Source organism: Malaclemys terrapin, chromosome 1, assembly GCF_027887155.1.
Source record: "Malaclemys terrapin pileata isolate rMalTer1 chromosome 1, rMalTer1.hap1, whole genome shotgun sequence".
NCBI lineage: Eukaryota > Metazoa > Chordata > Testudines > Emydidae > Malaclemys > Malaclemys terrapin.
The window spans coordinates 32806536-32878624 of NC_071505.1; positions in this window are offsets into that span (position 1 = coordinate 32806536).

Sequence of the window (72089 nt, forward strand, 5' to 3'; positions counted from 1 at the left end):
CTGTACCGAATAGCGCAGGAACCCCAGACCCGAGAGACGTTCCGCCAGCTGTTGGTCCCCCGGAGACTGCGAGCCGGCCTCCTCCACTTAGCCCACGCGAACCCTTGGGCTGGACACCTGGGACGCGAGAAGACCCTACAGAAGGTGGCCCGCCGGTTTTTCTGGCCAGGCATCCACCGGGAAGTGGCAGACTTTTGCGCCTCGTGCCCAGAATGCCAGCGAGCCGGACCGAAAGGGGTAGCTCCTGCACCCCTGGTACCCATGCCAGTCGTGGGGGTACCCTTTGAACGGATCGGGATGGACCTCGTCGGCCCCCTTGAGCGAAGCAAGACAGGGAACCGCTTTATGCTAGTAGTCGTGGACTACGCCACACGCTATCCCGAAGCCGTTCCCCTAAAGACAGCGACGGCACCGACCATTGCGGGTGAACTGGTAAAGATTTTCGCCCGGGTGGGGATACCCGGTGAAATATTGACGGACCAGGGCACCAATGTGTCCTCCAAGTTAATAGCCGAGCTATGTCGCCTCCTCCATATCCGGACCCTCCGGACATCGGTGTACCACCCGCAGACCGACGGCTTGGTAGAGCGGTTCAATGGTACACTAAAAGCCATGTTGCGGAAGTTTGTGGAGGAGGACCCCTCACATTGGGACACCTTGTTGCCGGCCCTGTTGTTTGCAATAAGAGAGGTACCACAGGCCTCGACGGGGTTCTCGCCCTTCGAGCTCCTATACGGCAGGCAGCCCAGAGGAATACTGGACCTCCTGAAAGAGGAGTGGGAAGCACAGGAAACACGGGTCCTTGGGACCACACAATACGTGCTACAGCTCTGGGAGCGACTCCAAACGTTAGGGGCCTTCGCCCGTGAAAACCTGGAATGGGCCCAGGCAGGTCAGGAGCACCTCTATAATTGAAGGGCTAGAGGGAGGAAGTTCGCCCCAGGCGATAGGGTGTTGCTGTTGCTGCCCTCTTCCGAGTCGAAGCTCCTGGCCAAATGGCAGGGTCCCTACGAAGTGATCCGACGAGTGGGACCAGTCGATTACGAGGTCAGACTACCTGGTCGACGCAAAGAGACCCGTATTTACCATATTAATCTCCTAAAGGCCTGGAAGACCCGGGAAGCCATGTTCATCGGCCCGTCCACCCCAGAGTCGGAACTTGGACCCCTAGCAGGAGATCTTCCCGACCCCAGACCGGCTGTGGTGGGGTCAGGCCTCGACCCCAGACAGAGAGGACAACTGCAACAGATGGTGGAGAAGTTCTCAGATGTATTATCGGCCCGCCCAGGCCGGACGACCCTAATGAGTCATCATATTGCCACAGACCCCGGGAAGAGAGTGACTGACAACCATCGACCGTTACCCAAGAAAATGTGGGACATCGTCCGGCGGGAGGTGGAGACGATGTTGGAGATGGGAGTGGTAGAAGAATCGACGAGCGAGTGGCGAAGCCCTATCGTCTTAGTACCGAAACCAGATGGGGCGACCCGGTTTTGCATCGACTTCAGAAAGGTCAACGCTATCTCTCGTTTTGATGCCTATCCAATGCCGAGAGTGGATGAACTGTTAGAACGCCTCAGAGGAGCCAAGTATCTGTCAACTTTAGATTTGACTAAAGGATATTGGCAGATCCCACTGACGCCAAACTCCCGAGCGAAGACGGCCTTCCCTACGCCTTTCGGCCTCTTCCAGTTCGTAACCATGCCGTTCGGCTTGCACGGAGCAGCAGCCATGTTTCAACGCCTGATGAACAAGGTCCTCCAGCCCCACGACCAATACGCTGCGGCGTACATAGATGATATCGTGGTTTATAGCCTTGACTGGGAGAGCCATTTACACCACCTGGCAGCAGTGCTACAAGCCCTCAGAGCGCCGGCCTAACAGCTAACCCGGCGAAATGTCACTTAGGCCAAGAAGAAGTGACCTACCTGGGATACATGGTAGGAGGGGGGAAACTAACACCCCTGGTTAGCAAGGTACAAGCCCTCAGAGATGTACCCACCCCCACGACGAAGAAACAAGTTCGTCAGTTCTTGGGATTAGCTGGGTACTATCGTCGTTTTGTACCAGACTTCGCATCCATAGCTGCCCCCCTGTCAGACCTAACGAAGAACTCCCAGCCTCGACAGGTACAGTGGACTACACAATGCGAGCGAGCCTTTAACACACTCAAGGAACGGCTCACTCAAGAACCAGTACTACGACACCCCGACTTCACGAAAGAGTTTATACTCCAAACAGACGCTTCGGAAGTCGGCCTGGGCGCAGTACTCTCACAGGAAGTAGACGGGGAGGAACATCCTGTACTGTATTTAAGTCGGAAGCTGTTCCCCCGAGAAAGACACTTCTCAACAATAGAGAAAGAGGCCTTGGCGGTACGGTGGGCTATCGACGCCCTCCGTTACTATCTGTTAGGGAATAGTTTTAAATTAATCACAGATCACGCCCCTTTGCGATGGATCCACAGCATGAAAGACACGAACGCTAGAATTATGCGGTGGTACCTTGCCCTCCAGCCTTATGACTTCCAGGTGCTACACCGACCGGGTAAGGCCCATACTAACGCCGATTTCTTCTCCAGGCTAGGGGAGGAGGGCGAAGAACCGGGTCAAGGAGGGGGATCCTTAGCGCAGGGGGTGGTCTGCGAGGGGGCAGTTAAGCTCCCATCCAACTGCCGAGGCCCTAAACAGTTAGCCCTGACGGCAGAAGATCCGTCACGCTTGTACGGGGTGTGTCCCAAATGCACAGAGAGTGCGAGAGGAGGGAGCATACCCCAGCCTAGGCAGACGGCCGTGGGAGGAGAACCCTTGCGGGAGGCCCCGGTGGAGGACCAGCCCACACTCCTGGAACCGCCGAGGACTGCGATCTCTCCAGGTCGAGAGGGAGCCTCACTGTGGGAGGGACCAGCCGAGGCGGTGGACCACGAGACCCGTGGAGAATCAGGAGACCCGTGGGACACTCTGGCAGCGGAACCGATAGGAGGCAGCTTAAGGGAAGAGACGGACTGGTACGTCGGACCCGGTAAGCCTCAGCGTGTTTCGGTGGGACCCCCCCGCTGAGACGGTGGATAAGCCGGGTTGCCCGTTGGCAAAGACTAATTTCCGAGACTTTGCGGCCAGTAGGCCATAGGGCCCAGTGACAAGGGCTAAGTTCCTAGACTTTGAGCTGGTAAGCCGAGCCACTGTGGGACAAAGGTTGCTGTCCGAGCTCTTGGCCATTAGGCCGGTTAGGATACCCCCCCCCCCCGGGAGGGTTCTTAAGGGGGAGGGTGTGTGGTGGGGTGATTACCACACACCTAGAGAGACTGGGCTGCGGCAGGCCTGGGCGCCTGCGTAGACGCGCGGCCAATCAGGGAAGGGCTTACAGAGGGCCAATCAGAAGGCAGATTGTAGCCAGCCAATCAGGGCCCGGCTTAGCCATATAAAAGGCTGCCCAGAGCAGGAGCAGTCAGTCTGTCCCAGGCCTTCAGAGGGGAAGGTCTGTCTCCAGAGCTGGGAGGCTAGCACCACGGACAGCGCAGTGCAGGCCAGCCTGGGAGAGTGGGAGAAGGCCCTACTCCATAGCCTGCTAGGCGGCAGGCCCGGGAGGAGGAGGCCTAGCGTAGTGAAGGGCTGTTGGGGAAGCGGTCCAGAGGGATAGTCATAGGAGGAAGGAGAAGGAAGACAGTGAGACTGTCACCCGAGGGCCTCTGGACCGGGACTCAGAGTAGTGGGCGGGCCTGAGTCCCCCTTTTTTCCCCCTTTGTTTGCTGTGCTACCCCACGCACAGCCACGGGCCGCAGGGAGCGGCCGGTCAGAACCACACCAGATCCTAGCCGGTGAGGATTGGACTCGAAGGTGTGGGGCTGTTGTTTATCCCCTCCCCCCCCCCGGAAGGGGGTGTGATTGGACAAAGGGACACTGTCGGAGGGCAGTGCTCCGGAAGAGGACGCCGACGTCGGGAGCAACGCAAGTCCGTGCACCCCACAGAGGCGAGACGACAGGCGGAACGCCACCCAAAGAGGGCGCTCTACTGGCGCAAAACTAATTCCCTGAAGCGGCCAGGAGGAGGCGCCACAGCGGTGAGCCACCGACCCTGTCACACCCCTTATTCATGAAAACATCCCAAGGCAGTGTATACTTTAAATGGGATTAAAGGGAGCTCAGCTAAAAGCAATATTAAGAAGAGCCTTAATCTTACTCTTAAAAACATTTAGTGAGGGAAATTCTCTTGAGCCCAAAGGATAGCACATTCTAAATAGAAGAGGGATGCAGTGTAAATGCTTAGTATCAATGAATATATTTTTGACTCAGACAAGTTGAATCTTATTAATCATGTCCTCCTTGAGGCTCTCTTATAATATATTCTATGTAGTTTATTGCATAAACCATTGGGTAATACATGGATGTCTTTGCTCAGATGAAATTCCCAGCAAGATAAATGGGAGCTTTGCCTGTATAAGGACTGCACAATGAGTCCCTATCCTGTGCATACTGGATATTGCAACATTTTTTTTGTTCCCAGTAAGGCAAAGGCAAAGCTCCACAGAGCCTCTGCTAGGGCAAAAGTGATGTTTCAAATTATACAGACTAAAATGTGTATATATATGGAGTTGGGAAACGTTGAAGCATATTTAAAGTTTCACTGATCAGCGTTTTAAGCTAGAGCTTCCACTGATCTTGCTGACAGAGCATGGTGAGAGCGCCGTAGACATAGAATGCTAGTGTTTTCATGTCATCTGTAACACAAAGTGGGCACGGACAATGTTTCATTGGTTAACACTGACATGAGAACCTTTATGCAACAAGAGAAATTCTAATATAAATTAGAGGGGAAGAAAAACACCCTTTCACCTGTCACCAAAAATGTATGCACCATGGCTTGCAGATTCTCTCTCTTTTAAGGCAATTGTTGTATTGTTGGACATGTAAGGAAATATTTTTTACTTTGTAAGAAAAAAGAAGGGAGGTCTTGTTGCTAAGGCACTAGGCATCAGGAGGTCTGGCTTCAGTTCCTAGTTCCATCAGACTTCCTGTGTGACATCGGGCAAATTGATTAATCTGTGCTCAGTTTTCCCCTCTGTAAAATGGGCATCATAATATATCCTTTCTTCCTCCACCCCTTTGTATGGGTGTCTACTTAGGACTTGGAGTTATTCACAGACAGCTGTTTTTGAATAGCTATTCCTGAATAACGCCAATTCACTTTTCTCAGAGATGGCACAGGAGATGAGGTCTCCACTCTATGTGGATCTTTTTGCAGGATTGGGGCCTAAGGTGGCATTAGTGAGCATGTGGGATAGCCCTTTATCTCTTATGCATCCAGAGAAGTGGGCAGTAGCCCACGAAAGCTTATGCTCTAATAAATTTGTTAGTCTCTAAGGTGCCACAAGTACTCCTTTTCTTTTTGCGGATACAGATTAACACGGCTGCCACTCTGAACCCTTTATCTCTGTTGCCCAAGATGGTTGCCAGCAGGAAAAACAGAGCAGCACACAATGAGTCCAGAGAATGAAAAATCTCAAAGGTGTTTTTAAAGGTAAAAATCTCTTTTCATAAGTCTCTTGCATTTTATAGACAGTCATTTACTTCAAAATAGTTCTTGCAGTGAATTTTTACAGCCACAGTTTATGCAATGCTTCTGTGGATAAATGGTTAAGAGCTATTTTCCCATAAATTAGCAAGAGAGAAAACCCATAAAATTTGTCAGCAGGCTTCAGAAGGGTGCTATTTTCAAGCAGCACAAATTGTGACTGGCTCAGCACCATATGGTATTTAATTTTCTCTAAAGTATGCATGTGCACAAATTGCATTTAGGTAACTGGAAGGCTGTCAGTTTGAAGATAATTCTACATATACTCTAACAGGTATAAAGCAAAGGTCCCTGATAATCCCTGTATCATTTCGAAAGATAGCCTCTTTATTCATGCACCAATACAAGTAAACATGAAGAAATGTTAAGAGCTTAGTTATTGGATAGATCTGAGGCTCACTCTTTATTGCTGAACCATGGCTTGACTCCGAGCAAATAGTCCAAATAAACATATGTAGTTTTAAAACTACGCTCGGGTATATTATAATACACATCTTTCATGGAAACCTCATCAATTTCTATCCACTAAGAATAATATCTGTATTGTATCTTGTCATAGTAAGATGACAATACAATGCTAATTCAGTAGGAAAAAATGTGCTTCGTTTCTGCATTAGGTAGAAATATTCTGTGAGTACTCGTGCTCTGGTTGACTTGCTCTGTTTTGCTTTCTTTTGTTTCCCTCCCACACACACACACACAGTTTTAGAACAAATATTTCTCAGCATCAAAGCAGTAAAGTTGGAGTGGACAAGGATTTAGTTGGGATTGGTCCTGCTTTGAGCAGAGGGTTGGACTAGATGACCTCCTTAGGTCCCTTCCAACCCTGATATTCTATGATTATGAAATTACTAATGCAATCAATTATGTTTCTGACTTTAGGAAGCAAGTTTATTGTTTGATTGTGAATTGAAATGGTGCCTGACTCTCTCCATCTTAGATCTGAATCTGCAATTTAGGAAACCCTGACCAAGAAAAGGGCCAGTATTTGAAAGAGAACATGAGCAAAAAGAGAAGAAGTGGTGAAGGAACAAGAAATGTAGAGACAAGTGGTGTTGAGGAGAGGGAAGGGAAAGAACAGGAAACAATGAGAAAATGGTTGCAGGAGAAGGGTTCTACTTTGGACTTAGCAAATTGACTACTACGCCTGGCTCTTGAAAAAGATGAAAAGGAATAAAAATACAATTCACCAGTGAGCGCAAATGGTAGAGGGCATGGAGTTTAGCAGGAATGAGAATCTCAGAGGTATGTTTACACTGCAGTTAGACACCTGCAGCTGACCCATGCCAGCTTACTCAGGCTCTTGTGCTTGGGCTAAGGGGCTCTTAAATTGCGGTGTAGACATTTGCGCTGCAGCCGGAACTCTGGGACCCTCCCATCTCTCAAGGTCCTAGAGCCCAGACTGCAGCCTGAGCCCAAATGTCTACATTAAAGTTGCCAACCTTCCAGGACTGTTCTGGAGTCTCCAAGGATTAAAGATTAATCTTTAATTAAAGATTATGTCAAGTGATGAAATATCCAGAATACATCCAACCAAAATTGGGAATCCTAGTCTACATTGCAATTAAACAGCCCCTTAGCCCAAGTCCTGTGAGCCTGAGTCGGCTGGCACAGGCCAGCCACAGGTTTTTAATTGCATTGTAGACGTACCCTTAGAGCAGGGGTTCTCACAATAAAATTTTGGTGGCCTCAGAGTGCGGCCACCAACCCTTGCTAGTGGCCGCAGGGACACTTTTTTCTAAAATACTTAATTAACTTTAGGAAAAACAAATAAATATGCATGTATACACATCCAGATCATTGTAATTTATTTATGTAGGGAGGTTGTTTTTTTTTTTTGCAGATTCAATAAAAATAATGCTATGAAAAGTGATATTTGTATATTTGTTAATATCACTTTTCACAGCAAGTCCTGACAAGCTAAGACCTGGATGGAGGGGCAGGAGGTGAGACAATTGGGGCCAGGGAGGATGGATGGGGTGCGAGACAGCAGAGGCCAAGGGTGACGGATGCTAGAATCAAGGGATTACATGAGAACTTCAGTTTTCATTTAAATAAATACATACCTGGCCCTTATGGTTGCATAGAAAACCTTGAAAATTTGACCCAAGTGTACTATAAAAGCTCAAAACCAGAAGGTATCTCAAAAGACCCCAAACGGTTGTTTTATTTATTTATTTTAATCTCTTTCTTTTATGCCTGACTCATGATTTTCAGTTGGCAATATGGCTTTATTCACCATTGAGATGCAGCCACTTCTGCCATGAACTATGACAGGTATTTAACAAAGCATAGCATCATGCCTAAGTTTGCCATACGAACTGCTGAATACCTTATTTAACTGAAACTGAAAATGGGAAATTAGACAGAATGCAATTTCTGAAACTGAGAATCTGGCCATAACACTGGGACCAGCACCCCCGATAGTTATGAAAAGTCCCACAAGTCGTCTAAACCTTAGGTTTGGTTTGGTTTCATTTTTTTAAAGATTAGACCTAAAAACTGCCTCCAATAGCACATTTAGGAAAGGCAACCCTTAGCACAGTTTCTCTGATGGTTATTTGTTACTCTCAGAAGAACTGTTTCTAGGTTACATGTAACACCCCCAGCGAAACAAAAAATCTGATTGGAAATCATTGTACAAAGAATTGCTTTTCAAAACCGTAAATGTGCAGCAACACATTGGAGAATGTTTAAGGAAAAAATAGGCTATTTGAAATTGACTGCTAGTGATAGAAGACTAAACATCAAGGAAACTTTTTAAAAAATTAGCTCAACTCAAGCTTCAAAGCAGATGTAATAGCATTTTCAGCTGAGCCAGTGGAAAGCCAGACAGTCCTAAGTTAATGATCCTTTGTTTTAGAGAATCATGGATCATCCACAAAGAAACAGCATCTTAAAGGAATCCCAGTGAAAGCAGTGGTTCTAGTAACAATGGTTTCAGAGCAGCAGGAATGATGATTTATTAAAACTGAACAGAGACTTTTCTGGGAGTGAGGTTACTGTACCCGGGGTATGTAAATACAGAGGCAGACTTGTACTTTTTTTCCTATATAAGAGCTAAATATATATTCAGCCTTTCATGTTCCTAAGTACATTGTAGACAAGAGGGAAATGTCACAAGGGAATTTCAAGAAATGGAAGTATAAATCAGTAGCAAAATGGCAATAAAGCCATCACTTTTATTAAATGGAATAAAAAATTCAACAGTTTTATGTCAAATTGTGAAGTTTTAAGTTACTCAAGTATGTAACCAGTGAAACACCACAGGAAGGCACAAACAAATAAGAGGTGCTGAGATCCTGCTCTACAAAATGTTGTATTGATAGAGAGAGGGTTTGTTGATGGTAGTGGGGGTTTTGTTTGTTTGGGGTGAGGGTTTTTATTTGTTTTGTACTTACTGAAAGATTTTAAAGCATTTTGAATTATGTAATGGCATCTATAAAAGTTAAAAACTAAACCTACCCACTATATAGCTTCTATCTAGCTTCATCTGCAAACACTTGGAAGGTGATAAGGTGATAGGGAATAGCCAGCATGGATTTGTAAAGAACAAATCATGTCAAACCAATCTGATAGCTTTCTTCGATAGGATAACGAGTCTTGTGGATAAGGGAGAAGCGGCAGATGTGGTATACCTAGACTTTAGTAAGGCATTTGATACGCTATCGCATGATATTCTTATCAATAAACTAGGCAAATACAACTTAGATGGGGCTACTATAAGGTGGGTGCAAAACTGGCTGGATAACCGTACTCAGAGAGTTGTTATTAATGGTTCCCAGTCCTGCTGGAAAGGTATAATAAGTGGGGTTCCGCAGAGGTCTGTTTTGGGACCGGCTCTGTTCAATATCTTCATCAACGACTTAGATATTGGCATAGAAAGTACGCTTATTAAGTTTGTAGATGATACCAAACTGGGAGGGATTGCAACTGCTTTGGAGGATAGGGTCATAATTCAAAATGATCTGGACAAATTGGAGAAATGATCTGAGGCAAACAGGATGAAGTTTAATAAAGACAAATGCAAAGTGCTCCACTTAGGACGGAACAATCAGTTTCACACATACAAAATGGGAAGAGACTGTCTAGGAAAGGGATCTAGGGGTTATAGTGGATCACAAGCTAAATATAAGTCAACAATGTGATGCCGTTGCAAAAAAAGCAAACATGATTAACAGGTGTGTTGTGAGCAAGACACGAGAAGGCATTCTTCCGCTCTACTCTGCGCTGGATAGGCCTCAATTGGAGTATTGTGTCCAGTTCTGGGCACCGCATTTCAAGAAAGATGTGGAGAAATTGGAGAGGGTCCAGAGAAGAGCAACAAGAATGATTAAAGGTCTAGAGAACATGACCTGTGAAGGAAGGCTGAAAGAATTGGGTTTGTTTAGTTTGGAAAAGAGAAACCTGAAAACTGCTATCATGTCCCCTCTCAGTCATCTAAAAGGGTGTCATAAGGAGGAGGGAGAAAACTTGTTCATCTTAGCCTCTAAGGATAGAACAAGAAACAATGGGCTTAAACTGCAGCAAGGGAGGATTAGGTTGGCATTAGGAAAAAGTTCCTAACTGTCAGGGTGGTTAAACACTGGAACAAATTGCCTAGGAAGGTTGTTCTCCTTGGTGTCCCACTCCAGCAGTGGGGAAGAAGCGTCCTGTCTCCTTCAGAAGCTCCCTCCCAACTGAGCTGCTGGGCCGGCTTTATATGCTTCCTGTCCCACCGCTCTGCTTTCAGCATGCAGGGCATGGTCCTCCTGGCCCCACCCACCAAGCAGCTTGCGGCATTTGCTCCGCGTCCATGTCTGAGGGAGGCCACATCTTCTTGCTACATTCACATTAGCCCCTTTTGCCACAACATTGCAGTGGGTGCTCATGTTCAGTTGCTCATCTGCTGTGATCCCTAAATCCTTCTCAGAGTCACTGCTTTCCGGGATACAGTCCCCTGTTTTGTAAGTATAGCCTGCATTCCTTGGTTCTGAATGTGTAACTGCATTAAGTTGAATGCATTTGGAGAAGATGGTTTTGCTTTTTTATGATACAATACACATATTTAGTTTCTTTTAGTGAAACATTAGTAAGTACAAAGAAAAATCATGAAAATTTTACACCAGACACAAATAACATTTGACTTCTGAAGAGTATATATCCCTGATGGCATTCGTATTATAAACTGTAAGATCATTGGGTCAGGGACCATTCTGCCTCCATGTTCAAAGTATAGTGCTGGTGCACACACAAAAATAATTCTTTATAATTAATTGTTTATTATTAGATTGTGTATACCCAAAAGATATTTTTGTCACCTGGGTCATTATATATTCTTTTCCCCTTGTCCAGCGCTGGCTCTATTAATCTTATATTGCATTGATTGTCAGTACATTGTTATTATTGCTGCTCAAAGAACACAATGCAGGAAGCTTAAAAAAAGGCATTAGAATTCCGTCGGGATTTTTCCTTCAAAACCATTCAAAAGAATTGGTTGAAACCAACTGTTATACTTTTATATACTCTATTGCACTTCTTCCAAGGGGCTGCTTTCTATTCACGTACTATCTTGTAGGTTATAAATTGCAATCTGCATTTCTTCTATCAAAATGCACAGCTAGTGATATTTAACTGTAAAGAAATATATCCCTAGGCAATGAATATAGTCAGAAATTACTTACTGAATTTAACCAAGAAAAGAATGAACCCATATAGATGCAGTGCATAAATTTTCAAGTGTGGGACAATGGCTACCATTTTATTAACATTTTATCTCCATATTGAAAATGTCTGATCTTGCTTCAGCGGTTTTATTAGCAGCAAGATATCTGAAAGTTTCAATTTTTCCCCTTAGAAAAATAAAGCAGGACTGTTCATGCTAGTAAATACAACTCAGAAGTCATTTCTCTAAGGTTTTCTTTAGGTGGAATAGAGGGAGGAATACCTTTTTAATAGGAAAAAACTCAGAGGATAAAAAGATCAACTTTCACTAAAGAAAAAATGGGGCTTTGATTAGCAGACATTATATACCTGAGTTACAATACTCTGCATTTTATACAGGTAAAATGCCAAGGAGTAAATTGCTTAGGGAGCACGGGCCAATTTTTAAAGATATTTAGGCAAATAAAGATGCAGATAGGCACTTTTGAAAATCACACTAGGTATTTATTTAATCTGTAAGCATCTAAATACCTTTTAAAAATCTGGCCCAACAGTTCTCAAAATAAAATGAGAAAACAAAGTACTGCATAGGCTCTAGTATTAAGCTAAAAATTTCCAGAAAAAAATCACAGCAGGCTTTTGGGGAAGGGGCTGGAAGATGCTCCTCAAATAAGTTAATTTAGCATTACCACCTGGCAGATGGACTACCCGGCAGGGACTATGCCTTCTTTTTTTCCTCCCGGTTGACAGACCAATACAGCTTTAGAAGAAGTCTATGATGCAGCCAGAGGCGTGAACTCTTTCTGGATGAAACACTCGGGTCAATTTATCTGCAAGTTGGCATATATGCAACTTTCTATGACAAGCCATGGCAGCTTAATCAATGGTATTTCTTCTGAAATGATCTGTGATAAAAGAAAATAGTGGGAGAGACTGGAACAAATTGGAGCCAAATTGGAGAAATGGTCTGAGTTAAACAGGATGAAGTTTAACAAAGACAAATGCAAAGTGCTCCACTTAGGAAGGAAAAATCAATTTCACACATACAGAATGGGAAAAGACTGTCTAGGAAGGAGTACGGCAGAAAGGGATCTAGGGGTTATAGTGGACCACAAGCTAAATATGAGTCAACAGTGTGATGCTGTTGCAAAAAAAGCAAACATGATTCTGGGATGCATTAACAGGTGTGTTGTGAGCAAGACACGAGAAGTCATTCTTCCGCTCTACTCTGCTCTGGTTAGGCCTCAGCTGGAGTATTGTGTCCAGTTCTGGGCGCCGCATTTTAAAAAAGATGTGGAGAAACTGGAAAGGGTCCAAAGAAGAGCAACAAGAATGATTAAAGGTCTTGAGAACATGACCTATGAAGGAAGGCTGAAAGAATTGGGTTTGTTTAGTTTGGAAAAGAGAAGACTGAGAGGGGACATGATAGCAGTTTTCAGGTATATAAAAGGGTGTCATAAGGAGGAGGGAGAGAACTTGTTCACCTTAGCCTCTAAGGATAGAACCAGAAACAATGGGTTTAAACTGCAGCAAGGGAGGTCTAGATTGGACATTAGGAAAAAGTTCCTAACTGTCAGGGTGGTTAAACACTGGAACAAATTGCCTAGGGAGGTTGTGGAATCTCCGTCTCTGGAGATATTTAAGAGTAGGTTAGATAAATGTCTATTAGGGATGGTCTAGGCAGTATTTGGTCCTGCCATGCGGGCAGGGGACTGGACTCGATGACCTCTCGAGGTCCCTTCCAGTCCTAGAATCTATGAATCTATGAATCTATGAATTCAGTTGTATTTTCATTATGCCAAAGAACAAAAGGTGGAGTGTTGTTTACTGTAAGGCACCAAGGATTCTTGTTTCATTGGTTTTGTTCCTCTTTAATGATAGCTTCATAAGTCAAGAAAAAAAGTATCAATGTGTCATGATTCATGTACATCTGTTGTGATACCCACACAATACGTAAGTGGTTTATAATCTTTATTAATGTTGAAGCTGCCCTGAGATTTATAATCTAACTCTATTTCAGGCAGACTATTAACCAAAAGAAACTGGGGTCTGGATCATACCAGCTGTCACTGAAGTTTAAGGCATGCAAAGGTGAAGGGACGGAAGCAGCAACGAACTAGGGCCACAAACAGGGGAACGTCACTGAGGGAGAATGAGTAAAAAGTAGAACAAGTGCTTGGGAATTACTGCTCTAGGAGCTACCATGTGGGCATTAATAATCTACTGAACCAACAAGAACAATTCCACAGAAGGCTGAAGCATCTTGTAGAATTGGGCATGCAGTGAAACACAAGGGACAAAATATATTTTTTTAAAAAGTGTCTAGAACACATCTTGCCAGTGATTGGATCTCAAGATTTTATTACTCTATCCAAACTTCTTGCATTACAGGTTAAAATAATTGAGTATGTTTAGTCTAGAAAGCCATTGGGGGAGCAGGAAACAGGCTGACACCTCTCAAATATGTAAAAACTTGTTTTCAAGAGCATGGTGACCAATTGTTCCCCATGTCCACCAAGGGTAGGATAAGAAGTAATCAACTTAGTTCTGGTCTACAGTACATGCTTAGGTCAATGTAAGGCAGCTTACTTTGACCTAGCTGTGGATGTGTTTTCACTTAAATTTGGCTCCCACCAATGTAAGTGCCTCGCTATGCCAACTTAATAACACTACCTACCCGAGCAGTGTAGAGTCATGGTCGACATAGTTAGGTCAATGCAGTGAAAGTGTAGTCACTGCGTTACTTACATTGACTGTTACAGGCCCCCAGAAGATGCCCCACACTGACCAGTCTGGTCACTGTTGTGAACTCTGCTGCCCAGAGATCAGGTAGACAGGAAGCCACCTCTCCCCTTTAAAGCACTACAAATTTTCGAAATTCCTTTGCCTAGCTCAGTGAGCACACCTAGCAGCTCACCATTCTTGAGTGTTACTGCCCAAGTGACCATGATGGATACATGCTGCAGATGTGCTCCTGCCTGGAGTATACAGGAGGTATTGCATCTCCAGAGCCTGTGAGAAGAAGAGGTTGTGCAGGCATAGCTCCCATCAGCCAGCCAGGAACTCCTTCTTGCTCCCCTGGTCCCTACCAGCATCTGCTCTATCTGAGGTGCTTCAGCCAGCCAGGAACACCATCTTCACTCCTGCAGCTCCTTTACATGGGCCTGCTGGGCCCAGATTGGCTGCTCCCTGCAGCCCCTCTCTAGGCCACTTGGAAGACACACTTCCACTGCTCCTTTGTGGGACGGGGTGTGGTAGACCCTGAGGTCTCCAGAAGGCAGCCTCAAAGGGTCTGATACACCCTGTCACACCTACATACATAGCAATCACTACAAGATTTATACTGGGCTGCAAAAGAGCAAGGCCAGGTAGAGCACACTACAGCAGCTCACACTACCCTGGTTCACTATTAAAATGTTCCTTCAAAGTCTTTCTCAGCCATATACCTCTGCATTGAGCTCTTCTAATAGCTCTTGTATATGACTGGTCAAATTCAGCAGACAGACACTCCACCTCCACCTTCCACACCAGTGGAAACTTTTCTCCCTTTGCTTCATAGATATTATGGAAGACACAGCAGGCAGCAATAAACGTTGGGATATTTTTCTCACTGAGCTACATTCTTATAAGTAAACAACACCAAGCGACCCTTCAACCAATCAACGACACATTCAACTGACATTCTGCATCTGCTGAGCTTGTAATTGAAGCACTCCTTAGTGTTGTCCAGGTGGCCGGTGTATGGCTTCCTGAGCCACAGAAAGAAGGGATAGGCTGGGTCCCCCAGGATCACTATTGGCATTTCAACATTCCCAATTGTAATCCACCAGTCTGTTTTTAAAGATGACTATGTCATGCACCTTCCCTGACCAACCTGCTTTGATGTCGGTAAAGTGTCTCAGGTGATCCACCAGCACTTGCATTACAGTAAAAAAAGTAGCCTTTTCTGTTGATGTACTCTGTGGCAAGTGGTCTGGTGCCAAAATAAGAATATGTGTGACATCTATCACCCCACCACAGTTCAGGAATCCCATTGATGCCAAATCATCCACTATGTCCTGCACGTTGCCCATAGTCACAGTGCTTTGTAGGAGGAGACAATTATTGACTGCTCGCCTACATGACAGCTATCCCTGAGGTGGATTTCCTAGCTCCAGATTGCCACTGGTCAGTTGGGAATCAATCTGGCATTGCAAGTTTTCACAGTACAATCGCCACTTGCTTCACAACTGTCAATGCAGCTCTCATTTTGGTGTTCCTCTGCTAGAGGGCTGGGGTAAGTTCAATACACAGATCCAGAAATGTGGCCTTGTGCATCCGCAAGTTCTGCAGCCACTGCTTGTCTTCCCAAACTTGCATGACAGTGCAGTCTCACCAGTCAGTGCTTGTTGCCTGGGCCCAGAATCAGGTGACCCATAATCTCCAGCTGCTCTGTGAACAACACAAACAACCTTGAATTGGTTCCTTTTATGTCCCACAGCAATCTAGCCCACGAGGAAACATCATGTTCCCCATGGGCCCTCTTGCAGCTCTGTAAATACTGCAGGATCATGTGCCCCATGCTTGCAAGGCTAACAATAGTGCAGAGTTGTGCAAGCTCCATGCTACTGTCAGAAATGGCAGACAGCGAGGAGGGACGCACAGATTTGTGGGGATTTTGAAAAGAAGGAGCGAAATAATATGGGATGCTGATGAAATTATGGGATGGAAAACACTGCATTATTGGAAGTTGACCCCATGCTCTGAGTCACCCCGTGTGATTCTTTTCAGTCCCATGAGGCATTGCAAAAACTTCCCAAAACACACTGCGCTGGATGGTGGTGAGTTGCACAGTGGAATACCTACCCAAGGTGCACTGCACTCTATATAAATACAAGCATTCCTGGTGAGGCTGCACACCGCCGACACAAGGAGCAAAGTGTGCACATGCACAAGCAATGTAATAACTACAGTGACTGTATGTCAAAATAACTTAAGTTGTCAGAATTTTGTAGTGTTGACATGGCCTTCATTTGTAGCAAGGCATAGTCAAGTTAGCTATTAGGAAAAATTTTCTAATTTTAAGGATAGTTAAGTCCTGGAAATGTTATACCTAGGGTGGTTGTGGAATCCCTGTCACTAGAGGCTTTTAAGAAAAGTTTAGACAAACACCTTTAAGGGATGGTCTGTATATAGTTAGTCTTACATCCACATGGAAGGATCAAATAAATCAGGGGTTCTCAAACTTCATTGCACCGCGACCCCCTTCTGACAACCAAAATGACAACACAATCTCAGGAGGGGGGACCAAAGCCTGAGTCTGCCCAATCCATGCCACCCTGGGTAGGGTGCCCCGGGATGGGGGGCAAAGCCAAAGCCCAAGGGCTTAAGCTCAAGGCAGGCTTGTAATCTCAGCTCACTGCCCAAGGCTGACGCCCTCAGGCTTTAGCCCCAGACAGTGGGGCTTGAGGCTTTGGCTTCGCCTTCGGCCCCTGGCCCCAGCAAGTTTAAGCCAGCCCTGGCGACCGCATTAAAACGGGGTCGCGACACACTTTGGGGTCTCAACCCACAATTTGACAATCGCTGAACTAGATGAATCCTTAAGATCCTTTCCAGCCCTACATTTCTATGATTCTGTGATAACTATTCAAGGTGTGAGAGGGTGAATAAGGAATTTCTAAATCCTAAAGATTAGAGTAATAGATTTTAAAGCCAGAAGAGATTATCATGATCTTCTAGTCTGACTTCCTGCATAACACAGACCATAGAATTACACACATCAATATTTGCATCTAGCCCAATGATTTGTGGTTGAAGTAGACAGTCTCTTTGGGAAAGACATCTAATATTGATTTAAACACTTCAAGCACTGGAGAATTACTTGATGAAGTAATGCATGCCATGTAGTTGTAACTGCGTTGGACCGAGGATATTAGAGAGACAAGGTGGGTCAGGTAATACCTTTTACTGGACCAACTTCTGTTGGTAAAAGAGACAAGCTTTCAAACCACACAGAGATCTCCTTCAGGTCTGGGAAAGGCACTCCCAGTGTCACAGCAAAATGCACGGTGGAATAGATTGTTTAGCATCAGGAGTTAGCACATATTCTAAGGGACCATTCGAAGTAGAGTGGCCCATTAATATCTCTGCAGTCATAGGACAAGAAAGAGGGGGGTTAGAGAGTTACATCTTGTTATAATAATCTATAAATCCAATGAAGTAATGACAGGCCAATCCACCAGTTCCCTGCAGGCACTAAGCTCTCATTTGTTGGTTGTCTTACTACAGAATGTAGCTGGATCTTGGTGGATTTACTTGTGCTGAAACATTGCCGTAGGAGGAATTTTTAAATGGAGCTAAATATCCATTTGCTCACAAAAAAATCCTAGTCTGCAGATGCAATTTGCATAAGCATGAAGGCAGACAGACCTCAGGCATCAACTTTCTGAATATCATGCCCATTGTATTCTGAAAGTAATCCATAGACCTGTATTTGACCACAGAAAGGATAAGATAACAGAGTGTATCTTGTGGAGAAAAATAGATTGGGAATTTTAATAGGAATTTTTTAAAGGTAATGACAATACAGAAGAATTGTCATTTTGATCAAATTCATTTTCTAATCAGAGATAGTGGACAAGTTTTTTTTTTTTAAGTTCTAATAGAGTGAAGGGAAAAAGGAATGAAAATTGAGATTCTAGAGTTCCCATGTATGACAGACACTACAATCACATGCAGTTTCTTTGGGGACCATACTGTATTAAATCTATGAATGGTGGATGTAGGATTGTGTTCTACTCCATGGGTAAGGATTACCACAGCTCCTACAGGAACTAACAATAGTGGGAGTTGATAGAGGTCTATAAAATCATGACTGGTGTGGAGAAAGTAAATAAGGAAGTGATTTTTACTCCTTATCATAACACAAAAACTGGGGAGGGTCACCAAATGAAATTAATAGGCAGCAGGTTTAAAACAAACAAAAGGAAGTATTTTTTCACACAACGGACAGTCAAACTGTGGAACTCCTTGCCAGAGGATGTTGTGAAGGCCCAGGCTATAACAGAATTCAAAAAAGAACTAGATAAGATCATGGAGGATAGGTCCATCAATGGCTATTAGCCAGAATGGGTAGGGATGATGTCCCTAGCCTCTATTTGCCAGAAGCTGGGAATGGGCGACAGGGAATGGATCAGTTGATGATTACCTGTTCTGTTCATTCCGTCTGAGGTACCTGGCATTTGCCACTGTCAGATGACAGGATACTGGGCTAGATGGACCTTTGGTCTGAACCAGTATGGCCGTTCTTATGTTCTTATTAAGGTGGATTGCTGAGACTAACAGCTCTAGAGAGCAATTATTCAATTATTCTCTGACATGGTTTGCATATACTGGTTCAAGCTGCATTTTCCAAAGAGTAGGAGACAAAGAAAGGACTTTTGATATAAAGAAGAATGAGCTTGAACTGATTTAGGGCCTTCTTTCTAATTCAGCAAATGGACAGGACCATCGGACTTCAAATGAAATGAAATAAAACAATGTGTTTATACTGATAGACAAAGTGAGAGGGGCAATAATCATACCACAGTTGTTGCAAACCTCGCAGTCCTTTAAATACCTGTAAAATATGTGTGTCACATTCACACCTGGTATAGGGAATACAGCTGGTACATTGACACCTGTGACACTGTAACTGCAGCTGTATTCCCCCTCCCCTTGCGGAAAGGTTGGAAGGACTTTTTGACTTACTACAGCAGTGATTGCGGGCCACGAGACATTTTGTTGACGTTGACCGTCCTCAGGCATGGCCCCCACAGCTCCCAGTGGTCGCGGTTCGCCATTCCCGGCCAATGGGAGCTGCAGTATCTTCTCCATACAATTTATTTTATATACTCCTATTATGACTTTCCTAAACTCAACAGTTCTAAACTTGAGTCTCTCTTCATTAAGGAGTTTCTCTCCAGCTCTAATTATTTTTGTTCTCCATCTTTGGGTCATTTCTATTTTTGCTATTTTTTAATTGAGATTCATGGATTCCAAGTCCAGAAGGGACCATTGTGATCATCTAGTCTGATCTCCTGCATAACACCAGTCCATAGAACTTCCCCAAGATAATTCCCAGAGCATATCTTTTAGAAAAACATCCAATCTTGATTTTAAAATAGTCAGTGGTGGAGAATCCACCGCAACCTTTGGTAAATAGTCCCAGTGGTTAATTACTCTCATTGTTAAAAATGTATGTCTTATTTCCAGTCTCAGTTTGTCTAGCTTCAACTTTCAGCCACTGGATCATGCTATGTCTTTCTCTGCTAGTTTGAAAAGCCCATTATTAAATATTTGTTCCCCATGTAAATACTTAAACACTGTAATCACGTCACCCCTTAGCCTTCTCTTTGTTAAGCTAAATAGACTGAGCTCCTTGAGTCTATTGCTATAAGGCATGTTTACGAAGCGATCCAGATCTCCCTGAATCAATGAACTGTCTTCTTCATTGTTTACCATCCCCCAATTGTTGTATACTCTGCAAACTTTATCTGTGAGAATTTTGTGTATTCTTCCAGGTCATTGATAAAAAGTTAAATAGTGTAGGGCCAAGATCTCTGCACGACACCATTAGAAACACCTGCTCAATGATGACTCCCCATTTACAGTTACATTTTGAGACCTATCTTTTAGACAATTTGTAATCTATTTGATGAGTGCCATGTTAATTTTATATTGTTCTAGTTTTTTTAAATCAAAATGTCAACCTGAAGCAAATACTCACCAGCAACCACACACCACACAACAAAAACACTAGACCAGGAACCTATCCTTGCAACAAAGCCCGTTGCCAACTCTGTCCACTTATCTATTCAAGGGACACTATCATAGGACCTAATCACATCAGCCACACCATCAGAGGCTCGTTCACCTGCACATCTACCAATATGATATATGCCATCATGTGCCAGCAATGCCCCTCTGCCATGTACATTGGCCAAACCGAACAGTCGCTACGCAAAAGAATAAATGGACACAAATCAGATGTCAAGAATTATAACATTCAAAAACCAGTGGGAGAACACTTCAATCTCCCCGGTCACTCAATTACAGACCTAAAAGACACAATACTCCAACAAAAAAACTTCAAAAACAGACTCCAATGAGAAACTGCTGAATTGGAATTAATTTGCAAACTGGACATCATTAAATTAGGCTTGACTAAAGACTAGGAGTGGATGGGTCATTACACAAAGTAAAACTATTTCCCCATGCTAATTTTTCCCCTACTGTTACTCACACCTTCTTGTCAATTGTTGGAAGTGGGCCATCCTGATTATCACTACAAAAGTTTTTTTTCTCCTGCTGATAATATCCCACCTTGATTAATTAGTCTCGTTATAGCTGGTATGGCAACACCCATTTTTTCATGTTCTCTGTGTATATATATCTTCCTACTGTATTTTCCACTGCATGCATCCGATGAAGTGGGTTTTAGCCCACGAAAGCTTATGCCCAAATAAATGTGTTAGTCTCTAAGGTGCCACAAGTACTCCTTGTTCTTTATGTTAAACCAAGTGATGTAACCATTTAATAGATTCTGCCTTACAGAAGGCAAAGTATATTACATCAACACTATTAACTTTATCAACCAAACTTGTAATCTCATCAAATAAAGATAGCAAGTTAGTCTGTTTTCTATAAATCCATGTGGATTTGTATTAATTAATTGCTTTTAATTCTTTATTAATCAAGTCCCCTAACAGCTGCTCCATTATCTTGCCTGGGATCTATGTCAGGCTGACGGCCTATAATTACCTGGGTCATCCCACTTACCTTTTTAAAAATTGGTACAACATTAGCAGCAACATCCAGCAACCAGAATTGAATAGAGTATTCCAGACAAGGAAGTGTATAGTGACATAATATTTTCATTATTATTTTCTATTCCATTTTTATAATGTTTGAATTTTCGATCTGTAGCACAAATACCTGTTTGTGCAAATTTAAAATAAAGTTGCCAAGAATAGTCACATTTGTAATTTCACTTGTGAATTCACTTTCTATTAACATTTTTACCAGTAAAACCTAATTGCTACAAATGCTGGCAGAAAACAAATTTTAAAAACAGCATGTGCATGGATGAAGGTTTGGTTGTGAACTGCTTACTCACACTAATAAACAGTTACTTCCTTTCACTGCCGTGAAACCTGCTTGTGAATGTGAATGAAAGGCTCACAATCTAGCTGTCACTGAACCACTCTTCACAGAAGCAAATTTGCATTGTTCTTTCAGTTTTAATGATTATTAAAATTTGAAAGGTGGCAGGATAAATTAAAGTAGCAATGGTATACAGAGCCATGCCATCTGCTACTTTATTCTTTGATGTGTAAAACTATCTGATAAATTGAGAGGAAAAAGCCTGCTAATAGCTCCACGGCCAACATGAAAATTTGGTGGGAGAGTGGATAATCTTGACTTGTGTGTCTATATAAATTAAAAGGGGCAATCACATTCCAACTGGAAATGGAAGTTGCAACTTACATGGAAGTTGCAGTTTATGCATCCTTTGGAAATAAAAAATTGAGTTTGAATAAGGGCTGTCAATTAATCGCAGTTAACTCACGCGATTAACTCAAAAAATTAAGCGTGATTAAAAAAAGTAATCACAATTAATCACAGTTTTATTCACACTGTTAAACAATATAATACCAACTGAAATGTATTAAATATTTTGGATGTTTTTCTACATTTTCATATAGATAGTATTCGGTGCTGTAATTGAAAACATTGTGTATATATTATTTTATTACAAAGATTTGCACTGTAAAAATGATAAACAAAAGAAATAGTATTTCTCAATTCAGCTCATATAAGTACTGTAGTGCAATCTCTTTGTCGTGAAAGTGCAACTTACAAATGTAGATTTTTTTTGTTACATAACTGCAGTCAAAATCAAAATAATGTAAAACTTCAGAGCCTAGAAGTCCACTCAGTCCTACTTCGTCAGCCAATTCCTAAGACAAACAAGTTTGTTTACATTTCCAGGAGATAATGCTGCCCTCTTTTTATTTACAATGCCACCAGAAAGTAAGAACAGGCATTTGCATGGCATTTTTTTTAGCTGGCATTGCAAGGTATTTACGTGCCAGGTATGCTAAGCATTCGTATACCCCTTCATGCTTTGGCCACCATTCCAGAGGACATGCTTCCATGCTGATGATGTTCATTAAAAAAAAATATGTGTTAATTAAATTTGTGACTGAACTCCTTGGGGGAGAATTATATGTCCCCGGCTCTGCTTTACCCGCATCCTGTCATATATTTCATGTTATAGCAGTCTCAGATGATGACCCAGAACATGCTGTTCATTTTAAGAACACTTTCACTGCAGATTTGACAAAACACAAAAAAGGTACTGTAGTAGGTCCTAGCCGGGGCTCGACCCTTCCGGACAGGAGGGGAGCCACACCGACTCACTACTGTGGGAACAAGTAGTCAGTTAGTCCCGAAACTCCGGCTCTTTAGTGCAGAGTCGGAGCAACCACAGTTAAAGCTCAGGCCCTTGACTGCAGGGGCTGAGCGAGCAAATAGTTCAGAGCCCAGGCCCTGGGTCAGGGCGGGGCAAACACAGTTAGGCTCAGGCCCTTGTTTGCAGGGGCTGAGCGAGCAAATAGTTCAGAGCCCAGGCCCTGGATCAGGGCGGGGCAAACACAGTTAGGCTCAGGCCCTTGTTTGCAGGGGCTGAGCGAGCAAATAGTTCAGAGCCCAGGCCCTGGATCAGGGCGGGGCAAACACAGTTAGGCTCAGGCCCTTGTTTGCAGGGGCTGAGCGAGCAAATAGTTCAAAGCCCAGGCCCTGGATCAGGGCGGGGCAAACACAGTAAGGCTCAGGCCCTTGTTGCAGGGGCTGAGCGAGCAAATAGTTCAAAGCCCAGGCCCTGGATCAGGGCGGGGCAAACACAGTAAGGCTCAGGCCCTTGTTGCAGGGGCTGAGCGAGCAAATAGTTCAAAGCCCAGGCCCTGGATCAGGGCGGGGCAAACACAGTTAGGCTCAGGCCCTTGTTTGCAGGGGCTGAGCGAGCAAATAGTTCAGAGCCCAGGCCCTGGATCAGGGCGGGGCAAACACAGTTAGGCTCAGGCCCTTGTTTGCAGGGGCTGAGCGAGCAAATAGTTCAGAGCCCAGGCCCTGGATCAGGGCGGGGCAAACACAGTAAGGCTCAGGCCCTTGTTGCAGGGGCTGAGCGAGCAAATAGTTCCAAGCCCAGGCCCTGGATCAGGGCGGGGCAAACACTGTTAGGCTCAGGCCCTTGTTGCAGGGGCTGAGCGAGCAATTAGTTCAAATAAGATACGCCTAGGCTTCTGTAGCCGAGCGTTGGGTGAGGGGGAAGCCTGCCACCCGTGCGGCGGGTGGCAGGGGGGAACGCAGGCCCACCCACTCCACTGCGTTCCAGCCCGGGGCCCTAACAGCGGTTGCTGCCGCTGCTGGTCAGTGGGGTATCCAGACCGCAACACACTGACATAGGCTCACACTCAGTTGCAGCCGGACCGGGGTCGGCTATCCCCGGGCTACTTCCGTGATCCCCCTCCCAGCCTACCTCGTTCGTTACGCCGGGATCGGGCCAGTCCATCTCCATGGGCTCCTCTCTGCCCGGGCTCGGTGGCAAGTCTGGTAGCTCTGCCGGGAAGTCCGGCCAATGGTCCTCAGGCGGCTCCTCTGGATAGCAGCAGGGGCAAAGGGGTTCGGGTCCAGTCTCACCCTCAGGGTTAGTGGGGTCCGGTTCCCAGGGGTTCTCCCAGTGGCGGGCGTGAACGGGCTCCGGCGGCTCCTCCTCGTAGCGGGCCCGGGGTAGCTCAGGCCAGCCAGGGTCCAAGCCCCGGTCTTCGACGGTCTCCTGGCCAGGAGCTACCGGCCGCACGTCTGCTCCCTGTGGTGGCTGAGAGCCAACTGAGCTCTGGCGGCCGGCCTTTATACTTCCTGTCCCGCCCCTTGACTTCCGGGGGGCGGGGACAGGTGGTGGTGGTCCCACCCACTCTGGTGCCGGCACGTGGGCTCCCTCTTCTGGACAGGAGGGGAGCCACACCGACTCACTACAGGTACCAATGTGAGATTTCTAAAGATAAGCTACAGCACTCAACCCATGGTTTAAAAATCTGAAGTGCTTTCCAAAATCTGAGAGAGACAAGGTGTGGAGCATGCTTTCAGAAGTCTTAAAAGAGAAACACTCCAATGCGGAAACTACAGAACCCGAACCATCAAAAAAGAAAATCAGCTTTCTGCTGGTGGTATCTGACTCAGATAATGAAAATGTAGAAAACATCCAAAATATTTAAATAAATGGTATTCTATTATTGTTTAACAGTACAATTAATCACAATTAATTTTTTTAATCATGTGATTAATCACGATTAATTTTTTAATCGCTTGACAGCTCTAGTTTGAATTTATATTGATGAAAACCAGAAAAAGAAATTCTCATACGTAAGGTCAGATACATCATGTACACTGGTTGTGGCATTATCTGAACTGCATTTGGCCCAGAAATCAATGAAAGGCTAATACTGCTAAGCATGTTTTTAATCTTCAAAGCACTTTAAAAACACTAATAAACTAATCTTCTAAACATCTTTATGAAATAGTGAGAAGCAAATTTATTTTTATATTTTTGACAGATGAAGTCAGGGACTCTCTATTTTATTATATATGTGTACAGTACCTAGCAAGAAGGAACTCCAACTTTTGATAGGGACCCGGGAGTTGTTGTAATGCAAACAAAAATACTAATAATACTCTTCATTTAACTATTACAGGACATGAAATATTAGAAAACATTCAAGAATGAAAATTACTCATTCAAAATGTAAGCATAGGTGTGGAGTAAATCCATTCCATGTAAGAGAAGTCATCAGCATGAGAGGTTTCTGAGCTCAGAGACCAGTGTGTAGCAAAACAGGACCTAGGAATGGAAAGGACTTCCTGGGTCATCCAGTTCCTTGCTATCACAGGCAACGCCGTCATATAATCCCGTGCATAAATTTATCATATGTAACCCTTCTGTTCTTTTTGTGGAACTGTCTGCCTGTTTTATTACATAACTGTTACTATTTTGGTACTATTATACCTGCAAATCAATGTTAAGTCAAAGAACATATTCAGTTTCTGATAGCAATTTGTGCTGGAAAATATTTTTTTCCTCCTGTTATAAACATACAAGTCATTTCAGAAGATTATTACATTATCTGGAAATGTTTATTCCCTCCAAGTCATTCACATGTGTATTAGCCACTCCTTTTCATTGTTAACAAGTATCTCAAAGCAGGCATTGATCAGCATGTTAGTGAGTGCTCCTACCATGGAGCTAATGGGTATAAGTGGAACTGTGCCTCTTTCTTGAGACATGTAAGACGTGGTTTAGGTGCTTAATTCCAGAAAAGGGTTCATGACTGTGAATCCCAAGTGGAGGAAGTCACCTCCCTCTCCCCTGGATTTAGTCACCTAACTACCTTAGAGGGGCTTAGACCACAGCCCTCTTCTTGGCATGTCCTAAGGGCTAGTTTAGGTGGCTCCCACCTCAGCTTTCTGGCTTTTGTGAATCCCTCTTTTAGTCACCTACCTCCTCCCATGCATTGCTTATGGAGCCTGGGTGCCTAACTCAGGGCTGTGAATTCTGTGAATTTCCACCTGAAAGTCAGGTGATAGAACGCTCAGCCTAAATCCCCCTTGTAAATCTAGCCCATGGTTCCTCAAGTGAAACTACTGTTCCCTCAGACACACCATGTGGGAAGCAACTCCCTTAAAAGGCCTGGCTTAGAATTGGTATACTTGGTCATGTATATACCCTGGGACCCATGCCCTGTTAACACCACCAAAGCATGAATACCTCTGCAGAAAACTTACAGGTAGGTGGAGTTGCTAGCACAAATACAGTATATACATTTTTGGTTAGGGCCACTTCTTTCCCAGAAGCACCACCTATTGGAATTTCATTACACAAACTCCATGCTACATTATTTTCTCCAGACTCATTCTTCCATCCCTACTAGTGACCCACAAAACTCCACAGAAACCTTCTTATTTGTCCTTTGTGCTATAGGCCCAACCCTGTAATATTTAATGACCTTGTGAAAGTTTATAAGAATCTTATTAGCAATTAGGAGGCACATAAAATCTCACTCCTTGTGCAGCAGTCCCCCCAAGTTTCTGTGAGATATGAACTCAACCTATTTTACCATGTGTCTCACACATGAAAGGTTAATGACTCTCTTGGATAATACGTTCTAATGAACTGTTTTTTCTCTCCACCCAGAAGGCACATAATAAATTCTTTAAGAGGTGGAAAAAAACACCTTGAAATTGAAGAGCAAGGAGAGCACAGAACTTTGAGGCACTGGAGAGCTCGATGGGATATGGAAACACTACAGTATGCAAATTTGTCTGCCCTGATTTAAATAAGATATTAGCATATTAGCCTTGCAATGGATCAAAATCAAAGGAAAATTACCCTTTGTTTTATCCCACCATTCTGGAACAATAGAGAAACAAAATAGATGCCCTAGCAATTTTCACTTTTTTCCATCCTTACACACACACACCCTTTTGTAAAAAAATAGTTTTTCATAGAACAGTTAAATGTGAGAACAATATTTCAGAGATCAAGTACCTGGGGCTAAACTCTGCCACATCTGGGAATTAAGCTCATTAAACTCTTAAAAAAAACTTTTCCTCTTCTGCTAGGATGATGGTGATGAATGGCTATGTCTAAGGAGCTGCAGGTGTCTTTGATGGACAGCCTACTTCAAATGAGCTGGAGTCCCCCACTTTCCCCTCCCTTTTGCTAGAGATATTATAGTTACAAAGAAATTGTCCTCTCCTACTGTTTTGTCCCCTTGGCGAAAACTTTTGGAAAGTGCTTTAGGTGGGGTTTTTTTGTTTTGTTTTGTTGGGGGGGGGGGGGGTGTTAAGGCCTTATTCTAAGTGAGACTTTTTGATGCCATTGAGCTGGGCACAACTTTGGACATAGAAACAAAATAAAATGGGAAAAAAACTCTTGTCAGTGTTTTAATAGGCATTTTAGAACATCCTACTTGATCCCCTATCTTCAGGGGGAAATTGTCTTGCTAATAAATGTGAATCAGTCAAATCCCTATTCAAAGAAAGTAAAACATCCATTGATGTTTTTAGCAATTTCACTAAATTAGTTTGAATACGCACTTTGGATTTGGACAATATTTAATCTGCTGTGTTTATACAAGATATTTATTTGACTGGCAAATACTCTGCTTTACTTTTGCAGTCATACTGTTGTCTCATTGAGGTGAAACATCCAGTATATATTCCTGCAACAAAATTGCTCCTTTTTACCGAGCAAGATGATTTTATGAAACTTTACAACACAAAAATGTCTGACCATTGAATTCCCAGGCACCCTTCCAGAGTGCCTTACTGCAGTACATTGCAGGATGTTCTGCTGGTCATGTATCACAATAAGACATGAAGCAATGAATCTAACACAATGTGATGCTAATCATTAATTTTGAAAGAAAAAATAAACAAGCAGCTTTTTTGGAATCCAATCTAAAATGATACCAGTGGATGAAGGCATATGGGACAATGAAATATCTGTAGAGTCCAAGTACCATCTGGTCATAATTTATTATCCATTTGATTGCAGGTTATTATTGTTTTTCTGCTATCATTAAACATTTGTTATTTATCTTGTTACACCACTTCTGCTTTTAACATGGAGACCTTCACAGATTTCAGTGCTGTTATTTCCAGTGACCTATAATTTATGTAAGTCCTTTGGTGTCCTTAGTTTTGTTCACCAGGCATCTAAAAGTAAGTATTGCTCTCAGCTTAGATTGCTGATTAATTAATTTCTACCTTCCATATCCCTGGGTTGCAGCCTTGGGTTATGAGTTTAAAGTAATAATTCACTATTGGACATCGTTTGTCAAGCTGAACTCTGCAAACATCTAAAAGAGTCCAATTTCCATGCTACATTTAATAGTTCGTCCCTCAGAAATTAATCTCTTTCTATCTGTGTTTTATTTTTTCTTCTTCTGCTTGGCAACAAAAACGGATTTTTTTTCTTGCTAGGCTGAGATCTGGCTGCCTTTCTGTGCACTGTTCAGTAAAAATGACATGAGTCCATCTGCCATTCATTTCTCTCTTGCTTAGTTCTAACCCTGAAGATTATAACATGAGTTGGAATGTCACTCCTGTGGATGGCAGCATCATCTATGATTCTAAATAGACACTGGCACAAGCCAGTTTGAGTCCAAATCTTAATGTTCTGACAGTTCACGGGTGTTCAGGTATAGGGTTCTGATTCAGGCTGTTGGGCACATGCTGTCCATGAACCACCTAATATCTAACCAATGGCACCCTACCCTAGAAGCTGTTCTAGCATGGCTAGTTCTATGCCCATCTAGCTTTGCCCCTGTACTAGAGCATCCACACACTGTCTCCTATCATGCACCAAAGCCATTCAGCCAGAGGGAAGACCACAGAACATCAGTGCTCTCTATTGCTCCCAAGCTTCTCTTTCTTTCCTTCTGCTCTGAAGACTCAGTGGTCCCACTTCATGCGCCACACTTTCACTTATCTCTCTCTCTCCTCCCAAGTCCAATCTCATTCCCTCAAGCTTTTCCCACCTTCCCTATAGCTTTCTTCCAGGCCCCAAACCTCTTTGCCCATACTGACCTCCCTGCTCAATCGTCCAACATGCATGATAATTATGCTTCTTCCCAATATCCATCTTTGACCACTAAACATTTCCATGCCAAATCCATATTTAGAGACAAAGAAAACTTCCTACTGAAATGTCCAACTCAATATTATGATATTTTTAATGAGGTAAGTACACCAATATTAAGGACTTGCAATATCCAATCTCTCCACAGGTTTGGTTTCTTGGGTATATTTTGAATACATACATTTTGAAAATTGTGCACTTACATTTCATAGGCAAAATAAGTAATTGTCTGCACACACTGGGGAATTGCACATGCATTTAGTAATTAAACAGATAAATATTGCAAGGAAGGGGCTTTCAGAAGTCTTAAAAGAGCAACACTCCAATGCGGAATCTACTGAACCCAAACCACCAAAAAAGAAAATCAACCTTCTGCTGGTGGCATGAAAATGAACATGCTTCAATCTGCACTGCTTTGGATTGTTATTGAGAAGAACCTGTCATCAGCATGGACACATGTCCCCTGGAATGGTAGTTGAAGCATGAAGGGACATATGAATCTTTAGCGCATGTGGCACGTAAATATCTTGCAACGCCAGCTACAACAGTGCCATGAGAATGTCTGTTCTCACTTTCAGATGACATTGTAAACAAGAAGCAGTCAGCATTATCTCCTGCAAATGTAAACAAACTTGTTTGTCTGAGTAATTGGCTGAAAAAGAAGTAGGACTGAGTGGACTGCCAGGCTCTAAAATTTTACAGTGTTTTATTTTTGAATGCAGGGTTTTTTGTGCATAATTCTACATTTGTAAGTTCAACTTTCATGATAGAGATTGCACTACATCCTCTGCATACCAGACACCGAGGGCAACACAACCCAGTCGACTACACAAGCAAAATGTACGACAAAAAATGAAATGTAAATTTCATATTTTAGTCATACACACCATAGAATCATAGAATCAAAGTAGGGTTAGAAGGGATCACAAGCCCCCTGCCAAGATGCAGGATTTGTTGTGTCTAAACCATCTGTGACATTGCACTCTATATGGTTTTATGAAAATATGCTAATGAGTGTGACTATAACGTAACTGGAATATGCTTCATGCAAAAGGTCTCTTGTAAGGTATCATTACGAAGCTTATAATCTACTGAGTGTGTTCATCCTATTCATATGAATGTATCATTCTTGTATCTGAAACTATAAATATGAAATATAACTCAGGGCCTATTGTAATTATGCAAAGTGTGGGCAATTAATGGTGGTTTGGGATCTTGATGGCTCCCATTAACCAGGACAATTGTCTGTAGATGGCTCTGTTTTACTTGTAAGTCTTCCTGTGTACCTGTGTGCTGGCAAGTGAGTAATGAAGTCTTACAGTGGCATGTGATCATGTCACCTGAACTGGAATCCATCTTTAACCTGGTGCTTTTCCATTTAAAAGGGCAGGGTGGGGACCCAGAGAGACAAAAGATTCCTGCCTTGTGCCAAAGCTATATAAGGGGGTGGAACAAAACATAAGGGGCTGCAATGATGAGAAATCCCCTAGCTACCACCTGAGCTGGAACAAGGGCTGTACCAGGGGAAAGGATTGTGCCCAGACTAGGAAGGCATCCAGTCTGTAAAAGAAACTTACTTAAACATCTCTGAGGGTGATATTTTATCTGTATTCAGTTTTATTACTGTATTAGGCTTAGACTTGCGTGTTTTATTTTATTTTACTTGATAATTCACTTTGTTCTGTCTGTTACTACTTGGAACCACTTACATTCTACTTTCTGTATCTAATAAAATCACTTTTTACTTATTAATTAACCCAGAGTATGTATTAATACCTGGCCGGAGGGGAGGCAGGCAAACAGCTGTGCATATCTCTCTATCAGTGTTATAGAGAGTGAACAATTTATGAGTTTACCTTGTACAGTAACTTCTCACTTAACGTTGTAGTTATGTTCCTGAAAAATGCGACTTTAAGCGAAATGATGTTAAGCCAATCAAATTTACCCATAAGAATTAATGTAAATAGGGGAGGTTAGGTTCCAGGGAAATTTTTTTCACCAGACAAAAATCTACATATTATATAGATATACACACAGTATATGTTTTAAACAAACAATTTAATACTGTTCACAGCTATGATGATTGTGAAGCTTGGTTGAGGTGGTGAAGTTAGAGGGTGGAAGAGAGTGGGATATTTCCCAGGGAATGCCTTGCTGCTTCGGCAGCACTTCGGTGGTGGGTCCTTCATTCACTCTGAGTCTTCGGTGGCATGGAAGGAACCGCCGCCGAAATGCCATTGAAGACCCGGAGCAAGTGAAGGACCCGCCGCCGAAGTGCCGCCGAAGACCCGGAGCGCCACCAGGTGAGTAAAAATTTAAAAAGGCGCCTATGTTAGACACTCTTCTTTAGGGTGCTGGGCCCTCTTAGGTGCGGGGCCCTCTTAGGCGCAGGGCCCGATTCGGGAGAATCTGGGGAATCATCCTAAAGCCGGCCCTGAGTGAGTCTGGCTCAAACCAGGCAGGGTACTGAAGTCCCAAGCTGCCAGGGCAGGAAAGCAGGGGCAGAAGTAGTCTTGACACATCAGTTGGCAGTTCCCAAGGGGGGTTCTGTGATCCAACCTGTCACACCATCCAAGACAGAGGGCCATCCAGCCTCTTTTTGAAAACCTCCAATGAAGAGATTCCATGACTTCCTTAGATAGTTTGTGCATTGTCCTACTGTTTCTACAGTTAGGAAGTTTTTCCTGAGATTTAATCAAATGCAGTTTGAACCCATTGCCTCTTGTCCTGCCCTCAGTGGCAAGATAGAACAACTTTTCTCCATCTTTTTTATTTCAAGTATTTGAAGACCAATATCTTGTCCCTTTTTAATCTCCTCTTTTTCAAACTAAACCTACCCAGTTCCTTCAGCCTTTGCTTATATGGCTTGCATTTCATCCTGTGATCATCTTTGTCGCTCACCTCTGGATCCTTTCCAGTTTCTCTACAACTTTTCTATACAGCGGTGACCAAAACTGGACTCCAAACTCCAGCTGAGGCCTAACGAGCGCCGAGTAGGGTGGTACTATCACTACTCCCATGACTTGCATACTATGGAAGGTGATAGTACTGCTCTACCTGTCACTGGTTAGACAGTAATTTACTGATTATCAGAGTTTTTCAGTACAAAATCCATTTTAAAAATGTCTTTTCACTATGTGAATCACCTGCAACCACATCATCCCCACATACACATCACCAGGAGGGATTGAAACCCTTTACCTGAACATTCCTATCTTAGACCTTTATTACCTGAGCTACAGGATTAATTGGTAGCTGAGCTCTGTAAGAAATAGTTTGCCCATCCAATTAAAAGTTATGCGCGATCAAAAAAATTTCCCGTCCCAAAAATCTCTCACTTTTGTGAACCAAAAATCCAAAACACATTTTCAGTTCAGGTGACTTAAAAGATTTCTCTCTCTCTTTTCTGAGAGAAAGAGAAAAAAATTCTAAATTAATCAGAAACATTAATTTTCATTCTGAAAATGTCAAAACCATTTTGACAATTTAAAAAAATCAATGTTTTGAATCAACACCAACCCTTTCTCACAGTTTTGTTTTCAATGAATCTGCATTTTCTGACCAAAAAAGCCCCCAAACCCCAAGTCCAAAAATTCCTGACCTACTCTGATTGCTAGCCCCTTTGTAGACCAATTACTGCAGAAAGACTAGCCATACTTTCCCAGTGGCCTACACACACACCTACTTGTCAGCAGCAGAATTTTGGTGAGCAGGAATTCTAGATTCTACCCCTGGCTCTGGGAGAGGACTGTGGTTTGTAATGGGTAGAGATAGGATAACGCAAACTACTTTAGTTACCTTGACAGGCAGTGTTGTGCAGTGCAAACTATAAGTGCCTAGGCAGCATAGAGGCTTGGGTTCTAAGGCAGCAGTGGCCTTGCATGATATCTCTACCAACTTATTTTAAAAATGGGCTGAGCATTCAGCAGCTATTGCCTAAACGTCTTATATGTTGGGGTTCATGGCCTGAGTGAATTACATGGGAATTTAAACAGTGCTCAGAGGTGAAATTTTAAATTCTGGTCTCCTCTTTCTCCTCATAGGAAACTTTTCTCTAGGCTGCAGGCATATTTTGTGTGGGAGTCTCTGTCTCTTTTTGGCATGCCTGGAAGCGAATGACAGATTTGTTGTTCAAATTAAAATGTGGCGGGTTCAGCTTGGGCACATACATGCCATTGTGGCTAAATGTTATAAAATCCTCTATAGATAAAGGCTACCAACATATAGCTGAACTTGTAGGAATCAGCACATGAGGAGCAATAATGTGGCCAAAGGACTGGTCCCAGAGTGTTTTAGAATTTTTGCAAAAGAGAACAAAGAAAAGTGAGGCAATCAAATGAAAACCTGCCAGAATCGGAACTGTTTTAATTATTTTTATTTTTTCTGTATCAATTTATTTTTCACCAGACCAGCATGAAAAATTCAAATTACACTCAAAGTTTATATTCTGTTTTGCTAGTTCAAGGAGATTTTTACAAAATGATAGTTTACAGATCCTGTTACACTGAACTCCTGCAACTCAACCTTTATTTCTGCTGCACCATAATGGGTAAAATGTAGAGAAATGCATTATCATCCCGAATTACTACATATCATTCTCAATAGTACACTATAATGCATTGCGTAGTTCTGTAAATTTAATGTTCCCATAAAAAATTCAGTACTTGCAGAAACCAACTACTGTTCCAGCTGACAATTTAAACTTACGTCCTTTTATCTTTGCTCTATGCCATTATTCAGTTTAGCTCCCCATGTGTCCTTCTTATTTTACACCTACACTGTGCAAACTTTATTTAGGTTGGTCAGTACTTACTGACAAGAGTAGCCCCATTTGACTGATCCAAGTAGAGCCACTGATTTTAATTGGCCCACTCATGTAGTTAAGTGCTCACCAACATACATTCTAGTCTGTATGTGAGGTTACGTTGATTTTAAGATTTCAGCATTTTGTAAAATGGTCTATTTATATTGCTTTAATTGATGTTACGTATTGGTGCATTTCAGCTGTGTACCACTCAGCATCTTATGGGTGCTTTATTATTAATAACAATTATGCTAATACAGAGTGCTCTGGTGTGTGTTCAAGGATCCATATTCTGCATGCTCTGAACAACAAATGGTGGCCAGGCTGGAGTCTCCTCATGAACAAGATTTGAGCAAATGGTGAAAAATGCTGCTTTCTGGAAATAAATTCTAAGCAGGTGGACAAGGCAGCAGGAGGCCATATTGTGGAGAAATGGGTAATTTAGAGCAAGCCAGACTCGGGGAAAAATCTCTCATTACATATTGGTCATTTCCACCTGCCTAAGTAATGACAAACAGTTAGAGTTTAAGTTCTAAGAACATGCAAGGAAAAACTTTCCACTGAAACAAAGAGGCTATTTTTTATAGGTCAAATTTTATAGGTCAGTTGTAGCAAATAATGAACTGCCATATACCTATAATATGTCTATTTTCATATTAAAAATAATGCATGGATTGCCAGATCTTGTATTTTGCCTCAAATGTAAATATTTACATATTGATACAGTAGCCTGCCATAGCCAGTTGGCAATCCTGTTCCTCCTTGCTCTGGCCCACATCCTGAGTCCCAGTTTCTTAGTGGCAGCTTGTCCCCAGCCAGGCATATGCCTCAAAGCTGGGGGAGGGAGGTAATGATAAACCTGACTGCCACTGTCAGTGTGCAGATTGCAATTCAAGCCTTTGCTAATCTGCAAATTCACTGTAGGAGTTGCATGCTGACTGGCACACACCTCTGCAGAGAAGATAAAATGTTAGCCTCCTGAATGCCAGCATCTTAGATTAGATTTAACTATGAACTATTTACATTTTGAGTTACACTTTATCATTAGTCAATTAAGCAGGCAGAGACAGATTAGTACCCTCTATTTGTGTCAATTTATCAGCACAAGCACAGCCATCTTGTTTGTCAGCTGCTAGATGGTTTATTCCATGGCTCACCTGAGACATCTGCTTTGCCAGTTAATCAGTCAGTCATTTTGCATTAGTTCTTAAGCACCACTACGTATTTTCAACTTTGGTTAATCCAGGTTGTTTGCTCAAAGATTTTTCTAGGCACAGACCCTAGAGTTCTCTTGGAGATTCATCCTACAGCTAATTAAGGAGCAGCTTTTATGATTCACTTTACCACAGCTGAGACATTATCAGCTCTGCAGCAATGCAAATCTTCTGGGGAGAAGTGATGGCAGTAGGGACCAAATTGCACTGTCTCAGCTAAAGGAATGATTTAGTTACTAGTGTGGAAGATAAATAAGATGGACTGAATACACCCAGGGATTGGAATAAAGTGTTTGTTTTTGCTTTAAGGCAGGATATTAATCACCCAAAGTTTTAAAAAGAAAAATATTTCCACTACATTTCTATATAGTTTGGTTTTAAAATATTCTCTTGCATTTCTAAATCTGTCCTATAGCCTGGATTGAGAGACTTCTAAATGTAATTTGATATTTTACTTTCTGAACAATCCTGTGGCACATTCTAACCCCACATTGTTCCTATCCCATCTCTCCCAAGCTCCCACCACACAGCTCCATCTTCCGGGAAGGTCTCAGCCATGAAAGAACTACATGACTGAGGCAACAAAACTAGCCTGTACAGTGGGCCCACATCCCCTGCATTCTACAGAGCGAAGGGGAGGTCGCTCAGTGTTCATCCACAAAAGGAGGCAGAGCCAAAGCCAGGAAAGGGGGCAGGTCCATCAGTCATAGCCCCACAGGGAGGTGGACCTTAGGACAGGCTGGATTCCTGAAGCAACTGCTTACCCTGCAGTAGATGAGAGGATCCATGCTGTCCCAGACCCCAGCAGAGCTCCTTTATCAAGGTTATTTATTCAGTGTTTGCACAAGGCAGAGAATTGTCACAGTGATAATAGTTATTGACTACTGTACCAGTTCTCACCTTTCAGCTAAATTTGTCAAATATGCAGTTCCTAATGGGCCCAGTTCCACAATCCTTGCTGACACAAGACTCACTGCAAAGTCAATGGCATTATGCTAAGGTGTGGGGGCTAGTTCTAGTCAGAGGAAAATGTGCCACTGGCTGAATCACAAACACCACTTTTCCAGTATCCTGAATTTTACTTCTTAGTCTCCCATCCAAGTGCACAAGTAGTGCATCTACTTACATTAGGAAATATGATATGACCAGAGCCCATTTGTGGTTCACTGAGTATTGCTGAAAGAAATTATGCATCCGAAGAAGTGGGCTGTAGTCCACGAAAGCTTATGCTCTAATAAATTTGTTAGTCTCTAAGGTGCCATAAGTACTCCTGTTCTTTTTGCGGATACAGACTAACACGGCTGCTACTCTGAAACCTATGAGAAGATAGTGTTCAGCAGAAAAATACAGAGATATAGAAGTTGAAGTAAAACTCTTTGGCTATTCAATCCATTCATCAAATAACATAGAGCTCCCATTTCAAGGCAGGTGAAACAATTATAATTACTGAACAAGATAAGATAATCTATAGCAAAATCATTTTATTAAATGTAAAGTTGCAATAAATAAAATTAATGCAGATTCATTGGCTCTCATCAATAAACTTGCCAAACTTTTTATAATGAAACCTTTACTCTTTTGCCTTTCATAGATCACTAACAGATCTTGACTATGTTGGGGGGGGGGAGGGTGGTCTGTAGTGCTTGGCATCAAGTATCTTACTCCTTTCTAAGTATTTGAATCCTTTGCCAGTGCTAGGGATTACTTGATATGTTTAACCCACCTGATCCCATATCTACAGTGGATGGGGATATGACTACCAGTTTGATAGACATGACCCATACGCACTTAGGGTTCAATCCTGAAAATAGCTAGTTCTTGCCATTATGCACAGTCCTACTGAATTCCTTAGACTTTGGGGAGAGACCTCAATATTGATGCAAATATTATATTAATTAACATTATTATAACTTAGTTTAATATTATATAATTGCAGATCTTTAGGCCTTAATTGAATATTAAGATATAGCTACAAATATGTTATATTTTCACACATTCTGGGTATAATAATACATATTATGTTTAGCTAGTTATGTTATAAAATGTTCAAGATAATCAAAGAAATTCCAGGAGGTTCCTGTTTCTGTCTCCCAAGGACAAGCAAATATCAGGAAAATAACCTCCTTAGCCAATAAACCAGGGATCGGTAACCTTTGGCATGCGGCCTGTCAGGGAAATCCGCTGGCGGGCTTAGACAGTTTGCTTATCTGCAGCGTCCACAGGTTCGGCCGATCGCAATTCCCACTGGTCGCGGTTCACCATTCCAGGCCAATGGGGGCTATGTTTAAAAGATATATTGGTTATTAAAATTTGTGCTTTGTGCAAAATATTTAAAAGAAGTGCAATTGTTATAACAAACAGATTGTAACTTTAAGGATCTTGAGGCAAAATAAAACAAATCATGTAAAATATTAATGTTTTAGGTAAAGATTTGATAGTGAAAAGGAATATAGAAATGTGTTATCAAAGTAATACATCTAGGTGACAAATGGGGCCTCCACTCACTCCCCCACCCTTTTGCACCTCAGTTTGTGTCTTTAAAATACTTGGAAGAACATGTGTAGTTGGAAATGTTTTTAAAACCTTTTGTTTATTTCTTAAAGGCTGAAATGGCAAACAGCTTTGTGAAATGTGTACTTGCATATGTGTTAACCAAACACAAAGCTCTTAATATCATTGCTATGTAAATGGTAAAATGCTTTCTAAGGCAGTGAAAAGATGACAGCAACCAACTTTGAATTTAAACAAGTGTAAAAGAGGTGTGTTTTCCTAATTTCCTAATAGAACTCTGGAGTGGGCACCGCCTCACACACATTCCTTATACTACTCTGCTTAAACAGCAAGAATTCCACACCTCATTCTAGCTTATGCTCTAATAAATTCGTTAGTCTCTAAGGTGCCACAAGTACTCCTGTTCTTTTTGCGGATACAGACTAACACAGCTGCTACTTTGAAACACCTCATTCTGTCTTTCTCTACAAGCAAGCGATAAACAGCTAAGAAGAACAGAGAAGACTCAAGAAGAAACCAACATGAGGAAAACCTCCCCAAGACTTCATGGATTCATGAGAAAAAGTTAACTAAGACACTGCTAAAGGATTAGATTTGAAACTCTTGTAATGATTTCATTGGGGCATGGAAATACTGTTGTAATTTAAGATTAATAGTTTCTCCTGTTAATCACCAAATGGTCACACTATGTATTTCTGCAGAGGAGACAAGAGCTACACCTTAGTAAAAGAGAAATAGTGGGACTTCATTGGATTTCAGATTCTAAAGATTCCTAATTGGCCTGTCTCAAAACAGCTCCTTAAATGGCTTCTTCTGAGTAACTGATTTAAATATTTTCTTTGATTTCATAGGATTTAGTTATGATTGCTTATTTTGTCCTATTTTAACAGTTTAGGTTACAAAAGACATATGAAATGGGATCTACCTGCCCTTAAGCAAAATTCTTTTGCCCATTTATAAACATTCTTAGGCTACGGCTACACTACAGAGCTTACAGCTGCACCGATGCAGTAGTGCTTCTGTAGCGCTGCTAGTGCAGATACTCTAAGCCAATGGCGCTCTAAGCCGACAGCAAGCAGCGGTAGCCATGTTGGCAGGAGAATGTCTCCCGCCGACATAGCGCTGTCCACAGCAGCACTTGGGTCGGCATAATTTACGTCACTCAGGGGAGTGGCTTATTCACACCCAAGTGACCTATCTTACCCCAATGTAAGCTATAATGTGTACATAGCCTTAATTATCTAAGAATAGACTAAGACTGGCTTCACAATAATTTTGGGAAATAAGACCTTGGTCTCAATTTACCAAGAGAAAAATGCCCCACTAAAAGCAGGTTCACTATCAAGGGTATAATATCTATTAAAAGCTCTCTACAGAGAGACATACGGAAGAAAGAATAACAGAAGTAACCAGTTTATCATTTGTGTTCTGTCATTTGTGTTGTTTTGCTTAACGTTTTCTTTTCCTTTAATCCTAAAATGGCCCTGGTTAATAACTATGATTATTTTGCTTGGTCTCAATTATGGTGCGTAAACGAACCCTTTAACTAAAAGTGGGAGTCACGCACCTGTGCTAACAGTAAGAGAACCAATTAGTAAGAGCTGGCCTACCATTTCTGGTTTCTTTAAACTAAATATTTTAGCAATTTCTAAAATAAAATGACTTGGATTTAATATTGATGTGTAGGACTGTTAAATATCAATTGTTTACAACAATCTGAGATGTTGCATTCCTGTGCTTTGCAATCTATTAAAATTGCTTTTAAGAAATCAGACTTCATATGCAAATATGACATACTTAGACTAATTTACTACTGCTCTGTTCAGAGAATAAACTATTTCATTTCCGTTTCAAGTGGCTTATCTCAGCCTACATTATATCATGTCTCATATTTAGATGGTACAAGAGCACTGATGCTTTGTAAAACTTACTTTTCCTCCTAAACCCTACTTTAATTCAAGATTTTTTGTTTGGTTTTGTGTTTTACTTTTCATCACTTGAGCAACAGATTTTTCAATTTATTCTTTATTTCAAAATCATGATCTCTGTGGACATATTTATCAGTTTCTTGAGAGCATTCTCCAGCTGTGGTTACTCATGTTTTACCTTAGGATTCTTAAAAGCATTTGACTCTCCTGAGTTGTATCTGCAAGACGTATTTTGAACAGAGAGATGAAAAATGTTTGTAGCTATGGAAAGGCAAAAAGCAACTTTGGAAACATATAATTGTTCCACAGTGCTTACGCCATAATACACATTTAATTTCTCAACCATTAAATTCTTGAAGGGTGGCTGGAGGAATCTTGTTTTTTCTTTTCTTTTCTTTTTTATTAAACTGTATATAGAAAATTGGGTTTGGGGTCCAAGTCTAGGTTTTTTTTTAAATAAGACCAGCTGTCCAAATATTTTATTATTTTTATATCTGGCTGGGTAAAGGGAAGGCTGACTATAAAGGAGCATTTTGCCAAAGTCCAACAATAACAAGTGAATTCAAAGAGCTTTTGAAAGTCTTATTTCACTCCTAAGAGCATTTTTCAAGCTTGGCTTTTTAATATTAAACATAGCTTGTGACTTTTTTTTAAGATGTCTTATTATAAAGGCAGTTGAGCCATTTCTGTTCAAGTCATGCCAAGTATGTTGCAAAGATTTGGGATTTGCACATCATACTGGGTCAGAACCTCAGTTTCTTTAAGATGGCTTGTGCCACACTCATCACTTTCATGTTCCTCCTAACTCTAAATCTCTGCAATTTCTAATACTGGGATGAGCTATGAAACATAGATTTACTGCACATTTTTACATGGGTATAAGCTCTACAAACACTTTCAATCTCAGCCTTTTCTCTCTTTAGTTCAGAGGAGGAATGGAAGAAGGAGTTTGTGTCACTTAAATTTCTAGATGTCATTATGTTTCTCATATTGTGAGTAGCCAATCTAGAGATGAGTAGGAGAGAGAAAGATAAAAGTATACAGCATATTGAATAGTATAGGGAACGCAGATCAGGTGCTTCAGTTCTCCTGTCTCATAATGGAAGAACCAGGGGACATTCAATGAAACTAAAAGGCAGCAAATTAAAAACTGACCAAAGCAAATACTTTTCCACACAATGGGTAATTAGATTGTGGAACTCATTACCACAGAATGTCATGGAGAACAAAGATATACAACCTCATGGTCCAGGATTTAAGCCAATCTCTCCGTGTTAGGGGTTAGGATGTGATTTGCGTTTGGGAAAGCCTATCCTAAATCTGACGAATTGAGGGCCCCACATTTCTCCTCATCAGTCTCTTGCACTTTCCTCTAAGGCATCTAGTGCTGGCCACTGCTGGAGACACAACGGTAGATGAAGCATGGTCCTGAGAGTTGATGATTAACTGCTTGTAGCCTGCTGAAGCTTAAGCCCAGATCTGACCAGGAGGGTCCCATTCAGGGGCGGCTCTAGCTTTTTTGCTGCCCCAAGCATAGCAGGCAGGCTTCCTTCGACTGCTTGCCTGCAGGAGGTCCCTGGTCTTGCGGATTCAGCGGCATGCCTGCGGGAGGTCCAGCTGGTAATGTGGATTCGGCGGCATGCCTGTGGAAGGTCTGACGGTCCCGCGGCTTCGGCATACCCGCCGCCGAATCCGCAGGACCGGCGGACCTCCCGCAGGCATGCCGCCAAAGGCTGCCTGACTGCCACCTTCACGGCAACCGGCAGGCCGCCCCTCACGGCTTGCCGCCCCAGGCACGTGCTTGAAGCGCTAGTGCCTGGAGCCGCCGCTGGTCCCATTGCCCGGGCTCACTGTTTATTTGCAGAAATAGCAAAAACGTTAGGATAAAGAGATTTGTCTTGTAAAGATGGAAGCATTTCAGCACATCAGAGTGCTGACTTTTAGGGACTTTTCCTAACAATTGGAGTGCCCAACCTACATACACTCTTTGTATTTGTTAAGGGGGTGTTGTTCAAATGTGTAACTTTGCAACTTTCTATCTCTCCCCTGTTTTGGAGACCTCAAAAGTATGTTCCTTCACTAGCCTACATCTGGTTCGCCTCTTGTTGATGTATTTAATGGAGTAGAGGAAGGAGGAGGAGGAGGAGAGGACATTCTGCCACAGGTGGTGATTTGTATGATGAGTACTCAGACTCTCATCTAGCACTGACAACATTGCTGGTGTTTCTTTGATTGTCATCCCAGTGACACTGACCTAAACAGCAGCAGAGCACAGATATTATGCCCTATTAACTTAGCTTTGCTTGGTGAGCTTTTATCTGTCCATAGATCTAATGAATCTATCACTGGGCACCACTCTGGTGCCTAGTTAATACAGACTATTGACGGTGGTCAATAACTCCATTTTATTTTATTTTTGGCAAGGAGGTGGAGGTTCCTTTTCTCCCCAACTCTACCCACTTTTTTATTGAACTTGAATATGAGACTGGTCTTTGTTACATATAGTTCTAGTATCCTCGGGCAGTGTATTAGAAAGATGAGGCTTCACTAGATATTGAATATAAATGAGAAAGAATATGTGTGAAAAATTGAAATGCTAAGGTTCCTGAGGTAGCTTATGGTGCTATAACATATTCAAATTAAATATGGTATGTGTGTAAGGGGTCTGGATAGAGTTTTAATGAATATTTAGATGCATTCACAGTAAACCATTAGACACCATGCTGGCAGGGGTTGCAAAACAGCTGTGACAGATTTCTCTGGTGGAGGAATAGTGTAGGGCTGCTTGCACCAGGGCTGTTCCCATTGACAGGCCCCGGCATAGAGGTAGGATGCAGGGCAGGACTGAGGTAAGATTGGATGGGGTTGAAGCAGGGAGGGAGTGTGCCCACAGTGCCTAGGGACACAGGGATTCAGGGATGCAGTGCAGCCCCATAGGTGAATGTGGAGTGGATGTGCTAAATAAAAGGAACCCTGAAGGGCTGCTCTAACCTATGCCAGGGGCCATTTTGGCCCCTATAGCAGGCCCAGAATCTGGACAGCACAACGATAACTTAAAGCTACTTTTGCCCTTCCTCCCACTGGAGTATGTCTTCTGTGCTATGGTTCTCCAGAGAAACACATCATGAAATCACCCCTTTAACTTATATTACAGACAAAAACTCTATTGAACGGCCATAAGCATTAAAAGGCCATAAACCATTTGTTCCTGTTAGGAAAAGTCCTCAAAAAGCAGCACAATCTGATGTGCTGGACTTTCTTCATTTTCATGAGACAAATCGTGCACACAAACTTTATGACATTAATATCTGTGTCTCAGTTTCCCATCTTTAAAATGGGAATAATAATAATTCACTTTCCCTAGCAGGGTGTTGTGAAGATAAACTCATTAATGTCTGTGAAGCATACAGATTCTGCAGTGATGAATACCATAAAAAACCCATGAGGAAATTAATAATTCTGGATTCAGAGCATAAGATAAGGCAGGGGAGGGACACATATTGAATGACAAGGATAAATCAAAATATTGCATAGCTGCTCATTAAGCGCGTATAGTCCATCCTGTATACTGAATGAGGCAAGGGGTCCCGTGGAAATAAAAGTATGTGGTCTTGTAATTAAAGACAATGCATCCACACAAGAAGGATGAATTAATTTCCACAGACATTACTTCTGGCATCTCCTAACTTCTGAGTGCTTGGTTTTGATTTTGAAGCCTTACAACTATTTTAATGTAGTGTTTTGTGTGTAACTTACTAGGTTTTCAAAAGAGAAAACTGAAAAAAATGGAAATTTCTTGTTGTGGATTCATACTGCAGGGTTCATCAGCAGGGAAAAAAACCAGTTAGAACGCTTAGATCCACAATGTAAACCTTTGTCACTTGAGCTAACAGAGTAATTTGACAACAGCAGGAGATTGTTATGCACTATGTAGCCCAGCCCCTAGAGAGAAATGAACCACACATTTTGCCAGTTGTGCTTTACAGATATTTGCTAGTGCAGAGAAGTGTTGAGCCTCGGGAATCCTGGGTTCTAGTTCAGTTACTATAGGGGAGTGTACTTTAGTGGTTAAATACCCTTCTGCTAATGTGTCCCTCCCCCCCCCCCCCCACACACACACACACCAACCTATTTTGTCCATGGCACTCCAGCCTATCCTAGTCCCTGTCTCTTTCCCCACCTCCATCCCAGAGCACTGGTCTCTTATGCCAGTCGCTGCACCCCACTACTTGTCTCTATTTCATGAAAAGACCTCATACCTCTAAAACTAAACTGACTCTTTTAACTGACTCTGTTATTATTGTTTGTTTGTTTGTTTGTTTGTTTACAGAGATGCTGCAACTGCAGTTAGCTTTCCAGCCACATATGTCAGATTGGGTTCCTGGTGCCTTCTCGAAACTCCCTTCTGTGCTCTTCCCTCCAACTTCCATTCTACAATCCCAGACTCAGATCCTCACCCCTCTGCATTCCAGTCAGGCTGGTTCCTCTTTCTCCTCCTGACTGCTCGGACAGTAACAGGGAAAGAATTGAGACTATAGGAGAGTCTCCTTGATCTCAGCTCCATCTAAGCACCACAGCAGTATCTGGCCACTGGGAAGAGCAATTTTAGGGAAAGTCGTGCTCAGCCTCTGAATGCTCAGTACAGATAGACTCTTCTGGGAATTTAGCTGCCAAATTCTTAACAAGTCTCTACTGAACAGGCACAAACTAAGATTTTTCAGAGGTTCAAAGCTTCACCAAATGTTGGCAGATTTTCACAAGGATGACAAAAGACACATCACTGAAACCAGGGTGACTATCCTGCCAAATTTGAAGTCCCTGTTCCAAAGCATGGAGGAACTAGTGCTTCTCAACAAAATAGTTTTTTAAGAATTTTTTAACATGGTGAAAACAACCAATTTTTCCTTAACTTCACTCTGAACAATGGTCAAACAGTTTTGGACAACATTTTCCAAAATAATTCAGCCTGAGGCAGACAACAAACAGAAAATTTCAGTTTAAATGGTTACAGTTTAGAAAAGTTAAAAGCAACTGAACATGGGGTCTTATAATGAAAAGTGTCAGGCAACTTTAACTATAGGCATTACTACCTGCATTGTCTGTAATATTTACATCATATGCACATTTGATTATTCTGCTGTATACTGACAAATATGAATTGAAATCAGTGGAATATGAGGACACAATCTGCAGCACACGAGGTATGTATTCTATTTACACGTTCAATACATTTGGTAGCAGTGAAGTGGTTATAACTTAAAAGATATATACCTCTGCAGTCAGTGCAGTGCAACATAAACAAAATTAGTTGCAGAGTCCAATACTCAGAGTCTACACTCAGTATTATAACACTTTTAAACAATAACAGCATCCATGGCAGTATCTCTCTTTTAAATTCAGAATTAACTTTAAGATTGTTTTATGGCAGTTGAATCAATATAGCAAGTTGTAAATGATGAATGAACATTACAAGAAAAAACCTTATCTAACTGACTAGAACCATACAGTCACTACTGTGCTGTTATTTAATCCATAGCTTATATAAATGTGTGCATAGCAAAGTGATAAGCAGCTTAGAGACAACCAGAACAGCATACCAGGCTCAGAATGAGTTTCAGACTGATGGTATTAACATATTTTTGGTGGTTTTCATGCATTTTTTAGAAAGGGTGAATAATTTTATGATCAATAACCAATTGCAATGTCATGAGCTCTTATGTCCTGCTTTGAGTTGATAGCTGCAGGGCTCAGAGTTCATCTCCATTACCAACATGTATTGTATCACACAACAGGACAGATGCATTATGCTGAGTTTTAACATTCCCCTAAAGCATCAGGCATAGGGCACTTTGAGAAGCAAAATGCTAGATCTGATAGACCATTGGTCTAATCAGATATGGCAAATCCTATGTTTCTCACACATTCTTTGGTCTCTAAGCAGCAAGCTAACTTCTGCTTAGGAGCATGGGAATTGGTGGACCAGAATTCACCATGTAGTCTAGTATCCAGCAATGACTGGTACCAAATTCTTCAGAGGGAGCTGCAAGAAACCCCATAGTGGGCAGCTTTGGAATAACCTGCCCAAGGGAGAATTTTATTCTTAACCCCTTACATTTGTGATTGAATTATGACCTGAAGAATAGTGGTTACAGATTTAAACTAGAGTAAATGGTGGATTCTCTGTAACTTGAAGTCTTTAAACCATGATTTGAGGACTTCAGTAACTCAGCCAGAGGTTAGGGGTCTATTACAGGAGTGGGTGGGTGAGGTTCTGTGGCCTGCAATGTGCAGGAGATCAGACTAGATCAGGGATCGGCAACCTTTGGCATGCAGCTCATCAGGGAAATCAGCTGGTGGGCCAGGACAGTTTATTTACCTGCAGCGTCCACAGGTTCGGCAGATAGCAGCTCCCACTCGCCGCAGTTCACTGTTCCAGGCCAATGTGGGCTGGGGGAAGCGGCATGGGCCGAAGGATGTGCTGGTCGCTGCTTCCCACAGCCCTCATTGGCCTGGAACGGTGAACAGCGGCCAGTGGAAGTTCTGATTGGCTGAACCAGTGGACACTGCGGGTAAACAAACTGTCCCAGCCTGCCAGCGGATTTCCCTGATGGGCTACATACCAAAGGTTGTCAATCCCTGGACTAGATGATCATGATGGTCCCTTCTGGCCTTAAAATCTATGATTCTATGAATAATGCACTTTCTAAAATAATAAAATAAATATCCTATGCAATATAATTGTTCATGTTTTCATTATCCACATAAATAAATGTTTAATCCATTTTTAATCCTGCAAAGCTCTCTTTCCTTCAATCAGGTGTAGTTGCATTGAGTTCCACAGATTTAAATTATGTGATGTGTAGCTAATCAATTTATATAATCATTTAATTGTTCCAGTACTTAACTACCCTAACAGTGAGGAAGTTTTTCCTAATGTCCAGCCTAAACCTCCCTTGCTGCAATTTAAGTCTGTTGCTTCTTGTCCTATCCTCAGAAGTTAACAAGAACAATTTTTCACTAATAGTAAGTAATAATTCATTCCTTTCCTCTCTCCCCACCAGGCCCCCAGAATGCTACATAGGCTCTGAGGGACACAAGCTACTTGTGCCAGATGCATGTATATAGCACTTGGCCTCCAGGCAAATTGTTGTCCTATCTGCACCTTGTGCAGTAACCAGGGTAAACCCTCCCTGATTAATTTGCTTCCATCGTTTGTCTTTTCCCACCATAGTTAAAGTAGGGGGTTACTCTGTGCCAGGGTACACTCTTGAATTAGGTTTTATCTTTACCTATTAGTTAGAAGTGAAGAGTTTTCTTTTTCTTCTATTTATGTTATTTGTTTAACAGATTGTTCTTTACTTTAGTCCACTAACTAAGCTGCCTACTTCCCATCAGTGCCAAACTCCTACACAGTCCAAATTCTCCTGTGATCATACTGTCAGTGCTTCACTCTGTCTGGGGATTTTCTTGTCTTGAGAATCTATGAGTGCTTTCAAATGAAAGAAATGTTTCCCATAAATAATCATTTCCCTGAGAATATGCATTATTATTCCATAGCATTATTCTTGGAGAGCCAGATCTCCAAGTCTATCTTGGTGAAAGACAAGAGGTGGGGGCAAGCAAAGGGGGCTTTAAGTTTCCGTTGTGGCCCAGTGGGACTGAATTGTACCAGCCCAGACCTCCAGTGCAAGTTAGAACAATCTGAATGGTGCTCTAACCTATGCCAGCTGCCTATGGCTCCAAAGGAGCCAGGCATTGCTAAGATATAGGGACACCCTGGGTATGCCCTGTTTTCTCACACATACCTCTTATGCCACGGGCAATGAGGGAATTGTGTACAAATAGCTGCATTGACTATATGCCACCCAGGGATTCCCCAAGGCATAGGGAAACTTCAAGGTACTGGTTCATATGGCTCTCAGGCTCATTTGCACCACTAGAATAGTGCCAAGCAGCCAAAATGGGGCAGAAGATTAGATCGGTCTGTTTATGGCTTTCTGTATTTTTAGTTAAACTGTACAGGTTTTAGGCTGATGTTTAAATGAATAATAAATGCTATGTCTCTCCATTGCTAACTGAGGGAGTTAATCTGAAGAAGAGATGGTTGGAACATTTTGAACTAAATGAAATTTCATCAAAATCAAAATGTTTCCCAGAAACGTTTGGATTTCACTGATGTTTTCATCAAGAAGGTTTTGGAGAGTCTCTCTGACACTCTACAGTCTGGTGGTTAGGGCACTGGCCTGGGATGCTCTACTTGATGCAGAGTAGGGACTTGAACCTGGGTCTCTCCTAGCCCAATACCCTAATCAACAGGCTAACCACACACTTTTCCCAAATCAAAAACCTCACCTTTAGATCCAAAAACAGACATTTCAACACAATTCCACTTTCACAAAACTGTGTGAAAGATCTTGGTTTTATTCCAATGCAGAAGGAAAACAAATGTCAAAGCCTCAAAATTTGCTGCAAAGCAGAGTTATTGTTCATGGGAGAGCCTGAATCTGAACCCTACCCATTGTATTTGCTGAGGGTGAGTGGCTTTGCTCGTATTAACCACCATCTTCATCTGAAGACTTTTCCATAAAAATTCAACGTGTTAACAATATACTTGGTCCCACAAGTGATTTTAACTTGAAATCTTCAATCGTTTTATAAACTGTACCATAGTCACAATAAAATAGTGTTATGACCCTAAGAACCGCTCCATGCCAACTGGGAAAAGGTTCACTGTTCTATAATAGCAACTCCTACCTGGCTGGCCAACTCATTACACCTCACACACTACTTTCTTAGGCCTGGTCTACACTACGAGTTTAGGTCAAATTTAGCAGCATTCGATCGATTTAACCCTGCACCCGTCCACACTACGAAGCCATTTTTGTCAACTTAGAGGGCTCTTAAAATTGATTTCTGTACTCCTCCCCGACGAGGGGATTAGCGCTGAAATCGACATCACCGGGTCGAATTTGGGGTAGTGTGGGTGCAATTTGACAGTATTGGCCTCCAGGAGCTATCCCAGAGTGCTCCATTGTGACCGCTCTGGACAGCACTTTGAACTCAGATGCACTAGCCAGGTACACAGGAAAAGCCCCGGGAACTTTTGAATTTCATTTCCTGTTTGGCCAGCGTGGCGAACTCAGCAGCACAGGTGACCATGCAGTCCCCCCTGAATGTTTCTATGCTCCCCCATCATCTCCGTTCCTGAGGTTATTGCAGATTAGAAGGCGAAAAAAACGCACTCATGATGACATGTTTTCCGAGCTCATGCAGTCCTCCCACACTGATAGGGCACAGCATAATGCATGGGGGCATTCAGTGGCAGAGGCCAGGAAAGAATTGCTGTGTTTGCTTAACAGCAAAAGTATCATGCCTCGCTAGTGATCCTACCCGAGCCAGGTCGCTGTCTCACATGCACTCTGCGCTGTGTCAGCCTTGGGCGGGGGCATGACTGCTTTGTGAGCAGGAAGGCCATAGATATAGACATTGCATTAAGTAGCTTCTGTAGCTAGAGAAAACATTCCTGTGCATTCGGCAAAGTCTGTGACAAAAAAAGAGAAGCCCCATAGTGTAATGGTGATCACGTTCACCTAACACGCAAAATGTCCCCGGTTGGAAACAGGTCACTGTTCCTTTTTATGACTCCCCTCCTGCATTTTTAGTCTTAGAACAGACCGCACTGTGAAATTTTACTTTGAATTATATCAGTTATGAGTTAAATAATATGGATGCTCTCTCTAAGTTATAGTCCCGGATTCCTTACCCTTTCAGGCTGCTCTGATAAATTAACGTTTTTGTTAGGGGCAGGGGGAAATTTTCATGAAGCCTTTTATAGGGACTAACTGCTATCTAGGACTCAGAAATAATCTTAACGTGGCCCATGGAGTGCAATCCTTCGTTCTGGATTTGTCATTCCACAAGTTGAACTGCTCCTTACTACTGCCCAGGCTTCATGAGCCATGGGAGCAAGGGGCAGGCTGGGGTAAGTGCGACCATGTGGTAATGCTGGCTAGGAGATCAGCCTGAGACAGAAGCCTCCAGCTCGCATGATATTCCAGGAAGGACTGAATCTCCATGAGATGAAACTTAAAGAAGAGAATGACCTGGAGTCACTCCCATTCGGTGCTCTAAAAGGAGGATAGCCATGTCTGTCCAGGCACCCCTGATCAACCTCACCAAGGTCTGCCAGCTGAGCAGGGCTGAGTGGGACCCCGGCTGGCAGGAGCCGGCAGACGGAGCCCCAGAGCAGCAGCGGGCTGAGTGGCTCAGCTCGCTGCCAGTCTGGGGCTCTGTCCACCGGCCCCGCTCAGCCCACTGTCTGCCTGGGGTTCCGATCATCCAGGCAGGCAGCAGGCTGAGCGGGTCTGGTGGATGGGACCCCGGAAAAAAGGCGCAAAACGATTGTCTGCCGTTGCTTTTATGGGAGGAGGGAGGAAGGGAGACCTGACGACATGTACCCAAAACAACCATTGGGAGCTTAACCCAGAATTCCAATGGGCAGGGGAGACTGCGGGAACTGTGGGATAGCTACCCACAGTGCACCGCTCTGTAAGTCGATGCTAGCCACGGTAGTGAAGACGCACTCCACCAACTTAATGCGCTAAGTGTGGACATACGCAATAGACTGTATAAAATCAAATTCTAAAAAATCGACTGCTATAAAATCAATCTAATTTCGTAGTGTAGACATACCCTTAAACAAGGTCATGTAACGGTGACTAATAAAAGCTTATATCATACGGATCTTCATAATCATTGCAAGATGTATGGATGAATGATATTTAAGGAGCTGTGTGTCTGAACTGAAAATAGATTTCAAGACTGCGTCCCAGGCAATGCTGACAAACTGAATTCTTCCATATGGGAGATAAAGTGTGTCTCTCTCTGTCAGATGTAAATTAAGCATTGTAAGTCAATACACTGGAAGCTCCATCTGCATACAGAGTAAATAGGAGTACCTAAAGACACCTTGGTGCCTGCACCCAAAGCAAGTAACCACGGGGGATCACCCTGGCTCTGGGAACAAAAACAAAGGACTTTGGGAGTATAAAAAGAAGGCCTAAGGATACCTTTTAATGCAACACGGAGGGAGCAAAATGGGCAGTGCTTTTTGCATCCACGAACTGTGAATCCCAGCAAGGTGGGTTGGTGATGCTGGGAGGTTGCTGTAGGTGAGAAGCTAATTTATTCAAGGATTTAGCTTGTTAAAGTGATGTTTACATTCTAAGAAGCCTGTTGTACTTTTTGTTTTACATGCATAACCACTTCTGTTTCCACTTATTATCCCTACTCACTATCTCTTGAAACTAAACTTTTGACAATAAACTTTTGAGTATTTCACTATGCATATATTTCAGTGCTGTAGATTTATAAAGGAGCTGATCCTGAGTTGTACCTGTCAAGCTGTGTGTATTCTGTCTCTCTGGGAACAGCTTACCTGGTAATTTCTGTGAATGTCCAATGACCAGGGCTGAATATTGCAGGGAGCACTTTGAGGATTCAGGGGTTGTTGTGTGTCTATCACTAGCCTGCACAGAGAGGGTGAGGTCTGTAGAAACCTGGAAGTAAGTGCTTGTGTGCGGACAGAGGTTGTTGGTTCCAGGAAGCTGACCTACAGCAGGCCCAACAAGACTGATTCATGCTGAGGGCAGGTAGTAGTTAGGTACCTTATAGCCCTGGATGCCTCTGGGAAGCACCACAAGTGTGCATACACCTAGGATGGAAAATTCAGTTAGCTACAAAATCATTTTTTTGGCCCCCCTCTCCATAAGTAGGTTGCCAAAACTCAAGATACTATTTATTTTTAGATTTGGAAACATGCTGTCCTATCTGAATTTGTTGAGTGGTGGGTGCCATTCATACAGCAGCATGTTCCACTATGCTACCTGAATCCTATACCATGTCACATTAAAAAGGTTTTGGCTCAGATCGTTCACAGAGTTTCCATAGATGTAATGTAAAAAAATGCTCAGTCCTAGGGTCTGAGAAGCAGGACTCCCTCTTCAAAGTTTTTTAGAACCTAGATCCCATATATAGGCATCTCCTGGGTTACCCTTTTATTTGCTTCTGGTTTTTGTTTTGGCGAGAGTGCTTCTCAGACACCCCCGCCCCTCTGGTTACTCCCTTTTGCTCCAACCTTTCATACCACTTCCCACATACACCAGCTTCATAGTACTCTTCTTTCTAATTTTGTGAGTGAAACCCTGCTTTGCATCCTAAATATTAATATGACGAACAAGCAGAAGAAGAAAGCTATTAATACCTTCCTTGTATACCATTACCACAAGGCATACCACCTCCATGCATAATCATTGAATCTCAACACTTAATGTGTCATAACTTAATATACTGAGTTACATTTTCAAAGTGGTTATTACATTTCCTTAATGACTATTAGGTGACTAACTCAAGCAGCCTACCAATGTGACAAATTACAGTTTTTTAAAAGTGGTCTATTAAGCCCTCCCAGTGACAAACATTCTATAAAGCATAAAGTTAATATTTATTCCATGAGCTTTTTTAGTTTAATTTTTCCAAGAGATCTCCCAATTGGTCAACTTTTCCCACAATATTTTTAAAGGATTGTTAACATATTTGTTATTCCTCCTACCATGATCTTGAACATAGTCACAGTCCTGATGTAGTAATAACTCTGAAGCAGGTTGGGATAATACATATTAGTGATGTGAATTATAATGGACAAAATAAACTCTGAACTGAAACTGAAAAAGAACTCTCAGATCACACTAAATAGTCAGTATTTACCGACAGGCATGCACAGATCTGACACATTCTTTAAAGACTGATGCATCATGAGAAAATGCTACTGACTAACAATCCCATAGGCCAGTAGTTAAAGAATTAATATAATTAGCTGGAAAAGTAATATTATTATTATTATTGTAACCATACCACCACTTGCATATTATGAATAAATTATAATATGATAAATTATAATGCACTGGACTAGGGTATTTGTCTCTGTGGAGGTGAAGTAATGACTTGTGAACAAGTGTTGCTATCACTTTAGCAGACAGGAGGAGGGGTCAGCATACTCACTCTTGGTTGGCTCTATTTCTTTCTTTCTGAAATATCCCTGAGCACACTGTTGAGTTGATTTTCCCTCAGGAATGTCCCCATAGGATTCCACAGGGTTCCATTGTAACACCCATGTATATGTGGAGTTATAGGAAGGTTAGTGAGGGAATATGGACCCTAATGTCTTCAATATGCAGATGACACACAGGTCTGTCTCTTCATCCCATCTGTATCAGCTGGAGCAACTGACATTTACCCTGTATCTAAAGGAAGCAGTGAAGTTTCTTGCTAACCCTAAGCAGTTAGTGTTTGATCTATACCCTCAACCATGAGGCACTGGCTTATGCCCTTTCCACTCTGGCTACATGTGTTGAATGGTATCAAGTACCGCCTCTTACTGGACTGTTTCAACCTAAAGAGGCATTTTGCCTTTCAGCAGAGGCACAACTGAGCCCTAAAAGTGTGCACTTACAGTTAGAAATTAAAATAGATTGTTTTAAAGAATAAGTAACACATTTCCAGTTTCCCAATTCATATTACATGAAATGAAAGTCTCAGGACTAGAACCCCACACAATGCTTTGAAAATATAACTTCACATTACACTTTTCACAGACCAGAAACATGTTAAATAGCTGCAGGAAGTAATATTTTTTTATGCTGTGTTGAAGAAGTTGGATAATTTATCTCAGCCCAAACCATGTTAAATAAACATTATTGCTGAGCTAGATTTTTGCATCTGAATTAGTGTAGTCACTAAGGGGACGAGACAAACTCTGCATGTCCTGCACAGAATAAAATACAGTGATTTGTTCCCTCTCCTGGAGCCCAAACAGCATGCTATACATAAATGGAAGATACTATTTTCATAAATTCTTTATGCTATTTACTTGGAAAAAGCCTGGTTTTATTAAATTGATATTCTTCCAAAAGCTCCTCACATATTTCTCTCTTTAACATGTTTTCTTTCTCCAACTCAGTACGATTTAAAAATGGGCCTTTAATAACCTTACCAGATTTGCTTCTCTACTTCACATAGCGTTAGTCAAACAGTAACAGCTCCTGAATATGCCAATGGCGCAAACACATGCTGATTATTTGAGGAAAGGGAAAGTCATTTGTATCCTTTCTTGTTTTCCTCCCTCTTCAAATCCTCATCACTCTCCAACACAAACACACAAACTTTTTAAATGTTTAGGCTGGAATTTTCAAAGGGATCTGAGAATTAGTGCCCAGCTCCCTTTCAAAGACAATGCAAGCTGGACCCATAATTCTGCTTTTAAAAATCCAAGCCTAAAATAATTTCATGATCCTCTAAAGCCAACACCATTAGTCTGCTGGCACTGCCCCTCATTTTTTTCTTTTTTTAAGTTGGCTTACTCTGTTTAGGGTAGGTCTATACAGCACAAGCACCCCGCGCATATAGACAGACATACACTAGACGAGCACTAAAAATAGCAGCATGGCTACGGTGGCACAGGCTAGCTGCCCAGTTACATTCTCAGGCAGTTGGATGTAATTCTACTCAGGCAGCACATCTCACTGCTCCCAGCTGCAGAGTAGACATACCCTCTTAGGGCTTGTGTTTGCTGCATCGTTAGCTCCATCTCTAACTCCGGTTTTGACCCTAATGCCCCCATTCCCATCCAGGCACAAAAACCGCTATCTTAAATTAAGTAGTGCTTTAAACTACAGGCAGCTGGTCTACCTGAAAGTGCGGGGGGGGAGGGGTACCTGGGTGTTGAAGTTTGGTTGAAGTTTATATTGCAATGGGGAAACAGCATCCTGAGTTACAAAAGCTCTACTGCTAATCCAATCACTCTGTGCTGCTGATCCCATCACTGGAGGTTGCTGCAGTGTTGCTTCACAGGGTGGTCACTCCCATTCAAGATAATTCAGGATAATAGGACAGAAAATATCATGTTGTCTCTATATAAATCCATGGTATGCCCACATCTTGAATACTGTGTGCAGATGTGGTCGCCCCATCTCAAAAAAGATATATTGGAATTGGAAAAGGTTCAGAAAAGAGCAACAAAAATGAATAGGAGTATGGAACGGCTTCCGTATGAGGAGACATTAATAAGACTGGGACTTTTCAACTTGGAAAAGAGACGCTAAGGAGAGATATGATTGAGGTTTATAAAATCATGACTGGTGTAGAGAAAGTAGAAAGTAGATAAGAAAGTGTTGTTTACTACTTCTCATAACACAAGAATTAGGAGTCACCAAATGAAATTAATAGACAGCAGGTTTAAAACAAATAAAAGGAAGTATTTCTTCACACAATGCACAGTCAGCCTGCGGAACTCCTTGCCAGAGAATGTTGTGAAGGCTAAGACCATAACAGGGTTCAAAAAAGTACTAGCTAAATTCATGGAGGATAGGTCCATCAATGGCTATTAGCCAGGATGGGCAGGAATGGTGTCCCTATCCTCTGTTTGCCAGAAGCTGAGAATGAACAACAGGGGATGGATCACCTGATGATTACCTGTTCTGTTCATTCCCTCTGTGGCACCTGGCATTGACCACTCTCAGAAGACAGGATACTGGGCTAGATGGACCTTTGGTCTGATCCAGTAGAGCCATTCTTATGTTCTTACATTATGTTCAAACTAGACTAATTCAAATGGAGTCACTTGAATGAATTAAGAGCTTGTCCTACACTTGAAATGCTGCTGCAGCTGTGCCACTCTAGCTCTTCAGTACAGACACAACCACACTGACGGGAGGGATTTTCCCATTGGCGTAGGTAATCCACCTCCCAGAGGGGTGGTAGGTAGGTCGATGGAAGAATTCTTCCACCAACCTAGCACTGTCTGCTCTGTGGGTTAAATCCATTTAATGACATCGCTCAAGAGTGGATTTTTCACACCTCTGAGAGAAGTAACTGGGTTGATCTAACTTTTTAGTGTAAACTAGGCTTAAATCAAGGTAACTGTTGCAGAGAAGACATGCCCTTAGTCCTGTTTCTGGTTGTGTTTATTCAGTGCAGCACAGTGACAGGAAAACTAGGCAGGCAAGAAGTAGAAGCAGGAGGGTGAGTGGTAAGAGAATTTTATTTTTAGAAATAAGTGGTTGTTGATTCAGAACATAAGAAATTACTCACTTCTCTTCCATCTTCCCTGCTACACAATACTGATATCAATTAGCTAGTTTATAAGTGCCAAACAGTAAATTTATGCAGTTAACTTTAAGTTGGTTTATAAATTGTTTCTTGGAGATTAGCAATGCTGCCCCTTCTACTGGGAACAGGAATGTTACATAAGAATGCTTCAGAGTATATTAATGGTCAAACATTTTTCTCAGTCCCTGCTCAATTCCCACTGATATCAATGGACTTTCTGCTCTATATCAAAGGCAGTATCTGACCCAAATTATTTTGATGCATCTCAAGCAAATCCTGAGGGATCCATGTAGATGTCCTGATTACCTAGCATTTCTTTCTGGCTGACGAAAATAAGAAGACATAGGTGCACATCCTCAGCTGGTGTAAATTGTTATCATTCCGTAAAAGTCAATGAAACCATGACAGTTTATACCAGCTAAGGATCTGGCCCCTAATTCTTTCAGAGAGTCAGGGTACATCTACACTACAGGGGGGAGTCGATTTAAGATAAGCAAATTCAGCTACGTGAATAGCGTAGCTGAATTCGACGTATCGCAGCCGACTTACCCCGCTGTGAGGACGGCGGCAAAATCGACCTCTGTGGCTTTCTGTCGGCAGCGCTTACTCCCACCTCCGCTGGTGGAGTAAGAGCGCCGATTCGGGGATCGATTGTCGCGTCCCGATGGGACGCGATAAATCGATCCCCAAGAGGTCGATTTCTACCCGCCGATTCAGGCGGGTAGTGTAGACCTAGCCTCAGACACTGCTTCCCTTACTCACATTGACTAGTACCATATTCTGGACAAAATAGTTTATTCATCTACTGCAATTACACAGAGAAGCAGCTGGGAGTAAGGCCCCCATGTTCTTATGTGGCCATGTTAGCTCAGAATGCTGTGGGCAGTGAGTGGGAACTTTACCAGAGATGTTCCACCCATGAATAAGTGTCCTTTGGAGGGGAAAAGTAACAGAGGGTCCTGTGGCACCTTTGAGACTAACAGAAGTACTGGGAGCATAAGCTTTCGTGGGTAAGAACCTCACTTCTTCAGATGCAAGTAATGGAAATCTCCAGAGGCAGGTATATATCAGTGTGGAGATAACGAGGTTAGTTCAGTCAGGGTGGGTGAGGTGCTCTGCTAGCAGTTGAGGTGTGAACACCAAGGGAGGAGAAACTGTTTCTGTAGTTGGATAGCCATTCACAGTCTTTGTTTAATCCTGATCTGATGGTGTCAAATTTGCAAATGAATTGGAGCTCAGCAGTTTCTCTTTGGAGTCTGGTCCTGAAGTTTTTTTGCTGTAAGATGGCTACCTTTACATCTGCTATTGTGTGGCCAGGGAGGTTGAAGTGTTCTCCTACAGGTTTTTGTATATTGCCATTCCTGATATCTGACTTGTGTCCATTTATCCTCTTGCGTAGTGACTGTCCAGTTTGGCCAATGTACATAGCAGAGGGGCATTGCTGGCATATGATGGCATATATAACATTGGTGGATGTGCAGGTGAATGAGCCGGTGATGTTGTAGCTGATCTGGTTAGGTCCAGTGATGGTGTTGCTGGTGTAGATATGTGGGCAGAGTTGGCATCGAGGTTTGTTGCATGGGTTGGTTCCTGAGTTAGAGTTGTTATGGTGCGGTGCGTGGTTGCTGGTGAGAATATGCTTAAGGTTGGCAGGTTGTCTGTGGGCGAGGACTGGCCTGCCTCCCAAGGTCTGTGAAAGTGAGGGATCATTGTCCAGGATGGGTTGTAGATCACTGATGATGCGTTGGAGAGGTTTAAGCTGAGGACTGTAGGTGATGGCCAGTGGAGTTCTGTTGGTTCTTACCCACGAAAGCTTATGCTCCCAGTACTTCTGTTAGTCTCAAAGGTGCCACAGGACCCTCTGTTACTTTTTACAGATTCAGACTAACATGGCTACCCCTCTGATACTTTGGAGGGGAAAATGTGAAGAGAGCCACGGCTCCACTCTCCTGTGCATCAGTCAGCAGAGCTGGATGGGGAGCAGTATGCTGCAATCTTTTAATAGTTATAGCATTTTATAGTACTCCACAGAAGCACAATGTCTCTTTATACTGTCTTTGGAGGCAGTGCACCTATACATTGCTCCTTTCTCAGGGCTGTGCCTAAAGGCAGAATCTTGCCCTGTGGGAGTAGTGCCAATGGGTGAGGTACTATAATTGAGGTCAAGTCTACACTACAAAATTAAGTGAAACTAAGGGTTTTTCTTCCCTACCAGAGTAAGTCGAACTAAGTTACGCTACTCCAGCTATGTGAATAATGTAGCCGGAGTCAACATAGCTTAGGTCAACTTACCCCAGTGTCTTCACTGCGCTGCATCAATGGGAGACTCTTTCCAGTCGACTTCCCTTACTCTTCTCAGGAAGCTGGAGTACCGGGGTTGACCAGAGAGCGCTCTGCCATCGATTTAGCAGGTCTTCACTAGACCCCTAAATCAATCCCTTCTGTATCGATTGCAGCAGCTTTGATCTCCCTGTAGTGAAGACCAGCTCTTAGTTATGTCAATGTAAAACCTCCACAGTAATTATATCATTTTTACACATCCTCACCACACTCCTGGTGTTGACGGGGCACGTCCTCACCAGGAGCTCTTGCCAGTTCCAAATCTATCAAATCTATCATATACATATATTATATCTATAAATATGTGTGTGTGTGTGTGTGTGTGTGTATATATATATATAAGCTACTAAATAGGCAATTTTGGAAAACTGACTGTGTGAGGCATTGTGGGATGGTTTCTGAAAAGCAGCAACATTTGATGTAAGCAATAGAGAGTCTACACTGACACTGCATCAACTTAAGTGCTATGCCTCTCACGGAGGTGGGGTTATTAAGTCAGTGTAGTGGGCGAGTTACATCAGTGGGAGGTTTCAGAGTAGCAGCCGTGTTAGTCTGTATCCGCAAAAAGAAGAACAGGAGTACTTGTGGCACCTTAGAGACTAATAAATAAATTTGTTAGTCTCTAAGGTGCCACAAGTACTCCTGTTCTTCTTTTTATCAGTGGGAGCTACATTTTTGTGTAGACACAGAGTTAGGTCAGTGTAAGCTGCCTTACGTTGACCTAACTCTGTAGTATAGACCAGTCCTCAGTGTGAGTAAGGGTGGCAGACCCTGACCTTAAAGAGTCAGGAAAAGTGTATCTTTTTTAGGGAAGAACTTGCGGCCAGCATGGAATTCCTAGTGGGTCATCATTTCTGCAAAACCTCCAGCCTCCACCTGATTAACTTATCATGGTAGTAAATAATACTAGGCAATAAGCCATTGGGCTGGTTATTATCAGTATTCATGCTGCTTCTTTCAAATCCGCATTAGTGTTTTTTGGTTTTCTCTGGGATTTTTTTTCTTCCCTACCCAGTTCTTCACACAGATTGACTAACAATTATTTTATATTTGCTGCAGCGTGGGCCAAGTTCATCAATACTTCAATTAGAAATGCAAACATATAATTATAGTCTCCACAGCCAGAAAAATGTGGCGTTTTCATTTGAATATGCAGCTCTTTTAAAAACTTTCTCACTTATTATTAGAAAGTAAAAGAGAGAGAAAAGGAAACAGAGGGGGATTGGTGTCTGACATCTATACGAGAGAAATGGCAGTTATATTAAGATACTTTTGTCCCTTTCAATAGCAAAAGTACAAAGACTTCACAGCTTTTCATCAGATACACAGTATGTGAGCATACAGAATATATCTATCTGATCTACTGATCATCAGAACTGTTTCACAGGTTAAAATAAGCTCAGGTACACAAAAATTACATTCATATGGATAAAAAACATTAACTGTATTTTAACATGTACATTTTTATAATAAGGTGTATAAAATAAACCCTCACACTCCAACCACTCTCCTGTAGACAGGTTATTCCATAACTGTCCATTTTGTAGTTTCTCATATCTTCTTCTCAAGTGCTTGATACTGGAGATTGTTGCAGGCAGGATATTGGACTAGATGAATCATTAGTCTGACCCTACCTTGGAATTCCTGTATTCCTAAACACAGTAGTCATATTAAGATGTGATCTCTCTTAAAAAGAGAAAAGAGTTAGCTAATTAACTGACCACCTTAAATGAGACACAGTTATGGCTAACTTATCTCCTCTTTTTCCCTTGGATTCTTATCAAAACTCTGAATTGGGAAGGAGGAGGAAGAATTTTTTAGATTTGTATCAAATACTTACATGTCAATGATCTTAATATACTCAATAAGCAATTTTGGAAAAATTAATCCTTTGTGATGGCTCCCAAGCCTGTCAGATTCAGTTAAATGATACATTACAAGCACATTTATCCTGATTGCTGCACCTGTCAATGACAGGGAGATACCTGCATGGAGGTTGTGCTGTCATTTAGGGCTAGATTGTGCTCTGGATTAGAGTCACGACAGAGTTACGTATAAGATATGTCTACCCAGATTTTGGAGCCCATGGCAGCGAGCTTCCCAACCTGGGTGGACAGACTCAGGTTAGCGAGGCATGTGGTAGCACTCTGGAAAGAGCTGCATATAGTGGATTGAAGTTGCGGCTTGGGCTGGAGCTCAGGCTCTGAAGCAGAGGTGAAGGAGCCTCAGAGCCTGAGCTCCAACCCAAGCTGCATCTTCAAAGTGCTGTCTACACTGCTACTTTTAGAACACTTGCATAAGTCTCGCAAGCCCAAGTCTCTTAACCTGGGCAGGGAGGCTCGTTCCTGTAGGCTCCAAAATGCTGTGTGAATATACCCTCAATCCCACGGGGTCCTCAGGAAAGGGCTGTATTATGGAGATTCACAATCCATCCCTAAGTTTCTGCTGCATGAAAGAACGGGTGTCTGTGCAAGTTGCACCATCCCTATGCTTTTCGCCAATGCACAGTGAGCCTGGGCCAATAATCGCCATCGTTTTACGGTGATTCACTTCATCTGATTTCCAGCAGTGTAAATGAGAGCCGAATCACAATTTAAGGTCCTGGATCATCACTGCTTGACTTCAGTTTTATGCTGGTGTAACTCACTGATTCCTGTCTAGGTTGTTAGACAGGAACTGGTGATAAGTGATGCAATTTGTTCATCTTTCTCGCTTCAGTTTAGGAAGGTCCCAGAAGGGAGGTCTCAGGCAGAATATTCTATTGTATTTTTCTTTTTAAAATCTCATTCTGCTAAAGAAAAAACATACAGGGGAAAGGCACATCGGATTTGCAATTGAAAATCAGGTACTGGAGAAAGTATCACAAGCAACAGCAGAGTCAGTCGGTGCAGAAAACAGTGCAGATAATCCAAAGATGTACACAGTCCACATCAACCAAGAAGGGGGAACTCCTATGCTATTTTGATTTGGCCTACAGGAATCAGGATTTGTACATTTGTGCTGTTTGTGATATAACAGGGAGCATGTGGAATTTATAAGAGCGATAAATAAGAAGTGAGGGAAGATTAAGGTTACAGAATAAAAGAGTTAAGCTATGTCTACACTAGAGACTTTACAGTGACACAGCTGTACCGATGCAACTGTGCCGCTGTAAGATCTCTCGGGTAGCCACTCTAAGCCAATAGGAGAGAGCTTCCCCATCGACATAATCAAACCACCCTCAACAAGCTGCGGTAGCTATGTCAGCAAGAGAAGCTCTCCCGCCAACTTAGCGCTATGTACATTACCACTTATGGCGGTGAAACATAAGTCACTCAGGAGGCTGTTTTTTACACATCCCTGAGTGAGATAAGTTTTGCTGACATAAATGGTAGTATAGACATGGCCTTATTGCAAACAAGAAAAGTTACTGTTGATTAATAAATGGTAGGGCTACACCTCAATGTGAGTGGAAAGAACTATTCACAAGGGAGACCACAGCATAAATTCTTATTACCTGTTAATGTGCAGCAGTTACTGCAAAGGCTCTGGAAACTTGTGTCTAATAAGGACTTGTCAACAATAGAATTGGGCACAAAATGAAAACATTGTTCCACAGTTATTTATTGGAATGTTTTAGTGATTTTGCTTTGGCCAGGCTAGAACTCCATGTATTTTGACATTCATGAATATACATGTTTTACTGGCATAAATGTTCACAGGCAGAACTCCAAAGCTGCATGGAAAGTATATGCTTAAACTGACTTCCATTTGCCTGTACACTTCTGTGGCTCACATCATTGCAACATCCTTATGAGGCAGGGAAATACCAGGCCAGTTTTATAAATGGGAAACTGAATCACAGGGGAGGTTAAGGGATTTGACCAAGGAGACAGACAAGTCTGGGGGTGAGACAGGTATTAAATCCAGATCTCGAGATTCAATCCTGTGTCCTACCCACTAGAACATCCTTCCTATAGTAAAATTCTCCTGGAGCAAACCATAAAATCCTTTTTCAGACTTCCCACACACTCTTCATCATATTTGTTCAAACTGCATTTTATCCTTCATTTTTTTCACTACTAGAATTTTTAAATAATCTTCAAACAATGAACCTTGTATATATGTATTATTCAGAGGTAACTTGCTGTATAATGAATTATAGTTATTTAAAATTCTTTTACTGAATTATTATTACCAAATGCAAAAAAAACTGTGCATAACAGTCCATGCCTGAATGCAAGAATTTCTGCATACACACCTGTTTGTGAACTCCAATCTGAATTCAGCCAGTCACATATAAAAGGGAAAACAGACTTCTGAGGTGCAGTTTTGTAAAGGTGGATTAGATTGTCAGCCAATCAAAAGCAACTTTCTCATAAGTAACTACTTCTCAGCCCAGAGGCAGCTCCCAAGCATCATTGTTTTTCTAACATGGTCAGATTTGTTACATCCTCAAGAATGATAACGTTTCTAATTCCCATCCAAAATACTGCTATAAAATTAGGCTAATCTGAATTCTAACCTCATTCCAAAAATGTTGTAGTTTAAACCGGCTACAGCTACAAGGAGCAAATGAGACACAGTGCTGTTCTGTGCCCCTTGTATCACCTCTCTACTCTTGGCAACTGCACAAGAAGTCCATGATATGTGTAGCTGCTGGATACTGTAGATGTCAGACTGAAGAAACTTGCTGTTTCCCACCTTCCTCTTTCAAAAGGTTGCTGTATCTTGGGGAGGAACAACCTGACCATTTATAACCATCATAGGCCCCTCCTCCTACCCTGGCTAAAATTGACACCATGGTTGACACCACAAAAACCTGTCAGTCATAGCAAGAGACTGAAAAATTCCAATGACTCATACTACTCCTCTCCAGCCAACACAATTACCTATTACCAGCTCTTATCATAAATTGTCCATCAATATTCTGGGCCATTTCAAAATATAACTTTGAACTATCTTATGCTGATTGATTACTATAGTAAATTACCTCTTACCATAGCTGTTTAGTAATTGCTATTTACAATTGGCCTCAGCTTGTTGACATGAAGGAAACATATTCCAAACTGATTTTGGGAATGGTTTGCAATTTAACTTTGTTGGATTGCTTACTTGCCTGAAATGGAGATATTCAATATACAGTAAAAGATGTTTTATCCGGCATGTTGCGAGCATGGGGGGTGCTGGTAAGTGAAAAATGCTCATTAACTAAGAGGGAGGGGGTTTGTGTGCAGGAAGGAGTGCGGGGCTGGGGGTTGGGGCGCGGGATCTGGGAGGGAGTTTGGGTATGGGAGGGGGCTTGGGGCACAGGGGGGGTGTGGGGTGCTGGATCCAGGGGCACTCACCTCAGGAGGCTCCCTGCAAGTGGTGATCTGTCCCAGCTGCTCCTAGGCAGAGGCGCGGCAGGCAGCTCTGCACTCTGCCCCTGCCCCAGCCTGCCCCAAGCTCTGGGGCAGCCTGCCCCAGGAACTGCGGCCAATGGGAGCTTTTGGGGTGGTGCCTGCGGGTGGAGGCAGTGCGCAGAGCCTCCTGCCACACCTCTGCCTAGGAGCCTTCAGGACAGGTCACCGCTTGCAGAGAGCCGCTGGAGGTGAGCGGCCTCCGGATCTGGCACCCTGCACCCATCCCGAGCCCCAAGACCCCTCCTGCACCCAAACTCCCTCCAAAAGCCTGCAGTACACACTCCCTCCCACACCCCAACCCACTGCCAGCCCCATGCCAACCAGACTATAAACCGGACTTTCAATGAAGATCAGAAATGTCAGTTTATAGAGCTTTCCGGTTGGTGAAGTGCCGGATAAAACAGTTTTTACTGTACACTGTTTAGTGCCATCTTTCTGAAGATGCAGTGGCTTTATAGGTCTTCAAAGATCTTACTTCAAAGGATTCACAAATGCACACATTCACACTCTATGCGACCACCATTTTGGATTTGTACCATGAAACAGCCAAGGCCTCTGTAGCTAAGAATCTACCAGTTAGTTTTAAATTGCCCCTTTGAATATGTTGTATGAAATCCTGCTCCATTTAAGTCAATAGGTGTTTTGCAATTGACTTCAGAAGAGCCAGAATTTGGCCAACTATAATTTTAGGACATCATTTTATAAATGCACGTTAAAGGTTCATCACACATTTATGGTGTAAAATTTTTATGCTGTGGGGAAATGTTACTGGACTACAGTATTTCTCAAATTTTAAATATAATTTGCCCTGCTCCCTGACAAAGAAGAAATTGAGTGGAGAAAGACAGCAAGAGAGCACTGGTAGGTGAAGATGTCTTTGCAAAGTATCCATTCATACTTTCTCCACTTCAGTCATGATTCAGTTTAAAGAATCAACACATATCTATACAGCACACATCTGCCTCATTCACAAAGTCAGCTTTCATGTCTTCTCTTTCACTCAGACTCATACTGTGAAGCTCAGCTTTAACTTTTAATTAAATAGCTCTAGAATATGTTAGAATAAAAAGTTACATTTGTCAATTTAATTTTAGAACATTTACTGAATATACAGTGTTGCCCTAAGATTCGAGTGAATGCCATTGACTAGAAATCAAGATTCATTTATTTTTCTAAGACTACTTAGACTCTCAGGCCCTGATGGTCTTTTTCAAAAAGACTTAAATGCTGTGAGCAGCAAATGTCTCCATTCAAGTTTTAAAGTATCTCTAAACATTTCTAGACAGAATGTCCCTTTTTCTGAAATAGCAATTTTTTTTTTGTCAACAGACTAACAAGTTAATTCCCTTACAAAGAAAAACAATCTTATTTGTTTAGCATTTTTAAAATTAGCTTTTCACACAGCCTACAAGTCTCAATTCTCCAATAATTTACAGTGATTCATTCCGTAGACTTCAATAGATTTGTTCCCAGTTTACACTGGTGTAAGTGAGTGCAGAACTAGGCCTACAGGTGTTAACTTGTTACTGGAATGACTTAAGCAGGATCTTATTTTATACAAAATCGACATCAGTACACTATATCCTGCATATATTTCAACATGTCATTCCCATTTTGGGGGAGGAGGAAAGAGGGAATGTACATAACAATAGAGAATAAACTGCCATTTTTCTAACATTGGTGAATTCACCTTTGTGTGAAGGGCTTTAGGTGGTACTTAAATAGCACATAGACATTATACCAGCCCTCTTCATAGGGACAGTTATTTGCTAATGAAAGAATCTATAAAGAACTGTAAAAGGTAAATTATAAAAGCTCACAGAAACTGTTGTCTCATTGCCAAGAAAACAGAACCACCCATCCAGAGGGAGAATTTGAATTAGGAATCCAATGAACACAAAGCAATAGCCAAATTCTGTTCTTAATTACACTACTATATGTGGAATAACTCTCTTGAAGTCAGCAAAGGAATTCTGGATTAGTATTGGTGCAACTGTTAGCAGAATTTGGCCCTAGCTTTCCTAGATGGAAACACAGAAAACTTTGTCCAAAATTACCACTAATCAACATCTTTTTCATCCTCTGATGCCCTTGTGAGTCCTTCTGCGCAGGTTTTTTTCATGCAGACAGTTAACAGATATAGCGTCTGAAGAGGACTGTAAATCCCCTTGCTCATATAGACCTCCTTTGACTGTCCTGTTTCCCTCCTACTCTCTAGGTTTCACATGGCTAGAGAAAGATAAAATCTGTTTTTTACCAAATAGAATGTCTTAGTTTTCAGATTTAAGGAACTCGTCTTTTTCACTTGTCTGCCAACACCACAATCGTGCTGTCTCAATCCCTGGTGAGACCTCAAGGAAACTCTGTAATAACACTTAATCTGAAAAGGTATTTTTTCTTAGACCTTGTCTACACTACTGCTTAAGTCAATGTGAAAAAAAACACACCCCGAGTGACATAACTTACATTGACTAAAAGCAGTGTCTAGAACACGCTATGTCATCAGGAGACCCTCTCCCACCAACATAGCTTCTGCCTCTCGTTTAGGTGGAGTAATTGCGTTGACGTGAGAGTGCTCTCCTGTTGATGTAATACAGCTTCACCAGACACACTAAATCAGTGCCACTGCATCGATGGCAGCAGTGCCGAATTAGCGCCGTAGTGAAGACAAAGCCCTTAATCTTTGTCTCAAATTTGTAGCAGAAATATCACAATGAACATCCCAACACAAGACTTTTTCTCCTGTCTCCACACCTGAATTCCTAGTTCTCTTGGCCCTAATCCCATTCTTCATAATCACTATACTCTTTTCCAAATTTAAACTGCAGGCTGCCAATCTTTATTTTCTTTGAAAAATGTCTTTTATTCTATTCTCGAATTTTTCATCCTCATCTTCCACTGTCTTAACCTCGCTAGCCAGCCTATTTATTTAGTAGTGAGATGTTTTTCATTGCTCTTAAGTGATGCTAAGTACAACTTCATGATTTTATGATGGAGGGGATCCAAGGACACCTGTATCTGATCCCCTTATCCCAGTGCTGCAGTCACTCAGGGAGAGGCCAGGGAGGCAATGTGGTCAGGGTCTGTAGAATTCTGTTTTTTCACTTTTAGGCATGTTTGCAGTATTTGAAAATTGTTCTGTTTCAAATACCATACAGATCAGTAATTACCAGAAGTAAAACCATACTGTCTATTCTAAATATTGCCATGAGCATGTCTCTATGTGGGCTAGTGAATTGCGTATCTGGCTATTTCTGGGTTCAGGTTCTGACCCCCAAAATCTCTTTTTAAATAACATAAAGTAATGGTTTAAAATGAAGTAATTAGAGTAATGTATTCATAATCTTATATGACAGAATATACTCGTGTTCACATCCTACACACTATTATAATGATGTTTGTACAAGGTGTGCCTTGTGAGGTACCATTTAAAAACTCATAAATTGCTAATCAGTAATATCATGGCAAAAGGCGCATAGCAGCGATATATGTGAAGTTATAAACACAAGCTGAAATCATGAATCATAAATATGGGCAGTGGCCAAACCTATTCTTCAGAGATAAAGGGCAAGCTGACACCTCAGCCAAGTATAAACCAGGCTGATGGACCATTACCTACTAAGTGGCTATTCTTTGGCAGGCAAAGGAAAGGGGCAAAAATCTACCTCTTAGCAAAGAAACAGCATGGAGTTTCCTTTACACGGACTGCTCATTACCTTGCTCCCAGCTGGGTTTGCTTCCAAAGGGGGGACAGGAGTATAAAAAGAATGTGTAAACACCCCAAGACATTGCTCACTTGCTCTCCCTGCTCATTGGATTCACTGCACCTGAAGAGACAAAGGAAGCAGCCATTGGACTGTGGGAAAGCGGTACAGACCTAGAGTTTGGTCAGTATGACTGCTGAAAGCATGTGGTGAGAAAACTTTATTTTGAATCTAATATAGTTTGTTAAGTTAGTTACTAGTAAGCACTTTATTTTTCTTGTTATCATTTCTGACTTTTATGCCTCATTACCTGTGCTCACTTAAAATCGCTCTCTTTGTAGTTAATAAACTTGTTTTATTGTTTTATCGGATCCAGTATGTTCAAGTTTAAGTGTCTGGGTAACTCCATTTGGGGTAACAAGTTGTGTGCATATTATTCCATTAAAGAAATAAAGGATTTGACATATTTGTACTGTCCGGGAGAGGGCTGGGCATTACAGGACATACATTTCTGGGGGAAGATCCAGGACTGGGGTCTGTTAGGGTCACCACGCAGCATATCCAAAGCTGGTCAGAACTAAGGTGTGGCTGACTGGCTGCAGTACACACATCGATGTAGCTGGGAGTGACTTACATGCTGGAGGCTGTTTGTGAGCAGTCCAGGCTGAAGGCTACAGCAGCAAGGCATTGTAAAGGACATCCCAGATAACAGGGCAGAAGTGACACAACTACTCAGTGGTCTGGATTGTATCCTGGTATCTCACACCCCATAACACTTGCTCTCAGTCACATCATATAAGAAGTAAACATTACAAAATATATTCTTTCCCTCCAATAAACCTAACTTAAAAAAACACACTAAATGGGGTTTATTTTCTTTGTTTAAGACAGAAATAAAGCACAAATTAGAGTTGATTGTCAAAGAGCTGTAGTTGAGTTTGCAATAGAAGTAGTGTTATGAACACCTATTTCCACATGTATACAATCTGTCATTTAAAGCCAAATTTTCAAATATGGGTAGCTAAGTTTAACTGGTGAAGCGTGTATGTATGTGTGCACATGCATTCATTCAAAACTCAGATATGATGGTAACAGGCATATTACCACTTGGAATGCAGGTATTACCTTTCCTTAGCAATTAACTCTATGGTTATCAAAAATACATCTCTTTACACATTCTGAATTTTCCCTTAAAGTTCTCCAAGACATAGTAAATGGCTCCAGTGTCTATCAGGAGGTCCTTTTAAAAAAGCTGTTTAAAATTAATTAAATATTATGTGTATATCCTTAAAGAAAAGGGACCAGACTTTATCTCAGGTAAACCACAGTAAATCCAGACTCCTATAATTCCTTTGAATTCTTTGATGTAACTGAACTAATGCCTGATTCATGACATTTGGGTTTTTTTATATTCATTTCTTGGCAAAAATATGAATTGTGGGGGAGGTGAAGGGTTGTGGGCTTGGGTTTATTTTTTTAATTATTCTCTTTTCTAAAGTGTTGATTAGAAGATTGGAAACAAGAATCATTTAATACAGACCCTACATTCCAAATACAGAGATGGAATGAGTCACTTGGCTCAGCTGCCTGTAGAAGTGGCAGAGAAGTGCTGCGTTATTTAAGATTTATTTAGATAGCCAGGGTAAAGAGAGAACCACCAGTAACAAAGATACAAATAGGTTAATGTTGCACCCATATCCAGATCCGCTCTGTCACAAAGCAAACAGGCTGAGGTTGGCTTTTGAAGGAGGAATTATTTTCTTGTGTTATCTCACTGATGGATGAATTCTTTCTGTTGCCCTTAGTGAAAACTAAAATTGACATCAACCCACTTGCCCAAACCTCACGCAAGAGACAAAACTTTGTCTCTGAAAGAATGTATAGCACAATGTTTAGGTCATAATAATACATATAAATATTCAGCCATCCACCGAGCTAGAACAGAAAATACAGTAAAGTCAAACCAAGTTGCAAGTGACAAAAAGTCATCCTCCTCAGCTTAGAACAAATCATTGTGATACATTTTTGGTTATTTTTAAAGCGATACTTTCATTATATTATTTAAGTCAGAGAAAGAGATCCAAAAGTACATATAGAGCCAGCATTTACAGCAAAGGCATTCTAATAAAAACATTGAATCAACATTCTTTCATAGTGCAGACTTTTGTTTTGAATACAGGATCATTCTTCTGCATTTCATAATGTTTCAGATCCATCTAGCCAATAAGTAGACATGTATTTTGGAATACTTGCATATCTTCTCCTGGTATATTCAAATGGAAGTTTATCTTTAGCTTGCTTGGTAGAATTTCTATCTGTGGACTACAAGAAGTCTACTTCAAATTTGTGACAGAAGTAATGTGCCATCCATACACACAAGTAAACCCATTGCATGAGAGACTTTACTGAATGGGACTGACCTTCAATATTCTGAGCAGCCACAACTCACTTTGAAAACAACAGAAGCTGCTGATTCTTAAAAAAAAAAAAAAATCAGTCTCAGTGGGGTCTGAGTATCTAGCCACCAATTGGCAGTCAAAACTATTCTAAAAACCCTCTCTACGCAAAAGAATTAATGGACACAAATCTGACATCAGGAACCATAATACTCAAAAACCAGTGGGAGAACACTTTAACCTGTCTGGCCATTCAATGTCTGACCTGCGGGTGGCTATCTTACAACAGAAAAACTTCAAAAACAGACTCCAACGAGAGACTGCTGAGCTGGAATTGATATGCAAACTAGACACAATCAACTCAGGATTGAATAAGGACTGGGAATGGCTGAGCCATTACAAACATTGAATCGATCTCCCCTTGTAAGTATTCTCACACTTCTTATCATACTGTCTGTACTGGGCTATCTCGATTATCACTTCAAAAGTTTTTTTTCTCTTACTTAATTGGCCTCTCAGAGTTGGTAAGACAACTCCCACCTGTTCATGCTCTCTGTATGTGTGTATATATATCTCCTCAATATTTATTCCACTCTATATGCATCCGAAGAAGTGGGCTGTAGTCCACGAAAGCTTATGCTCTAATAAATTTATTAGTCTCTAAGGTGCCACAAGTACTCCTGTTCTTTTTTCTAAAAACCCTATTACAATTTAGATTATAAAAGGGTGTCTTAATCTGCCTGTCTATTACACAACAGGGAGTATTTCAGTATCCACATATACTGTAGCCCTGTCCTGGCCCACCTCTGACAGACATCCAAATGGCCTGTCTCTTTTCCACACATTGGCAACACTTGTATAGCTTGTCATGCCAATCAAGGTTCTTTGAATTTCAAATATGAAATTTCTATCTTGAATGCACCCTCTCCTAAAGCATTAAATTATGGCTTTAAGTGCCATGCAGTCTATTGGAAGAAAGGAGCACTTTTTAAAACTTATTTTAATGTTTTCCTTTAGTGGTTTCTTGCTTAATAAAGTGGGGAAGTTCTTCTGTACTAAATAATCCAAATCACCCTGTATGTGGTGCGTAAGGTGGGCTTAAGTGATATTTTTGAAGTTCATTTAGACGGCACAGCTATGCTTTTGAGCCAGTTGTTCAGATAAAAATATAAAATCTAGAAACTCAACGTATTACACAGAACAAGATAACATTTCCATCTCTAATTCTTATTTTCCAAGAAAGATTAATTCAGTTATTACTTGTCAGCCTTAATTGCTTGTGTATTTGGTTTTTGTTTTGCTGTTTGATAATTGGGTTTCTGTGGGGTTCATTTAGCTAGTACAGGCAATGTCTCACTGTAATCAATACATTGTCTGGTTTTGCTTAAGATTCTAGATAGGTCCAAAATCATTGAGGTTTTTCTTCATTTGCATTCAAGAGACTTGTTGCAAAGACCCTTATCTGTGAATTACTCACATCTAAAAATCAATATTTATGGGCTTGGTGAAGTGTCCTCTGCAATGAGGTTGGATTGGTCTTGCTGGTTGGAGTAGTGTGCTTGTGGTGAGGGGAGCTAGTAGTTAGCTTCTGTGCTGCTGCTGAGGGACTTGACAGGCCATCATTTACCCATTTGTACTCCTCGCGCTTCAAATTGCTTTCTATGTTAACCTTTACACAAGTGTATAACCCATTAAAGAAGTGTTATCTAGAAGGGTGAAGTTTCTCTATTACCAGTATTACCTTGTCTGGCATTCAGAATCATCCGGAGTTTAAAAAGAATATCATAGGGATGCTATACTTAAATATATGCAAGACAAAAACTACTATGCATGCTATGTGCTCTAAAGAGGGGGCGGGGGTGAATCAGACATTATCAAGTTCAGTTTCACTTGTTTTCTAGTCAAGATAATAAAATGTTCTGACAGCCAGCTATAGGGAAAAAAGAAAGAATTACTTTTACCAGATAGACCTGGCTCAAAATATCTATTTTTATGGCCTATCATATTTGCCTGAACAAATTTATCAGCAAAGCAGACTGCAGATGACATGTTCTAAAGTACCTTCCATTTTTCCTGCCAGTGGCATTTCATGGCAACGTGGGGAGGGGAAGGAAGGAAAAATGAAAAACAAGACTCTCATTACTTTATTACCCTGAGCTGAAATGCACTACAATTATTTTTAAACCAGTCAGCTCCATTCCCCCGTGGTGTCATGCAAACTATATCAGCAACAATTTTTGCCTTCATAAGTTTTGTTTCCTATTCTTAAGAGAGCCATTTTCCCATAGCAACAAGAAGAAAGTGGATATGAATACAAAAAGCCAAGAAGTGGACCTTGGCACGGTTCCTGTTGAGAGTGAATATTTGCTGGGTCTGCAGCGTGAGGACTGCAGAGTCAGGCCTAGTCTACACTTAAAATTTAGATCAACATAGCTACAGTGCTCAGGGGGTATGAAAAATCCACACCGCTCAGTGCTGTAGCTATTGCCAACCTAACCCCTGGCGTAGGTGCAGCCAGGTTGATGGAAGCTCAACCAACTACCATTGCTCAGAGAGATGGTGTTCCTCTGGAGATGGAAAAAAAACCTTCCTTTGCTGTAGACAGCATCTACACTATGGAGTTATGTCAGTTTAGCTATGGCACCATAGGTACGCTATTATAGTCCCCGAAGTGTAGACATGGCCTCAGGCTTGCTGAGAATAAATTTGGT